This window comes from Martes martes (genome assembly GCF_963455335.1).
Source record: "Martes martes genome assembly, chromosome: 14".
Taxonomy (NCBI): domain Eukaryota; kingdom Metazoa; phylum Chordata; class Mammalia; order Carnivora; family Mustelidae; genus Martes; species Martes martes.
The window spans coordinates 40,023,193-40,094,077 of NC_137902.1; the positions used below are offsets into that span (position 1 = coordinate 40,023,193).

The following is a 70,885-nucleotide window of genomic DNA, read 5'->3' on the forward strand; positions in this document are numbered from 1 at the left end:
CCGAGGTACGCGCGGCTCCCGACCCACTCACCCGGCCCCGCGCGCCCGGCCTTCGGGCTGCGCTGCCTTCCCGGCCCCAGGCTGCCGCTCGCACAGATGGCCTGGCGCGCTCGCTGGACCCTGCTGCGGCGGCCTGGGTGCCGGGCTTGCGGCGGGGATGCCAGAGAGCCGGGAGCCAGATTGCCCGGGTTTGGTTTTGGGGCCAAGGTGGGGGCATCGCTATCTGGGAGGTGGACCCGAACCGAAGGGCTGTCCCACGGGGACCGGGCTTGAGACGGCGTTGCCCTGTCGCCTCCAGTCCCCACAGTGGATTTAAGGCATGGGGGTGGGGAGGGCTTCCGGGAGGAGGGCGCCCAGTGCTCACTAGGGCCAGTCTGGGGCGCGGGCAGAGGGAGACTTAGACTCTATCGCTGTTTGCTTTGCAGCCAGGCCGGAGCTACGCGCGCCTTGTCGGTCCAGCGGGCACCCTCCCCAGGCCCCGCCGTCCAGCTGACCCGGCCGTCGGCGATGTTTTATTTCCACTGTCCGCCGCAGCTAGAGGGTGAGTAAGCGCCGCGCCTGGGGCCGCTCCGAACCGACCGGCGCTGGCCAGAAAGCTCCCGGGCGGCTGCGTGGCGGGTGGATGGTTGGGTTCCCGCTCCGCGAGGGTCGCAGCCGCCAGGCAGTGGACGGGTGCCCGTGGCCTCCTTCCTACATCCCACTCCAGCCTTCCGCCCTGTCGCCACCTGCCTCCCACCTCCCTCCCCGCCCGGGCCGGTTGGCCCCAGGCTATTTTCACAGCAGGGACCTGCCGGGTCCTCCCAGCACAGATGCTGGTGTCACGCCTCTAATCGGGTCTCCCCCGCCCTGGGGGCCGCATCAATCTTTCACGGTGTTTTGCAAACATCCCGAAAAGCCAAGGTGGACTAGGGAGTTGGGCCTCACCGTCCTGTCACCGACCATGAGCTATGAAGGACCCATGGCTAAGCTGCTCTGGCTTGGAGGACAGAGCTGTCCTGCTCAGGAAAGCTTTAACATCAGTTCTGGGCCACCACTGCCCTCTGGAACTAGGTGGCCCTGCCCACCACCACCCCAAGTGCCCTGGCCTGGCTCCTCCCCTGTGACTCACTGGGTTTCTTGAGCCCAGTGGCCAGCCACTCCCCACTCCCAGGGGAAGCCCCATGGCCAGGGTTTGAGACTTTGAGGGTCCCCAGTTCTTAGAAGGCATTTTTGCCTCAAGATCCCTCATGTGGTGTTGGCACTGGATTGTTAGGTGGGAGTAGGTTTGTGAGAAGGGGACAGCTTTGCTCTCTGGTGCCCCCCCCCCAGGACCTGGAGGGACCCCCTGCATGGGCATCAGACAAATGCAAAACCACACCTTCCGGACTTTTAACAGTATCTTCCTCAGAACAGGCATCTCAGCAATGGGATATTAGAACTTTTATACCTGGGAGCCATACCAGGACTCGGCTTTGATAACCTACTCCTTTGATTTATTTGTGGGGTGGGAGAATTTGGGAGGCCAGGAAATTGAGGGAGGCATGCGGGGGGCAAAGGCGGTGAGGCCCTGCCCACCTTGTCTCCATTTGCCAGGAGTAGTCGCTGAGCCTTGGCTGGCCAGCATGCCCAGGGATCTCAGGAAGTTTGTTTTTGTCTTAACCATGGAAGCTTTTAAGAGTTCAGTAGAATTTTCCAAAGGAGGCTGAGGATCTGTGTTTAAGCCCTACTAGCTCAGTCAGCATTCCAAAGAAGGCAAGACCAGATATTTGCCTGCACTTCACCTCCTTTAATCTCCAAGGACCCATGCTGCATCGTTTTATGAGGCGCATGTCCTGAGTACACCCCAGGCCCGGAGGGACCTTTGCATGTGTGGAGGACACACCATCTCTGTGCTTCTGAACCCGGGGTTTGGACTAATGGGTACGACATAGTCCACTCTTTAGGTTAAAGGGCTGGGGTGAGGCCAAGATGTGAGTATTTAGCAGGTGGTGGGCTGCTTAGATAACTTAGGGGAAAAGCCTGTCTGCAGGGTGGGTTTGCAGAAGTCACTTAGGATGAGTCCTGGCTTGGCTGATCATGGTCCCAGGGCACTGAGCTGTTGGAAGCCCACCTTTCCTTCCCACGCCCCAGGCACGTTCCCCACTCAGTGCTGATTCTGAGCGCTAGGACCAGAAGAAAAGGATATGGATCTTTAAGAGCCTTTTTTATCCCTCTGCAAATGTGTTTCTGAGCTAGTCTTGCAGAAAAGGGTGTTTTTTTTTTTGTTGTTGTTGTTTTGTATCAGTTTAGTGGTGCCGAGGAGGAGGTGGTCTGCTGTACATGGAAAGGCTCAGAACAGCCCTTTGGAATATGACATCTCCCTCAGCCCAGGAGCTTTTAAATTTTTATTCGTTATTAATCTAGAGAGGTATAAAGAAGAAAGCAAAGCATGGTTCATCATCTCACTTCTCAGATAATTTTACTAATATTGAATTAAAAAGTACTACCAATACCTGCTTAGGAAATTCAAATAGAACAGAGACCTACACATTGAAAAGTGAAATCCTCCTAATTTCCCCCCTTTTTTTCTAAAGATACTCCCTATTGCTGGTTTCTTGTGATTCCTTCAAGAAAAACATACTTTTTCTTTCTATATATTTTGCCTTTTTTCTGCTGAGATCATACTGCCATGTCCTTTAGGACTTTGCTTTTTTTACTTTGTAACATAGGTTTTGGAAATTATTCCATGTCAATATATATACACAGATCTACTGATTTCTTTTAAACAGTTGTGTAATATTCCATTATATGTTGTACTGGTGGGAACTTCGGCTGTTTCCAGTTTTTTTCTTCTTATTATCATGTTGCCAGGAATGTTCTTTTTTTCTATTTCAGCACACTTTATCTAATTCATAGATTAAATATGTATATGTGCACTTAAATCTTTGATGAATATTGTCAAATTACCCTCTAATAAGGCTGCACCCATTAATGTGCCTACAAAAGGCTAATGGACACACACATTTTTCTTACACTCTTAACTGTATCAGGTATCATTATGGACCTTATTTATTTATTTATTTTTTGGTTAAAATGTTGAAAATAATAGTTCATTGTTCTGTTTTGTTTAATTATTGGCAGGGTTTAACATTTTCATACTATCAACATTTCTACTTATTTTTTTATTTCGTTTTTAAAAATTTCTACTTATTTTTAAGTAAAAAGCCTCTTCTCATGTTTTTTTTCTCTTTTCTGTTTGGTCTTATTAATTTGATGGCCCATCAGCCTTTTTTAGGATTCAGTTTGGCTCACAGTGTTTCAATTACAGATATTATATCCACACATTGTAGAAAAATTTCAGACCAGCAGGTGTAAGTTAGAAGGCTGAGGCAGATATAATGTTTGGAGCACCTCAGAATCTGCATTCCATCCTCACCAATCAAAGGGAGACAGTTTGGTTTCCTGCACAATAATGGAAATAAGGCTGCTTTGAGGCTATCCCTTTGAAGTTGCCAACGAGCTGGAGAGAAATCTTTGTAACTAGGGTTTTGAAGAAGAGTGCAATTTGGACAAGAAGCTGGAGGGTAAGGCTTCAGGAGAGACTGGGGTATTGTGGCAAAAGATGGGGCAGGGGAGAGCAGAATAATAAGCAGGAGGGATCCCCTTCGTAGACAGAATTTTTAAAAACCCAGAGGACTCTGCTTCTTTGGGACTGAGGTCTTTCTGAGGGAGTTTGCCTGTGTGGCTTGCCAGGTCCTAATGCCGAACCTACAGTCCTTCTGAGACCAGAGCCCATGGCAGGTACAGAATTCACTGGTTAATGGGAACTTGCTCATTTGTTTTTCTAAGAAGCCATTGCACACTGTCGAGTAAACGGTGCGTATTCGGAAAACGACCTGAACGCACATTTGGGGCCAAACTCTGTTCTGGCTTTATAGGAGGTTTGGAGGCTGCTGGGGAGGACGGTGGAAAGGATGCCTTTCTTTTCAGGGAAACAAGAGCAGTGGGTCCTTTATGAGCCTGGCCAGAGAGGGTGGGGTGCCCTTTGAGAGTGGCCCTGCCTAAGTCTGCTTGGAATTCAGGACACTAGCTTCTTGGTGCAGACCTCTTGTTAATTGACATCTATATAACAGATCCACTATGGTGCTGATGAGCTGTGACCAACAGTAATTAATATTCATTTATAAACTTCTTACCTCCTTGTGTCCTGAAGTTCTAGGAGACATGTACAGTGAAAGCTCTTGGCATTTTCCTTCCTCCCCCTCCCCCAGCCGTTCAGCTTTGTTGTTTATAGAAACAAGGGAAAGCAAACGAACAGGTGAGCAAACAGGAGATGTGGAGGTTTCTATGAAAGCATCCGAGACAGGGGATGGGATCAAGGCACACTGGACGCAGGTGCAGCTGGAAGTCAAAGGACAGGGGAACGCACTGACCCAAGCCAGCGATGTTTCCTGGCCCAGAGCCCAGAATTTCACAAGAAGCAGATTTGGCCTTCTTGGGGGAGAAGGTTGCCACCTGCCCTACAAAATAAGCATAGTTGGGCCTAAAGTCAAAAGTTACTGGGGGAGAGAGAGCATGAGAGAGTGGAAAAGGAGGGGCCCCCAGGACTGCAGCAGAGGAAGATGCTCTGGGACAGACAGGACTCTCCCTGGAGGTGCTTCCCAAGAACGTCTGTGTCCAGGGTCGGTGTGAGGCCAGGGAGGCCCTCTGGTCAGGCTGACTCAGTTTACTCCCAGTAGGCACTGCACCCTTTGGCAACCACTCTCCAGGAGATTTCGATGATGGGTTTCTGCGCAGAAAACAGCGCCGGAACCGGACGACGTTTACTCTTCAGCAGGTAATGACAGCACTTCCTTTCTGAGAGCCAGCTCCGTCCCGCCTCCCAAAATAGCAGAGTTTGAGCAACTCTTCTTTGTCTTTTAAAATAAAGCCAACTATGGAAACTGGATCTTTCCGTTTTCTTGCACACTTTATGTGTTAAGAAATCTGTTTGGGGAGAGGGCAGATGACTTGGACCTTCTGATCCCAGATAGGAAGGGAAGGGGCAGTAGTGATCCCTCACATTTGCCTAGGGTTGGTAGTTTGGGGGAACATTTCCACACCAGCAATATCATCTGAACCTTGGGAAATGCAGGCAGGACATTCTTAATCCCAGTAGATAAATGGGAAGACGTGTGCCCAAGAAACTGACTGACTTGTAGAAGGTATTGCCATCCATAAATGGAAGGGCTATAAGGGGGACCCTCCTACTGTGTTTCCTGGACCTGGGCTCTTTCCCTGAGGTCTGTGCAAACTAGAGGAGTCACGAAGGTGGCCCAAATACCTCTTGGTAGTTTCTGCGGGACTGACACAGTGAGGGCGTCTGCAAGTTGTTTCTGTTCTCCTACATCCTCTGGGGAAAGCTGTGTGGATTGCTCTGTCTCATAAGGCTACCCTTAGAGGCTTTGATTCCTAGGAATCTATTTAAATGCAAAAGCACATAAATATTTGTGCTTCTCTTCTTATTCTTATTTCTCGGGGGAGCAGCGATGTCGATGTCGATGGATGTCTGGGTACCGATGGCGTTAGCGAGTCTTAGCATCTAAGTCATCTGTGGTTAGAATTTGAATTCCGTGGGATCTTCTCAAAGAGCTCTCTTCTTCCTCTTCCTTCCCCATTTGATCTGTGAAGCTACTTCCTCAACTCTTGCTCATCGCAAATTCGAAATAGGCATCTGCTTCCTCTTACCTCACCGCAGCCTCTCACCAGTAAATATTTTTCCCTTTTACTAGCTGGAAGCTCTTGAGGCAGTCTTTGCCCAAACACACTACCCTGATGTCTTCACCAGAGAAGAGCTCGCCATGAAAATAAACCTCACAGAAGCCAGAGTGCAGGTAAACCTTCTTTTTAATTATTTAACTCTCTAATATTAAAACTGGCAAACTTTTTTTTTTTTTGACATCATGACTGCAGAGTGCACATTTGGCCAAAGAAAGCAAATGAAGACTATCTGTCATTTTCATGATGCACTTTAATAACATCAACATAATGTGGAATATTAGATTAGGTTGATTAATCGGTCATTCATAATTAACTAGTGATAATGTTCTACACTAATTTGTCCGCGTCTCTAAGGTACTAAATTACATCAATGCACATCCATTTCCTTGCTTTGGAAAAAAAAAAAAAAAAGAGCTGAGATGCTATTCTCAAAGCAGCTCTGACCGCTCTGGGGTAAGGCCGGTCAATTGCAGAGAACTGTGTTTTCAGATGGGAACAGGGTAAGATCTGCTTTCCAGAAATTGCATCATGTCCAACTTTTCCCCTGGACGCGGACTCTTTCAGTGAAGTGGATCAGAAGAACGTGTGCAATTTAAAAATCTTTAAAGGGCAGCGGCGAGAGGGCTGCCTCCGAGCCGAGCCTGGCCCGCGGTGACCGTCTCTAAGCAGGAGTTCTTTTTAGAAGCCACACGGTGATTACGTTTAAGTGCACAAACCCGTCGAGCCCAGCAGATGTGCCTGAGTGTGGGAGGAACAGATTCACAGCGCCGCCTCTCCGGGAGAGCCATTCTTTGAGCACAATTATATATTCATTTTATTTATGGGGTTTCCTCCATGCTGTTTCTGTTGTTTTTTATGTAGGGGCTTGGGGTTAAGACTATGCAAAGATCTAATTGTAGGAAATATAATAGTTTGCTTTCGGTTCCCCTGGGTCATGTTAGTATCTCTTAAAAACCAATGGCTGAAGAGAGATAATGGAATTCTGAGCAGTAAATTGGGGGTTGTAAACAAATTATTTCCCCTATAATCAGATTATGTGATCCTGATTATTAAATCTGAACATGAATCATTGGTCATATGCGGGCAAATTAAACTGATTATTATTTGGAAATGAAAATCTCCTTTGGCCAGGATGCTGTCTATCCCTTCTTTTTTTAATGCCAGCTTGCCAATAGCTGCCTAAAGACCGAACTGCAAATTGAGATAAATGACACAATTATTGAGCATTCAGAAGTGGAAGATCATAACTTCTCCCTGAAAGGTGCAAGGGTGAGATAGGGGTGGTAACAATTAAGTCTGGGAATTGTTGTTCAGGCTGTTGTTGGCTATTATGCAAACAGACAATGGCTGTGAAGCATTTGTTTAGTGAGCCTCCGTGCGGGGACGCGGGCTTTGGTGGCGGGAAGGGAGATGTGTTTACATTTATACCCCTTGCTCATTCAAATATGATTAATGTTCTATAAAGCAGGGTCTTAATCGAAGCTGATGTTGTCAAACAATAACTAAATAGGGAAATAAACGACTCCATCATGCTCTTTCCTCAGAAGCAGGCGAACTGTCAGTGCAAAGTCATTAAAATATGATAATGAAAAATAGCTCAATTAAATGTTGTTATAGCTGTGACCTTCATTCAATTAAGACACAAGAAAGTGTCTGCATTTTGCTTTGCATTTAACTGCCCTAAATTTAGAATATAGATAAAATCATTATTCAATGGTTGCTGATATGTGCAATTAAAAGCCAACTAGATTAAAAAAGAAAGAAACCCAGTTAAAGGAGAATGAAAATTCGGAAGCGGGTGGGATGGTGGAGGGCTCAGCCCTGGCACCCAGGCTCTCTCCTGGGCCAATGTGAGGCAGGAGGAGGAGAAGCTACCCCGAGGGGAGTGGGAGGCAATCTAGCCCAGCCTTTTTTGAAAGCCAAGAATTATCTCCCAGGAGAGGAGGGATGGGGTTCTGCTGGGTAAAGAGCAGCAGGATTTCACTGACCTCTGGGAGCACCTTGGGCCTCGTTGTGCGGCTGTCATGAAGGTGTCCTTCGGCGCAGATGCCGTCCTGATTGCCAAGGCTTGAGGAAGTCCACACCAGGCTCTAAGAAGGCACTTAGGGCAGGTGAATCGTAAGCGTCCTCCTAACCTGAGGATGGCAGGGATAAAGCCGTTTAATGTTGACCAAGGGACTGATGGCTGTGTGTCGGGTGACAGTGCTCTGCGTTCTTCGTGTGTCTCTGTGCTGACAGTGCTTGGGGGTGGCCATCGTTATTACTCCCAAGGAGTTTGGATTTGGTTCCTAGCCAGGCCACTGGTCTTCAAATTGTGGGTCTGCCACTTACCCCCTGAATGACCTTGGGCCGGTTAATTAACCTGTCTGTGCTTAGCAGTCTCATCTGTAAAGCAGGGATAGACCCACCTGCTTTATAGGGTCGGGGTGGATTCTAAACCAGGCCATGCTGACTCCAGAGGCGTCATGTCTCATGGGTGCGCTGGGCTGCCAATCATGAGCTTCATGACGTGTCAGAGACGATATCATGGGTCTCAGGCCAGACACATTCCCCGGCTAAGGCAAATCTGCGGGAAGAGGGAATGAGTATTTTTGATGAGGAAACCCCAGGACAGTGTTTTACAAACTGCTGCGATGATGAGTCCGCCTCCCTCCAACCATAGCAAATACGTTTCACACCAAATAAATGCACTTGGATACGTCAAAAATTTCCACACTTGTACCTTTACTGTGGGCGATACATTTGGATACTTTCTATGATTTAACGTTTATTTAATAAAAAAAATGCCTGTCATGCCTTCTACACTGATCTTCTGACCCATCTTTGGGTCTGAAGCTGCAGTCCAGAGGGCACTGTTTTGGGGGATCTTTTGAAGAGAGGAGGCTGGTGGTCCCCCATGCAGCTGCTGCAAGGTGAGCCGTGAGCACGGGGGACGGAACCCAGGCGTTTGGGTTTTTTGCTCCTGTCTGATTTTCTGCCTCTCTGGGATGTACATGTCCATGGGGGGACTCAGGTTTGGTTCCAGAACCGAAGGGCCAAATGGAGGAAAACGGAGAGAGGGGCTTCCGACCAAGAGCCAGGAGCCAAGGAGCCCATGGCAGAGGTGACGCCGCCGCCCGTGAGAAACATCAACTCCCCGCCCCCGGGGGACCAGGCCCGGAGCAAGAAGGAGGCCCTGGAAGCCCAGCAGAGGTGAGGCGGGCGAGCCCCCGGGGTCTGGAGGCTTGGCGGCTACACAGGATCGGGAACTCAGTGTGATTTTGTCCTCCAGCAGCCTTGGGAGAACTGTGGGTCCCACGGGACCTTTCTTCCCCTCTTGCTTGCCGGGGACCCTCCTGAACACGGCCACCTATGCCCAGGCCCTGTCCCACGTTGCCTCCCTGAAAGGTACGTTTTGCTTCTGCTGGCTGGTGGGGTGGGGGTGGGGCTGGGGTTTCTCGGGCGCGGCACTCTCCCTAAGGTGTCGCGGAGATGGTCTGGCAGTCCTGGTTTCTCAGTTCCGCCCATCCTTGTACCTTGGGCGGTGTTGCTCCTTCTCCCCCTCTGTTGGTTGCAGCCAGGGGCGTGTTGCTCCTTCTCCCCCTCTGTTGGTTGCAGCCAGGGGCGTGAACAGTCTCAGTTCCCCCACATGCTGTCCTGTTTGACTTCTACATGGCCTAAGATTGTAGGTGTCACCGCACCGGCCAAGGGCTTCTCAGAAGTGGTTGTGCCACGAGGGACCACTCTGCCTTCACAGGTGTCTTCTTCTCATTGGCAACGGTTTTAGGTGAGGCCTCGTGGGAGAGGCCTTGACGGGCGGTTGTCCCAGCTTACAAGGACCCTCTCCATCTGTGCAGAGTGCCCACCTGCCTCCCTGGGGACTCCTGACCTCAGAGGTCTGAAGGGCTAGGACTGGTGATTTTCCAGGGTTTGTGCTCTTCTTAATCGCTGTTGTTGTCTGAAGGATGCAAACCATTAGGGATGTTTGGTCAGGCCCAGGAGGAACTCCCTGGGGACTTCTGGGGCTTTCCCCGCTGGATGAATGTGCCCATCCACTGTCTCTGCATTCCTGGCCTTGAACTTACTCCTTCTGGGATGAGGCCAGGCAGCTGTGCTGGCCAGGAGCGGGGCTGGTGTCCACATGGTGTCTGGGCCATTGAGGGGCAGTGCTGTGCTTATTAGGGCCTGTCTGTCCCACGGGGTCTGGGAGGCAAGGCACAGGTGTAGGCTGTAGGCTTTTGCCTGATAATAGGCAGTGGGAGAGGCCCCTCCTAGAGGGTCCCCTGCTTGTTCTGCATTAGGATCTGGGGTCTCCTGCCCTTGAGGGTACCCCTCTAGCTGGTAAGTCAGACAGACAGACAGACAGACAGACACACACACACACACACACACACAGGCAATCCACAGCACAAATGTGGCTTCTGGAGGCTGAATTAGGGCATGAAGTAGCTTCCCTGGGGAGCGTCCAGAAGGGAGAGAAGGGCATTTTAGGCCTAGAGAGCAGCACATGCAGGGTTCCAGGAGAACCAGGTTTGTCTGGAGATTGGCTGGTATGGTGGGTGTCCATGGGAGTGTGCCCAGAGATAAGGTGGAGATGCTCGGCAGGGGACAACTCTTGAAGGCTCTGGAAGCCGTGCTCCTGGGGTTGGATTTTCCCCTGTAGGAGGTGGGGCCTTGAGGCCCAGAACACTTCTTTTTTTTTTTTTTTTTTTTAAAGATTTTGTTTATGTATTTGACAGACAGAAACCACAAGTAGGCAGAGAGGCAGGCAGAGAGAGAGGGGGAAGCAGGCTCCCCACCGAGCAGAGAGCCCGATGTGGGGCTGGATCCCAGGACCCTGAGATCATGACCTGAGCCAAAGGCAGAGGCTTAACCCACTGAGCCACCCAGGTGCCCCAAGGCCCAGAACACTTATGAGCTGTCCAGGTAGCTGGGCAAGTCCCCTCCCTTAGACAGCTGGCATGAGTGGATGAGGCTCACTTCTGTCCATCTCTGAGCCCAGGCCCTTCCTCATGCTTCCTTCAGCTCCAGGCCTGGGTGCTCCAGGGGCCAAGTACAGCCACGCCCCACCCCCCGCCAAGAGTGGCCTTGGAACACATTCACAGGACACAGTAGGCTGATGGGGAACAACAGAGGTGGAGTCCCAACTGAAAGAGGCTTCTGGAAAGAGATTATCATTGGGACTTCGGTATCATTTAAGGAACCAATCTGGGCAGAGGAGCAATTCCGTGTCTCAATCCTCTGCTGTGGTGGGGGCCAGCTCGGTTCCTGAGAGCTACCATCTCTTTTAGAAATGTCCTTGTTTGCCCCCACGCCAGCCTCATGGGTTGTACGTGATTCCTGTGTCCCTGCCGTGGCCACCTGTGGCCGGGCTCTCTGGCCAGTCAAGCTGGGGCCCCAGAGGAGGCCTGCAGTGGCTCGACAAAGGGTGAGGGGGCAGGTGACTGAGCAGGGAGGGCACAGCGCCTGCAGCTGGGAGGCCCCGGGCGGTGGCGAGAGCGAGACGGAGCAGAGTCTTGTGTCTTCTGAGTTATGACCCAGGACAGAGGCAGGGGCTGGTGGCAGGGGCCAGTAAAGGTAAATGTGTCACCCCTCTTCATCTGTCCCTGGTGTGTACTCCCCTCCAGCGCTTGCCTAGACTTTTCCAGCTGGACTGTGACCCCTGGGCCTGTCCTGTGTCTGCCTCATTAGAAACAGGCTTTCCTTCGATGCTGCCCTTGCTGTGGGGGTCGAGGAGGTGGAGCTTGGGGTGAGCGAGGGCTCGTGGCTGTGACAGAAATCGCAGTGTGCTCACCAAACTCGGGTGTGTCCTTGTGCGTTGTGGTGGCACTAGCTCGGGCAGCCTGTGTATGCTATGGGAAGTCTTCCTGACTGCGGTCACGTGCTGGGGCGGGTGGCATGCTCAGATGTCGGGCAGACAGCGAGTGAGGTGACTGGGTGTTGGCACTGTCTTCACGTCACCATATACTAATGAGCTATTGTTCCCCTCTCTTGAGGTACAGAGCCCTCTTGGTCTGTCTGTTATTCTGAGATTTTTGAGAAAGACACGGGGAAAGGACCCATTTCTCCACTGTCAGAGACAGTGGGGCTGGACACCAGGATTCGCGCACTCAGGGGTCAGCGGCTGCTCAGGCTGGCTGATGGTGGCCAAACGGGTGTGCGGACGCAGCATTGCCAGCACTGCTGAGATTTCTGGAGAAGCTGGGAAGCTGGCTTTTCATTTGAGATGGTCCCATCTTTGAAATGTGGTCTCTCTGTCTTCAGGCCACGCCGGCACACAGTTGGTCAGAGCAGTCCATGGCCGGCCATTCTGCTCTGAGAAAACAGTGTTTTTGGTGGGGGCATCTATGCCTTCTGAAGGGGCCTAACCCCATCTGGTGGCACTTCTGGGAGCCAGGTGTTCTGAGCTGGAAGTCTCGGAGTCAGCATGCCCGGCTCCAGTCCAGGTGGGCTCAGCTTTCCCTGGGGGTGTGCTTGGGGCTCGGGACCTGCATCATATGTGTCTGCCCACGAGTCAGTTTCTAGATACCGTGGGGTTCAACATCTGACTGTTCTGTGGAACATTTGTTAAATGGTTTAGGGATGGGACAGCTTTTTTTTTTTTAAACATTCTTTTTTTTTTTTTTTTAAAGATTTTATTCATTTATTTGACAGAGATCACAAGTAGGCAGAGAGGCAGACAGAGAGGAGGAAGCAGGCTCCCTGCTGAGCAGAGAGCCCGATGTGGGGCTCAATCCCAGGATCCTGAGATCATGACCTGAGCCAAAGGCAGAGGCTTTAACCCACTGAGCCACCCAGGCATCCCAGGATGGGACAGCTTTTTGTCTTTTGCAACCCACCTTTTCTTCCCAGGCTCCCCCAGGCTGCAGAAATTAAGTCCATCGGCCTCAGAGGGGAACAGCCCCATTTCCTATTGCCTGGCTCAGTGCAGGGACTTCTGGGCCGTGACCTCGCCTCCCTTACCTTTGTGAATCCCCACAGGTGACTGGGTAAGCGATGCTGGCGGAGCTGATGGCCTGAGCCTGGCTTCCCAGGGGGGCACTGGCCAACATTGGGACAGGCCTCACGTAAGTGGGAGGACCTTCATGTCTGTTGGTGCTTGAAGTCACCTGTCTGGGCTTCTAGGCCCATCCCTCTGGTCACAAATGAGAAACTGAAGCTTGAAGGGGAAGTCAGCTGCTCACACATGACTTACTCAGCTAGTTGTCCCCTTCAGGATCTGGGCTGCCCTCCACAGGGTCCTGAGGTGCTCTTTCCTCCAGACACCATGTAGTCATGCTTTCCTCTGCATGGACACCTGTTCTTGGTAGGGCCTTGGACCCCTACTCTCCTTTTTTCCCCACAAGAGAGGACAGCTATGAGTCTGCTGGGTGTGAGCCCTGGTGAGGGGTCTAGACTCACCTAAGACTATCAGAGACCAGGACCACTGTGAGCTGAACACCACCATCTCTTCTAGCCCGGAGATTCCAGCCCACTTCTCCAGGGCCATGGCAATGGGCAAATAATCCAGAAGAAAAAAATCAAACTCAGTGTCAGCTCCCAGACTCAAACCAGTGCTCGTGTCTCCTTCCCTAGGCTCTGTGGTCCTAGTGGGGTCGTATGGCCCTGGGCTGAAGACATAAGTATCCTGGGTAGGCCACTGAGGTGGCCCAACCCTAGACAGCGCCAGGTTGCCCCCTCCCCAGACCAGGGCCCGAGGACCTAAGCCCAAGCTGCCGTGTGCCACAGCCAACAGCTGGCCAGAGCGAGAAGAGCAGGCAGGGCTCCCAGTGCTCCAGGGCACGATCGGTTCTCCCACGGGGCATATGGAGCACCTCAGCCACTGCTCCCAGGGCTAACAAGCTGAGAAGGCCAAGGACTCTGAGCTGGGGTCCTGGTCTTTTGGTTCCAGGCATTGTTGTGACAGATGCGGAGTCCTTGCCTGGGAAATGTTAAGCACCCCGCTCCAGGGGTGTTTGTGGGAGATCTTGGGGGCTGCTAAGGTACAGTTTGCTCAGTTCCTCTAAGTAGTGGCCCTTGAGGGCTCTTTGTCCTTGAACGTAGCTTTATGGCTATTCCTTTGCCTGGAAATTCTTTGACTTGGGATGTGCTCTGAGAACAGGAGTGCTCTTGGATACTGGCTGTCAGCTCCTTGAGCAGGCTGCACTAGGGGAAGGAAAAGGGCATGCAGGGACGTCAGTTGTACAGGGAATGAGCTCCTGGGGCCCCTGCAGTGCTGGGATCCCGGAACGCAGAGCTGTGTGGTAACACCCAGCCCGGTCCCCAGCGGGAGTGGGGAGGACAGGCTGGGCCCTAGAAGCTCTGTGGCTTTGGCCCAGAACATGCCAGTGGTTGTAGACTGCTTCTTCGTCTATGGATTATGGGGGGTGAAGTGGCCCAGAAAAGAGGAGGGGGAGCTGGTCTCTCAGCCACTTTGCTGAGCTTTGGCCACAGACTGAGAAGTCAGTAGCAGAAAACCCTGAAATATGGTTTTCTTAGAAAATTAGAAGGACTAGTTGTCATTCCTTGGAGATGCCTGTTGAAAGCAGGGGTCTGGGTTTTGGAAGCACGTAGAGAGCCAGGGAAACCAAGATGAGGTTGAAAATTACCCCAATATGTGGACGATCCACACAGCTCGGAACAGCCACGGCACTGAAGCTCGACTTGGTGTTTCTGCTTCAGGCCTGGGAGAGGGCAGAGACCTTCCAGAGCAGTCATCCTGTGTTGGGTGGGGGATGGCCTCTGCTGCCAGCCAGGTCCAGGGCTGGGGTCCTGGGGGTGCTCGTTCAGCAGGCTCAGTGTTGGGAGCGCGTGAGGTGCCGTGCGCACGGAGGGCTGTGTCTGGAGAGGTCAGCAGGACTGCTCAGGCACTAGGGAGCCGGTTAAGAATGGGAGGTGGGGGCGCCGCCCTCGAAGGGTGGGAGGTCATGGCCCCTCTGGGGTGGCGGATCAAGCAGAGCGTCCGTAAGTGGATGTGTGGCTGACTAGCCTCCAGGTTGCCGGGCAGGCTCCCAAACACGCAGGGGGCTGTGCCCATCAGGGAGCGGGGCAGGCCCGGAAACTGCCCACTGGGGACAGAGCGACGTAATTGAAAACCAGGCACTTGTGGGGGGTTTCCTCCTTTAATTATCCTTTAATTATCAAGCAGCTGACCAGCACAGTGGCCTCAGGCAAGGGCTCTGGGGTGGCCCGGCTGGTGTGAACCCTCATCCTTCCGTTCTCAGGCAGTGTAAGTCTTGAGTACAGCACTGGGGGTCTCTCTCTCGGATCTTGATCGTAACAAGACTGAAGTCAGAGAACTGGATGAGGGGCAGAGGAGCTAGGACATCTGAGGCTCTTGGAATGGTGTGTGGCATGTGAGAGGCGCTCAGTAAATACCGTCGTCATGAACCAGATCCCTTCTTTCCTGTTTCCAAGTCCCTGGGTCCCACTCACCTTTAAAGGAGCCCGTGACACGTTCGCATCTCCCAGATGTCCCCCATCTCCCTGACCTTTACGGAAGCTGTTACTTATCTTTCCCTTGCACCCTTTGTCATTCCAGATTTGGCCATGATGAGGGGGTTCCTTCCTGTCCCTGGTAGGATTTCCCTGGGCAGGGCACCCATTCCTTCCCTGGGGATTCAGGGGGCGGTGATGCATTTTGTACTTCGGGATGGTCAGAGAGGACCCCTCGTAGCCAAGCGTGCCATTCGTTCGTGTGTTTCCTTATTGAGTTTCCACGGACACACTGGAATAAAAAGGCAGCAGGACCCTCCCTACCCCATGCAGGGAGGGTTTGCATCACAGTAATGGGTGTCCAGAGAAAAAGCCTTTGCAACACAAAGAATTTTCCTGCTCTGTCTTAATGGCCAGGCTTGTGTTCACAATTCATTAATGCAGAGGAGGTTATTAATGGCTGAGGGAGGCGCTTGGGTTTGTTCTGGGGAAGTGCTGGCCACACGAGGAGTGTGATGGGGGCAGGCGAGCCACAGTCCACGGAGGCCCCCTCTCCCTGGTGCACTTAGTCGGGCTCCCTCTAACCTGTGATCGGGAGAGCGGGTGTGCGGTGGAAGCTAATTACAGCCGCCAGCGGAGAGCTTTCATAACTCAGGCTGTGCTCATGCTTGGGGCTCACAGTCACTCTCCTGCACTGGATGGGGGCATCCTGCCCAACTTTTCTGAAATTGGAGGGGCGGGTGGGAGGGTGGGGAAGCCTGAGGGCAAGGCGGGCCCTTGGTCCTTAGAGTGAGACCTGAGGGGTGGGCATAGCAGCAGAGCAAGGGAATGAGGTCTGACCTCTTCTTACCCTGCCATCCCATCCCCTCCTGGGAAGCTGAGGCGGCCCCTGACGTCCCATGCTGGAGGGGCTGGAGGCAGACAGCCCGGCTCCCACCTCCCCGCTGGAGCTGCTGCGTTCAGGCCTCGCAGGCTGGGAGGATTCAGGAGCTGTTATGTGCCAGGGACTTGCTCCGTGTTGGCATGAGGCGGGCACTCAGAAGCTGCTAGCAGTTGGAGTAGCAGTTCTGGTCCCGCATTGTGTGTACGAGGAACAGGGGAAGGCGAGGGGCAGGGTGTCCGCTGTGGGGGACAGGGTCTGGCCATATCCTTCCAGAGAGCAAGGCACCTTCATTAGTCAAGAATGTGCCTTCCCTGCCTCACACTGGCTTTGGCCTTGGGCTCAAGCCAAGACAAAGTGTCTGGATTCTGGGACTGCAGGGACTTTATGGCCCCATATACATCTGTCCACCAAGGCTAAACTCTGGGCTGGAGGCCGTCTCTTCCCTCTCCAGCATCTCCCCACTATTCCTCCTTAATCTCTTTTTCCTTTGGGTTGTGGCAATAAAAAAACATTAAAATTTGTTTTATTATGAAATATAATATTCATGAGAAAAATTCATAAAACATGCAGCTAGAGTTTAGTGACCTATTTTAAGCACCTATGTAAGGACCCTCCGGGACTTTGCCTGCACCCTAGAAGCTCTCCAATCCTGGACCCATTTTCCTCCCCCAAATGAGAGCACTGTGCTGACTTTTGCCAACCACCTAAGCAGGCATCCTGAAACATTACTATTTAGGCTGGACTTTTTTGAACTTTACGTATAAATGAAATCATAGAGAACAGATTCTTCGTGTCTCCTTCTTTGGCTCCGCATAATGTTTGGGAGATTTATTCTTGTAATTAGGCTTAGTGGTAGATTCTTTATGATACGTGTATGATGAGGCCATCTGCAGATAAAGACAGCTGGTCTCTTCCTTTCAAATCCTTATGCCTTTTATCTCTTTCTCTTGTCTGTGCCAGCCAGAACCCCTAGCACAGTACTGAATAGAAGTGGTGACAACGGGCATCCTTGCCTTATTCCATTTCTTTTGTAACAGCTTTATTGCGATATAATTCACACACCGTCCCATTCATCCGCTGAAGTGTGTAGCTTAATGAATCTTAGTATATTCAGGGAGTGGTGCAGCCGTCGCTAAGATCAACCTCTGAACATTTCCATCACTGTACCTGTTAGCAGTTACTTTCCACTGCTCCCAACGTCCCCAGCCTTGGGACACCATGGATCTCGCTGTCTCTATTGGTCGTGGACATTTTTGCAATTGCTACCGTGGACTTTTTGTAGGAATGGAATCATACCATATGTGGTCTTCGTGACCGACCCTGGCCTATTCTTGATCTCAGGGTTTCACAGTCACGCTTGTTGTCTTTTCGTTTTGTTTTGTTTTAGATATCTTTTATCAAGTAAGGATAGTTTCGTCTCTCCTCGGTTTCCTAAGAGTTGTATTTTAATTATTATTTAAAAAATCATGAATGTGAATGAACGTTGAATTTCATTGAATACTTTTTCTGGGGCTGTTGAGGGGATCACATGATTTTTTTTCTTTCTCAAATGTATTAAGACAGTAAGTTACACTGATTGATTTTTTTTCATGTTAATCCAACTGTGCCTTTCTGGAATAAACCCACATTAGATGTGACATGTCGTCCTTCTTAGATAGAGCTGGATTCCGTTTGCTGGTTCTTTGCTCAGGGGTTTCGTATCTGTGATCTTGGGGAGATTGGCTTGGGATTTTCTTAGAGTTTCATTCCAGATGTCAGTGCTATTTTCCTTTGCCCCCAAACTGAGTATAATGAAAGCAGCAGTAGGGCTGCCTGGTTGTTGTACTCTCTGTCCTGATTCTGAGGACTGGCGGGACTCAGCCAGGTGGTTCTGCTCCTGCTTTGGTCGGGGCTCTCTCATGAGTCTGTGCTCACATGGCCGCTGGGGCTGGCACCTGCAACATGGGGTCACCCTTCCCTGTCTGGGGCCTTGGAGGGGATGCTGGGAGGCTGGGCGCTCTTTTTCTCTCTCCACGTGGTGAGCTTGGAATGGGGTTGAATGGTGGTTGATTCCCAAGCATGGAAAAGCAGAAGACGCCAGACCTTGTTGAGGCGTACACCCACAACAGGCACAGTGTTGTTTCTGATGCATTCTATTGATTTAAGCTGGTCACAGGGCCAACCCAGGCTTGAGTGGAGGGGCTTGCACACAGGTGTGAATGCTAGCAGGTTGCTTCCTTGAAGGTCCTCTTTGGATACTGAGTGACACAGAGATCAAGAATACTCTGGTATCGTGATTTGAATTGGGGTGTTTGTTTTTGAGCCTTCCTTGCTTCCAATCCTGACTATAAGCACTTTAAGGGTGATGGCCCTATCTGACTCACTTCTAAGTCCTTCCAAGCCACTCACCCTGGCCCCAAATATAGAGTCTGGTGCAGAGTAAATGGTAGAGAGGTTTGGCTAAAGAAGGAAAGCAGGTGATGCTGCTCCAGGTGTGGGACACTGACCTCACCAGCCTGCTGGCCATCTGTTGGACCCCAGAAATAACTGGGCCTTCCTGTTCTTCATTCAGCACCCACTGAGTACCCCACTTTGTCAGACTCTAAAGCAGAGGCCAAACCTCTGGTGATGAGTTAGACACATCCTGACTTCAAGGGAGTGACAGGCCAAGTGTGGGCTTGGAGAGACAGTCAACAAAGAATTTCATCTCATGTGACACAGTCATATGCTCTCACAGAGACCAACAAGGGCTGGGAAGGTGTCGGGGGAGCCATGAGGGGAGAGGACATTTTTCCCTGTGGGAATGAGGAAGCCCTTCCAGAAGCAATGTTTCAGTTGGGCATAGGAGTTGCCCATTGGGTGAAAGGACCCCAGGCAAGAGAACAGCATGAGCAAAGGCACTGAGGTAAGTAGGCCTAGGGTGTTGAGGAAAGGGCAAAGCATCAGGTTGGATGGGGCCACATTCCCAGGAGAGGATGGCATGGCCTCAAGGTGAGCCCAAGTTCTGGAGTCGGACTGGCCACGGCCCAGAATTGCTCAGAATTGTTCCTCAATGGGAGAGCCTCTCAGCCTCCAAGGCACAGTTAAAGAGTTCTGAGGTGTGTGCAACTCCAAGAAAGCAGCACAGCCCTCTGGGGCCCTTGGCTTGTTTGTAAGGACATAGGTATTTGGGGAGCAGGGAACCCAAGGGGCGGAAGGTAGCCACTTCTTATGGGGAAAGTGGTTGGTTCAGCCCTAGCCCTCTCCGTGCCTAGTTGATGTCAGGAAGACAGGGGTAGAGAACCCCAACACTAAGGTTTGTAAGGAATCTTCTTAACGAGTATGTTACCATTCCTGAGTATAGTGGGGAAACTGAGGCCCAGAGAGGGGACAGGACTGTCCAAGGTCACGTAGTATATCTGTCAGAAGTAGGACAAGTCAGGGACCCAGGTGTCCCATCATTCAGCTCCCCACACCCTGTATCGATTCTGTTCCTTTTACAGGCACCTGCTGTCATTCTCTGGCTTTAAAAGCTGCAACTCACTTTCCAGAAGCCATTTCCTATGGGTGCTGATGGGTTTGCCCTTCCTGCTAATCAATGGGGCCCTGGAGTGCAGGGAGCTGAGCAGAAGGTTTCTGGCTTGTGCCCAGAGGCAGCGGGAGAAGCAGCCTGCCCGTGTCAAGTTCTGGCTGCCACTCGGAGGAGGGAGGGCTAACTGGCATCGGGCTGCCCAGAACGCATGCCCCTCTGCTCCTTGGGCTGTGCCAGGCTTCTTGGATCTTGGTGTTGTCATTTTTTGTTTGCCCCTTCAAAGAGGTCCAAATGGAAAGGGGACCCTGGTGCTGGGCCCTGAGACCGTCCCAGCACAAGGAATGTTTGACTGCACTGCCTCCCATCAAGGAGCATTTCCTGAACAGATGAGCAGATGTCAAGAGAGTGGGGTGTACAAGTGCTAGGTGGAGTTCAGGCAGGGGTGGGACTGGGCGTCAGTTCTAGCAGAATAACCTTCCAAATTAGCCTGGGGATTTTGACATGAATCAGACTGAGCAACTTTGCCATGAGCACTGTTTCTCTCCACAAGGTACCGAGGAAGTTTAGAACCTGGGGGATGGTAACTCCGAGGACCTAAGTAAGGTATGCCAGCTCAGTCAGGAAGGAGAGACTCCTCCTCCTTTTCTGCCTTTCCCAACTATTCAGTCTTTACTTTGTACCCAAATGGTACATTTCAGTTCTGGCCTCAGAAGTATAGGGGTGAGTGTGGGGGAAGGGTGCTTACAGCAAGTTTGGGAGGTGAGCTGGGTAAAAAACTCAATAATAATAATAATAATAATAATAAAAATAAACACAACTCATGGTGAAAGGCAGTATAAGCCATAAAATGGAGATGGGACAAAGCACATAAGGCCTTCTGAGGTAGAAGACATTGGGGTATGAATTTGACCTTGTGCACTTAATTATTGGTGAGCATGCATAGCTATAGCGTCTAAAAATCTGTGCTTAAATGTGGTAGGCATCTACCAACACCGCACTCATGCCCAGGGGCTGTTATTACAAATCACAAAATATATTTACCATCTATCTATCTATCTATCTATCTATCAAAAGACATCAACTATGGTATTGTGTTAAAGGTGTCATAAATCCACACACTCAGTTCCTTGTTCAATTCTGTTACCCTTAACCTGAACTTTCAGCAAGAAATCAGTGTGCGAGAGCTTTACTTGTAACCAACATTGTAGTTCACGTGCCTTTATGAGGAAAATGTGCTATCGACAGAGACGAGACAGAACTAACTTAATTTTTCCTGTCAGTCTCTATAGTAGATCAATTAAACTGTCAAGGAGATCAAATATTTCAGACTGTATTTATTACATTAAGTATTTATGTTCAGGCCAAGCCTTTAAAGCATGATGTCATGTAGGAATGTAGGCCGATTAGATCAATTCAGCAGAATTTGCTGTAACTTAATGGAAATCTAATTGTGTGTTTTAATTTAGTGTCCAGGAGGTAGTGTGTTCTCCAAACAAAATCATTTTTGGGCTGCGTTTTAGGGTCAGATGCTCTCACGCAGACACTGGCCATGGCACATGTTCGTAGGGCCAGAGGGGAGAGGTTGTGGTCTTTTAGGGGGTTCGTCTGCTGGCGGGTTGGTTGTATCCCATGCTTGGGATGCTTAGGGACTTGCTAACCTTGGACCACACAGAACGGTAGACTGACCAAGTGTTCCTGGTGGGTTTTCCAAGGCACTTCGTCTACCCCAGTTTCACTGGTCAGCGTAGACCCAGGCCATTAATAGTTATGGAGCTGCACCTGGGTGCCGAGGCCATGGCCCTTATTCCTTGACAATTCCAGTGGGACTCCGTCCTAAAGGAGAGCATCCATTCTCATCATCTGAATGGAAGAAGGCTGGAAATCACAAGGCACAAAAAAGACACACCATTTTCATGACCTTAATACCTGGCCAGGCTAGAAAGAGTGGAAAATACGGTAAAACACAAAGAAACATATAAAATCACTCACACCCTTGGTATCCAGAATCAACTGCTATGAATATTTGGTATTGGTACATTTGTTATCTTCCCATCTATAAATATATATCTCTAATGAATTTGTATATTTTATAACTTATTTAGAAATTAAAAATTTTAAACTAAAAAGTTTAAATTTATCAATATTTTCTGCTTATAAATTTTCACATGTATTATACCTATGATCCTACATGGATATGACATATGGTTGTACATGGATGTGTACATATATACACACAATGTGTATATATGTATGTTTTATGTACACATGGATATGTACAAATAACACATACGTATGTGTACCAAAATGGAATCCTATTGACTTGTTTCTTAACCTAATTTTTAAACTTAATATTTCATTATTATATGACATTATGATTAATTTTTTCACGGTGCTAAGTATCTTCCTATAATATAATTTTGTCATAGCTTTAGTGTGTTCTCTGTGGGTGACCCCAACTTACTCAGCTCCCTATTGTTGGGCCATGAGGTTGGTCACAGTTACCATCACTGTATGCCACACTGGACTGACTTACATTGTAGCTAATTTAATTTTTAACCCATTCATGATTTATACATTTTTGAAAGATTAAAAAAAAAAGGGAAAAAAACCCCTAGAGCCCCAGCTCTGGAAATCCAGTAGTTAAAAAAAGGACACCCCCCCTTTTTAAAAAGATTTTATTTATTTATTTGACAGACAGAGATCACAAGTAGGCAGAGAGGCGGGCAGAGAGAAAGGGAAGCAGGCTCTCTGCTGAGCAGAGAGGCCAAAAAAGGACACTTTTAAAGTTCATCTTTCTCCTCAAGATTCTGTTGGCAGAATAAATTATTTTGGTTTTTGGTCTGATGGGAAAGGCTCCGCTGAGGACACAGGACATCCGAGGACACAGTGTGGTGGTCGGTTGGGCATCTCTCAGGCCCAGGAGCAGAGCTGGTGGGATGGTCCCCCCACACTCCCTGACTGTGGCGGAGCTCACGGCTCATCCTGGGTGTCCCGGGGGAACACTCACAAGGCCAGTTCCTCAGCGGGTGACTGAAACGGATCGGTAATTGGAATAAGTTGTGAATTGTGACTTAGAATTACCCTTTAATTTGTATGGAGTGAGAGAAATAGTACTAGGTGTGCTATGGAATGTCTCCCAAAGGTGGGTGTATCACCTCCCCTCACAGACAAGGAACCTGAAGTGTGGATGGATGGCAAGAAACCCCATGACAGGTGCACAGTGGGGCTGGGGGGGCCAAATTTCAAATCCCCCTTTCTTCCGCCTCAGAGACAGGCTGCATCCGGCTTTCAGGTCCCAGAGAAGGCCTGTTGTGGTTCTCATTTTATGGAAACTTGATAATGGATGACTCGAGTTTGGGGTAGACATTTTCTTGAGGGTCTTGGTTACCTCCCTGACAAAATAAAGGGGGGGGTGTGTGGTCCTTCTTGTGGTTGGCTCAGTGTCTCCCCATCACTAACAGTCGCAGGAAGTTGCCAAAACATTTTCAGATGTCATGTCTCTGTGGCGGTTCCTGCTGTGTGGGTCAGAGCTGTCAGGCCATCCTGAGGTGTCCCCCTTTGCTTGCTTGTCCCGGTACTGGCTCGCTCCAGGTTACTGTGCATTTTGAGTTTTTTGGCTGTCATAAGTTTGTGTGCCTCTTCTCAATATTACCCATCAGTGTGTCTGCTATTAGCAGGCACATTTCTCTCTAGTTTGTGGTAGTCTTTTAAACCGAACCATTTATGTTGGAAGTGCACTTGAAAGGATCGTCAAATACTCTAGTGAGGGCCTTGAGTATGGCTTTTCAGGGACAAAGTGCATGAGCTTTGGGGTCTGGATTTTTACTTGGTAACTATTGGTTCATCTGCCATCCTGAGCACACCAGAGGACGAATCTCTATTTTGTTACTTCTGGTTTTCAGTTAGGGTCCGGGTCGCAGAAGTTATTTGGGCACGAGGCATTTGGGGAAATCTGGTGATGCCATTGGTACTGTGGCATCATGAAGAAATCAAGAGTTAGTTTTATGAGAATCCTATTTGTGGAAATCATTTTTTTTCTTTGTTAAAAAAAGGGTGATAGGAGTTAAGGGAGATGCTGGTGGTTGGGCAATTTAAGTTCTATCACCATGAACTGAAATTCTGAAAACATGTTGAAGTTGGAAGGACTCAACTTTATAATTCACTTTCCATTCTAAAACCACTTCTTTTTGTTGAAAGGGATTTAAAGCCTTTTCTTGTCCAATAGCCCATATTGTGCATGAAGATTCTCTAACGTCCTGTCAGGGGCTTCAGGGTCTGATGACCAGGAACCTAGCGAGCCCTCTGCATATGCATAGCATGTGATGGTAAAGAAAGAAAAATTCTGTTTTTCTCATACTTTTGGCCATTTCTTCTCTTTCACCCCCGTCACTAAGAGAGAGATAGTCAGAGAGAGCTACTTCATGTCCATTGTGCCCTGAGGTCAGCTTAGCTAAGTAGCCCCATTTCTTCCATTTTTTACTTCTCCCTCCTCTCTTTCTTCCTTTCCTCCTCCCCTCTCCCCTCCCTCTAGTCTGATGGTCTGACCATGACAGAGAAGAGAAAGAATTTATCCTCCTTTCCCCCACAGTTTCTGCCTCTGTGAAGGCAACCCATAACCATATGGTGTCATCGTGGGCTTACCGAGAAGTCCTATCGACCACATGCTCCACTAAGCCCCACCCCCTCTGTACAGTTGGACCCTTGGCTACAAATCATAGACTTTATACCTTTCCCTGATAAACATTATCACGTTAGATTTGTCTATTTGTTTGATTTTCATCTTGTTCTATTGTAGAGATTGCCTCTCTCTGTCTTGCCCGTATCTACATTCTGAATTGGCACATCTTCCAAGTTGTCTTCCAAGTAAGGGTAGGGCAAAGAGAGTGATTTCCAATGGTTCCTCTGCCTCTGTCGGCATTCCTCGATGTGGCTGTTTGGATGCGTAGGAGTTCACCTATAAACATTGACCCCTTTTGAAGGACACTTTCACTATAGTTCAGACTTGGGGTGTAGATGAGGAAAGAGGATGACGTCTGCCAGGGGCTGTATGCCAAAGAATCTTGTTGGCCTGAATGCCTGTCTCAGGGTCTGCCTCCCTGCTGTGGAAATGTCTACCCCACAGGCATGAAGCAGAGTCTGGGGCAGAAGCCCAGCTTAAGGAGGTATATAAGCCATGCATTCCTTCCTTAGCCAAAGACACAACTGGCGAGGTGGGTTGAGGGCATAAGCCCATGGATGTGAGGTGATATGTGGCTGGGGTGGGAGTGCTTGGCCCGAAGGACTTCGGAGGTCCTCATTCACTGGAGGAGCCTTAAAGAAGTTCGAGAGCCATGGGCAGTCCTCGTGATCCTGATGACCTTGACCCGAACTCTCTTTTGGCTCTTACAGTTTTATTTATAAGAATGTATTTTATTTTATTTTATCTTTAATTGTGTTAAAATATGTAGAAGATAAAATTTATCATCTCAACTCTTTCTAAGTGATAATTCAAAGGTATTCAATATATTCCTTTTGTTGGGCAATGATCACCACCATCCATCTCCAGAACTTTTTCATCTTTCAAAGTTGAAACTCAGCCCACTGAACAAGAACTTCCTATTTTCTCCTTTCCTCAACCCCTGACAACCACCATTCTGTTTTCCATCTCTATGAATATGCCTACCCTGGGCATCTCATGGACAGAGACTCATGCGGGATTTCTCTTCTTGTGACTGGCTTATTCACTCAGTATAACGTCCTTAAGGTCCATCTATGTTACAGATGTGTCAGAGTTTCCTTCCTTTTTAAGACTCAACATTTCACCTTTGTATGCATAGCCCTGAGAGCTAACCACAGAGTGTCCCAGAGTCATTGGGTTCCTGGTCCTCAGTTTCCCCATCCATCTGGTGTGGGGGGTGAACTAGATCACGGGCACAGACTCTGCCCCTTCCCATAGCCTTGGTTCTGTGAGTTAATATATTTCTCTTATTGCCGAGTCTGGCTTTTGAGGACCAAGAGTGAAGTTATTGGTGGCTTCCTTGGGAGCCCACCGTGTGACCTTGTAGGCTGTGGATCCCGGGGAAAGAGGTTCTGTTTTGTCCCAGTGGCCTTCTTCATTCTGCAGGTGGCTTATTCCTCACCGAGTCACAGACTGTTTAACTCCCTGCTTGACGCTTACATTGGAGCAAAGCCTCGCTGGAGGCAAGAATCAGCCTGACCTTCTCGGGCTGCTCTGACGCAGGGCCGGCTGCCTGGGGCAAATCCTGAGGACTGTGGTCCCTCCCAGGTTGCTGACGGTCCACAGCTCCAGGCAAGCTCCCCTCAGACTTTCAGTACGGACCCGGCTCAGTCTCCCTAGCCTCTTCACTGGCCCTCCTCAAATATGCCTCTTCTTAATATTCATTTACAATTGAAAGTAGTGTTTCTGATTTTTAAAGAACTTCACATTTGTTGTAGAAAAATGAGAAGAATTCTAAATAGACACAGAGAGGAAAATGTCCAGTATTCCCATCATTCTTTGTGTATGGTCCCCTCACACATGAGCTCCCTTTGGGAGGGAGACCTGGAGCGGATCCCAGTCCTTGGGTGGCTCCTGGGGCTCATGGCACAGACACTGTCCCCGCAAAGACTGCCCCTCCCCTGCTGAACCGCCACTGGTGTTATCTGTGCCGAGTGAGGGCCGATGGGAAAATGGACTCGGGACTTGACCCAGCGTGATGATCTTTTTGTTTCCTGCTGGTGGTAATAGCTCGAGGCTAGAAGCCCACCAGGGGTGTGGGGTTGTGACATGGGATCTCAGAATTCCCTTTGTAAAGTTGGCCTTTGTGATTTGTCCTACGTTTGTCCTAGTGTCTGCTACCAGCTCAGAACTGAGGTAGGAGGCCACAGCTCTGTTTCCACCTCCTGTTACTGTGCTGGAGAACTGAAACACCGCTGGAAGGTTCTGGTCCCACCTCTCAGTAAACTATACAAACTCAGGCCGGTTAGTCCTGGAGCTTCAGTTTCCTTACCTGGAGAGTGGGGATGAGTAACGCACACCCCTCAGGGTGGCCGGGATAGGGACAGGGGGCCACCGTGGGGGCTGGTAAATGTGAATGTCCTTCTGTCTCTGAGCAGGCTTGGAAAGGAAAAGAGAGATGCCCCAGTGTGTTTGAGGGGACAGGAAGGGGTCTGGCTCTGGCATGGGGAAGCCTGTCCCTAGGAAAGGAGGCGGGAACATCCCCACGGATGTTTCTGAGGCTGCCTCATGAGCACTGATCCTCCAAACGGGCACTAGGTCTGATGGCCCTCCCTGCTTTCCTTCCTTCCATGGGTATTTTCCAAGGGCCTGGCCTGTTTCAGGTACTACGCCAGGTGTTGGGGACAGAGTGCTGAATGAGACAGGAAGATACTTAACCTGACTTAACCTGTTGGGCATCTGCAGTCTCTTGAGGGGGAGAGACAGACAACAAAGAAGTCAACAAACCATCAACGATCCCCCTACCATTTGTGGCCAATGTTGTGGGATTTGAGCAGAGTGGAACAGGACCGGGGAGCTCTAAAGAGAGAGAGAGAGAGAGAGGTGTGAGGAGACTATTCCAAGGAGAGGGCAGGGCTTTTCACTCACAGGCTGAGCCCAGGAAAGCATCCAAGTGGGGGTGGAATGAGTGCTCTTCTCAGACAGAGGGACACAATGATTGAGGAGGAGGCCCCCTGCCTGGTGTGGTCCCACTTGGCCACTTACTATTCACCCTCAGTCTCCTCATCTGAAAAGGGGAGAACTCTGGGTAATACAGCTTTCTGTGGGCTCTGCTGGGCTGCTCAGGGAGCATGTGAGGGAAGTCCCTGCCAGCACACGGGGAGGAGGAGAACAGGATGCCAACCCAGGCATGCAAGGGCTTGGAGGCCACTGGGAGGAATTCGGATTCATTTGCAAATAGGGATTTTGGTTCCCCGGTACAACTGATGTCTGGGTCTGCTTCTTCCAAAGCCGGTGAGCACTTTCAGAAAGAGGTGAGGGACTGGCTTTGTGGTGCCCTCCCTTGTCAGAAGGTTGTCCATCCATGTGCGGCCAGTGGGCATGGCAGATCCAGGTCTCAGGCCTCAGGGATAGGCACTAACCCCCAACTGCCCTTGGCAGGGTCATGGTGGTCCATCTCTGGCTCCCCTGGGGGACTCTGGCTTTGGAGCTGGACGGGGGTGACTGGGTGGGGAGGGGCATGGAGCTGTGGGGATGGGCCTGTCCTGCAGGGATCACACAAGGGGGCCCACCACTTGTCCTCTCTTGGGAGCTCAGAAAAATCTCTCAAAGTATGTTATGCCACCAGCTGAGTCTACCCATTGGGTCTGGGGGCAAAGTCTGTGTGATTTCTGCCCCCACGCCTGCCTGGGGTCGGCAGCTGGAACACACGGGTGTCCCTCAAGGAACAGGGGTGGTGCCAGCCCTGCTGAGCGCTGCTCACTTCTCCCCTCAGAACTCAGATGGGCAGCAGGACCACGAGGTTCCAGACTCTCCCCATCCTCCTCCTCCACAGGCATGCCCCCCCCCCCCACACAGACAACATTCCCTGTTTGCCCCCATTTTAGGAATGGCCCCTCTGTTCATTTGGATGCGGAGTTGAGCCACGCCACCCTCCCCGAGGACCGCTTTACCCCCCAGCCTTCCCACCCTGTCCCCCACGCAGAGAAGCCCGCAGCACTCTCTACTCCAACCTGCTGAGGTTTCCTTGCCCTGAATCCTGCAGTCTGGCTCTGATGACCTTGACCCGCCTGCTTCTGCCCTCACCTGTGGTCTCTGGCTTCAGTCAGTCTGAATACCCTGCTTTTCCCTGAACTGGTGACCTTCTAGTCCAACGTCCATGCCTTTGCACTGCTCTTCTCCCTGGCTGCGTGCTCTTTCCCGTGGCTGTCACCCTGATAGGTTGCCCTCAGGTCTCTGCCAAGCACCATCCGTGTTTTCCATAGCACGTGTCACCACCTGCCTTTGTATCAGGGACTCAGGGCTCCGGTGTGACTCTCCACTAGACCTGCAGTCCTTGAAGATGGGTCCTGCTGCGTGGTTCCTGGTAATGGTCACTAGGGTCTAGAAGAGTGCCGGGTGCTCACGGAGAGTCGTTGAATAAATGCATGATTGAGGATGACCCGTCAAGAGGAAGTATCCTCAAACTGAACCTGGCAGAGGGGTGAGCCCAGTGTGTTTCTGGGTTGGTTTAAATCCTCTGGCCAGCAGGTCGGGGGCCACGCCATTGCTCCCAAGCCCCGTTCCACGCATTGGACCTATGCTAAGTGCTTTCCAAACTGATTCCTTCAGAGGTTCTTAAAACTCAGTTCACAGTGCCCTGAGGGTCTCCGTTAATTTTTCATGACTCTCTTGGGTCCTCGGAAATACCTAACAGTTTTGTTCATTAAATGATTAGGTCTAAGCAGCTCAGTGAGTATTAACGTCCCGGCAACTTAGGAGCCATTTGAAAAATGGTGGGGCTCCCTTTTGTCTTCAAAGGTTGAAGACGTCTCTGCAGTGCCCCCGTGAGTTCTCAGGGGTGCTTCAGCACTTAGTTTGGGGAGTGTGGGATTTCTTCATTGGCTCCTCATAACGATCCTGGGAGGTAGGTATCTTCCCATTTTGCAGAAGGAGAAGCCAAGACATTGGCCTAAGGCCGCCCAGTTGGTCTGTGAGGAAGCAGGACTGGTCAGGTCTCCCCAGCGCTCTGATGATTCCTTGGGTTATCAACCAGATTTCTTGCACTGGGCCCATCTCTGGGGTCCTGAGCACCCGTCATGTCACCTCTCCCTTTAGGATCCTGAACCAAAGCAGAATCGGTTGGCCCCCTCGCCCCCACCTCATGTCCTGGGAGACAGAATGTGGGCACTGATGGCAGCCTGTTGTTTTTCCTCCTTCAGGGGGCCCGCTGTGCTCTTGCTGTGTCCCAGACCCCATGGGGCTGTCATTCCTTCCCACCTACGGCTGCCAGAGCAACCGCACGGCCAGCGTGGCCGCCTTGCGCATGAAGGCCCGCGAGCACTCCGAGGCCGTCCTGCAGTCGGCCAATCTCCTGCCCTCTGCCAGCAGCAGCCCCAGCCCCGCGGCCAAGCCGGCGCCCCCCGATGGCAGCCAGGACAAGAACCCTCCCTCCAAGGAACACAGTGAGGGGGACAAGAGTGTATGAGGGTCCGGAGTGTCCAGGCCCGAGGCGCCCTCCCCCTGCCCCCTGCTTCTCCCAGCCTCAGCCCCTGTGGAAAACTCTCCAAAAAGCAAACGAAGCCTGCGGCCCAGGGCCTCCTCACGGACTCAGGAAGGGAAGTGAGACCCACAGCTCCCTTGGCATCTGGAGAGTGCCTCTGGAGTCCTACTGGCGGGGCTGTGTTGTCCTGGCTTCCGGTGACAAGTCCAGACGGAACTCGTGGGCACCAGAGACCACTCTGTGGTGAGACCCCTGGGGTTTCCATCTGGGCCCAGAAGTGTTGGAGGGGAGTAGAGTTGCTCACCCCCTCACTTTCCTGTCCCTTTCCTGGGCCGCCTTTGAAGGTCTTACCAACCCAAAGAACTGCGGCGTGGGTCATCCTTGAGAGACGCCCCAGGCTGAGTCTTGTGCTCTGAAGTAGGACTGTGCCCCTTCCATGAAGAACCAGGAAACTGGTGTAATCCCAACGAACTCTCACGGCCCTCCACTGAGATTAGCAGCAATGCCCCCCCCTTTCTCTTGTTGAAGGGTATTAGTTGTAGGCTGAGTTAGTTTATAGAGGGTGAGAAGACATAGGGTGAGGAGGGGAAGGCACAACCTGTCCTGGGGCAGGGGGCCCACTGGGCACTTCCGGCCAGGGAGGCTGGGCCAATCAGACAGGCCACCAGCTCCGTGAACTGGGGCCACCATCGTGACGGGCAGGCACCGAGCTAGTGTGGGCTCCCACAACGAAGTCCCCCTGCAGGCCCCACCTCTCTGGACCAGACCTCTAGGTTGGTGGACAGTTAACCAGTGGAAAACAGTCCTCTGATCTAGAGAACGCCGAGGGTCCTTGGAGCAGGAGAAAGCTCCCACGAACATCTCCGACATCTGTACACATCTGGATGAACGACCTTTCTTCAGGTCCCTGGCACATGGAGGGGCTTCCCCAGTTGTGTTATTTATTGATTTATTTTTTTTTTTTACAGAAGGGGAAAAAAAAGGTAGGAAGCAAGAGGAGAATGGTGTATGTGGAGAAATGGAGCACGGGGAAGAGGGCTTCCTTGTGGTGTGAAGAGAATTCATTCCAAAGGGCCAGATTTCGTAGAGATTTCAGTTTCGATCTCCTGGGTGTGTTTTCTCTCATGTGGATAGTAAACTCGAAGAGATCCAAGGGAAAATGTGCAATAGCGTGAGCTCTGTCACTCCCTGGCAGGGGGTTCGGTACCTGAAAAGTTGCGGTCTTGAACGGCTTACTGATGGCGTTTCCATGCAAACTGTTATTGGTTTTATGACAATTATTTTCCTCTCAGTTATTATAATCAACATGTTCCACCTTCGGATCGCCCTGCTCCCCTTGTCACCCCCCCCCACCTAGAAGCCCCCCACTGGTACTCCCTGAGTGTAGTGTGCCTCGTTTCTGATGATTGCAAAGCATTTGATAAAATACACTGTCTCTTTAAAAAGAAAAAAAAAAAGTCAGATCCTTCTTCCTGCTGTATCTTGCTTGTTGAGTACCAAGATGAAACGATTTGCCAAAAAGCGGCAGAGTTGCTTCCGTTTCCCTGTAATTACGAATGTTGGGTTGAACGCTGTAAGCTCAAGCCCTTATGTACACTAACTCTTCAATCTAATTGTTTGATTAAACTCGTATTTCCTCCAGAAAGGTACATAAATAAGTGAACTGTTGAGCAAATTAAGAATACTTAACAGCATTGCATCTGAGAAGTAGTTACGCTGATTAAATTTTGTGTCCTTGAGGACTTTCAGGAAATTACTTTTGATCGTCAATAACACAATTAAGTAAACTACACACACATTAGCATGAATAATTGATAAGAAATTATGTATTACCACGAAGCACTGATTTAATAATTCATGAGGCGACACTCTAGTGACTGTGCAAAACTGGATAACATCGAAAAGTCTGCCTGATGTTACTGAAAGAAAGGAGAGAAATCAGCACCAGACCTCTGCAGACACACCGAGTACTTAGTTTTGTTGTACAAAGGCAAAAAGTAACCATGCATGATGTAGTTTCTGTTTGTTGAAATACCCGAATAAATCTAGAAGAGTTAAAAAGAAAGTCAGAAAGAGCCCAGGGTCTCTCTTTGTTCCTCCTGGCCCTCGGGCTGCAGGCCGGAGTGGAGAATGCGTCTCTGCTTTGGCCTGCACGAAGTTGGAGATCTTTCCGAAGCTTCCAGACGGAGGGCTCTGCGGCCTTGGCTCAGGAACCTTTGAGCAGATGCCAGGACAAGACCTGGGTTCTGTGTGGGCCGGAGCCTCCCCCTGAGTGCCAGTGCCTGGGGGACTCAGTCCTTCTGTCCTGGGACAGACGGACCGATGGATGAACACGGCCTCGCTGGATCCCCTTCCAGACTGTCCTGGGTGAAGTCTCCCTTCTGGCAGTGAGAACGGCCGTCGATGGAGCCCCTACAGGTTGTCCCATCTGCAGAAGTTCATAATGTGACTACAATAAGGCCGTTGGGCTTCAGGCTGGGAAGGAGGCACGGGTCCCGGGGATTGATTAATTGATTATTATTATTATTCATTTATTAGTTGCAGCCCTTTGAAGAGCTTTCCTTAATGCACTTCAGGTTATGGGAAAAGAATCGAAGTCACGGCAGGGTCAGCAGCCCTCCTCGTTGGGACTGATGAACTGCCGGGGTACGGACCAGCCGTGGGGATGGCAGGGAGCTGGAAGCAGGAGGCCCTGGCGTAGGACAGGAGGCTCAGAGCCTCCCTTCTCCATCCTTCCATTGCAGTTTATTTAGGAATACACAGTGCCTGGCCTCTCGATTGCATTGATCTTCCTTATTAATAAATAATCCCCATTTATTAAATTCTGCCACCATCTCATTGCCTGGGAACTTTTCAGAGGTTCATTCATTTAATCCCAGTGACCAATCCACAAGGCAAGTAGCGCTATCCCCATTTCACAGACGGGCACGGCAAGGTTGGACAAGTTTTCCAAAGTTACATGGGTGGTAGCCTCCAAGGAAGCTTGGCTTCCTTCTCTGTCACACAGGGAGAGCTAAATCAATGAGTTAAAGAGATTAACTGGGCTCAGTCCTGAAGCCCCAAGACCGGGTAACCAGGGCCAGTTTGTCTGTATGGGTTTAACAGGGAGAGTTGAGGTCACTTGGTTTTGCCTTTGCTTGCTATCTGTTGACTTTATCCTAGGCTGGCCTGCGGAGGGGAGAACAAGCCACCCAGCATCTCCCTCTCCTGGGTCCATCCTGGCAGGGGCAGAGGTTAGCCTGGCCCCATTTTATCTGCCCCTGTGCTAGCACGCTTGGCCTTAGCCTCTGTGCCAACCTGCCCAAGGGCAGGCCCAGCAGGGATTCCCAGTGTTGATGGTGCCCGGAACTTCAGGACCCCTCAAATGGCTTTTCCAGCAAGAAGGGCATCAAAAAAACCGTTCCCCATCACGGAAACTCTCTCTTCTTAATTTTCTGGCCTCACCAGGAAAAGAGAAACTTGTATGACTTCAGAACCTGACTGGAGTGCTCCAGAGAGCTCCTACTTATTCGAAATCCCAGCTCTCATTGGCTGTGTTATCTGGGCAAGTCATTTAACCCCTCAGTGCTTTGGTTCTCCCTTACGGAAAATGAGGATGATAATGGAACCAGGCTCATAGCATTCTTTGACGATGACATGAGTTAATTGCTCAGTGGTCATGGGCTCGGAGGAAGTGCAGTATAAATCTAGCTCCTGTCCCACCAAGCCCGACACATCTCAAGGGCTGGAAGACCTTTGGCAGGTAGGAAGCTCATGTTCTCAAGAAGGAAACACAGCCGGTTGGCTCTTAGCTTGAGGACATGCCTTCCTCTGGAATCTTACCCTCCCACATCCCACAGAATTCACTAAGGAGGTGGGTGTGGCCATCCCCAATCCCTCTGCAGGCCCATTCTTGCATCTTGCCGGCTGGGTCTTGGGTCCTGAGAACTTGGATGGGAACCCGCGGTGCCTGGAGGCAGGTGTAGGCGGCCAGGGCAGGTCAAGGGAAAGAGAACGTCTCCATGAAGGCTCTTATCAGTTCAAGTAATAGGAACCGCTGAAGCCAGTTTAAGTCAAAAAGTGATCTTATGAGGAGGATACAAGGTATGCCATGTAGCTCAGGATGGCTCGGGTTCTAGTCCTGGGCTCTAGTGGGCCAGGCGTCAGGGACCAGGGGCCATCAGACCCACCCTTCTGCTTCTCCCTGTCTTTCTCCTACAACTCTACCCTCACTGCTTTGCGGCTCACAGAGCACCTGGCTCAGGCCGGCCCCGAGGCAGAGGTTCACTGTGGTTTTGGAGCGTCTGCTAGATCCCCAGGAGAAGGAATCTGCTTGAGCCGGCTTGGGCCAGGCATCCACCTCAGGTCCTACCAGGTGTGGCTAACTGTGGCTGCTCGGCTGTGCCTTGGGAGCGGGGACAGCATTCTCAGACAGGAGGTGCATGATCTGAAGCGTGCCCGCTCCCGGGAGACCATGCTGGAGGCACAGAAGGGCACAGGTGTGGTGGAAACAAGCCTGGCAGAGGCAGGTCAAACCCAAGGATGAAACTGGGGCTATCAGAGACTTACAATATTTGTTTTAAAAATGGTAACACAGCTCCATTTCTTGGCCCTACTCTTGGACACAGCCAGACCTCAGAGAACCCAGCATGGGTTGGTTTTCTCTCTGGAACTTCGCCAAGCACCCTGGTTGTGATCTCACGTGCAATGTGAAACACTGCAGGGTGGGGATAGGGGGTGGGGGATGGGGGCAGTGCCTGGGCCCCATACCCAAGAAGTTCGTGGGTCCCAGGGCTGTGGAACACTCCAGGTGTTCCATTGTGCCATCTCCAGCTACCTGCCCATGTCTAACCCACCCCTCCAATCCACCCCTCTCCGCTCCCCCGCAATGGTCAAAGCTCTGGACTCTGAATCTGGGCCCTGGGGCCCTAACACCCCGCAGTGCTGTACTAGGACAGTGGGCTGAGTGCTGGCTGGTAGGCCCCAGGCATTTCCAGTCTTTGTGTTCAAGAGGAGTAGCTGCTTCCTTCCCCCCAGCATGAGCGGTTCTCCTGGCCAAGCCAGGCCCAGATGCTCCCTCAGTCCCATGTCAAGAACCAGGATCCATCCCTGAACCCACCAGGAAGGACATTTTAGAAAAGGGCCTGCTCTTGCTTGTATATGGACTTATTTTTTTTTTAAGATTTTATTTATTTATTTGATAGAGACACAGCGAGAAAGGGAATACAAGCAGAAGGAGTGGGAGAGGGAGAAGCAGGCTCCCCACTGGGCAGGGAGCCTGACATGGGGCTCAATCCTAGGACCCTGGGTCATGACAGTGAGCAGACCCTCAATGACAAGCCACCCAGGCGCCCCTGTAGATGGACTTTTAAACCACCTTTTTCTGAGTCACCTCAAAACAAAGCAAGGCGTGCTGGTGGAAAGCAGCATCATCTGGGTATCCTAGAAGCAGCTTCTCTTTGCAGGCTGGGGAGGCTGGACCTCAAAGTTGAGCGGTCTCTTGCTGCTGCTGCTTGCCATCTGCTCTCAGCCTTCTGAGCTGGGAGGTTGGCCCCCGAGGGACCAAACACCTTCTCTTCAGAGCCTGGCTCTGTGCAGATGGGCTACTGCTCGTTAGTGCTCTTCCTTAGGCATTGGCGGCCTGCCGCGGGTTCCCTCGACCCTGCTGGCTCCATCTGGGTTCCAGAACTGGGGCAGCAACCCGGGCACATGGCAGTGCTGGGGCTGTGGCTGCAGACCCTGGCCTGGATCCGCTGGGTGCCCCAGATGCCATGGAAACCCGTATCCTGGGATGCCCGTGCTGCTGGTGGGAAGAGGTTTGCCAGCTGTTGAATGGCTCTGAAGCCCTGCCTGGGGGCTCCTCCAGCTCCAGCAAAGGATTCAGAGAGCGTGGGGGGTGCAGGATGAATTGACCCAAGCTGGGAACCTACAGGGTCAAGGGCTGCCTGGACTCTGCCAACAGGGCACGTGTTCCTAAGGGGCAAGGCCGCATCCTCTGGTAGCTTCGTGCCTCCACTCGGCAGAAAGGAGCAGCCCTGGCCCTAACCCCTGGTTCTGGAGTCTCTGCTTTGAGGCCCAGTGCCCCATACATGGTAACACCCCAGTGGGGTCATAGCAGTGTGGGGCAGGCAACACTATTAGCTGTGTGACATTGGGCAAGCTACCTAGCCTCTCTGTGCCTAATTTCTTTATCTGTGTCGTGGAAATAATAATCCTAATTTCAACTTCACGGGGTTGTTGTGTGGGTCAAGGGAGATGATGCATATGAAGGCCGTCTGTGAACAGCTCTCAGGAGAACAAGGTCATTGGCAGCACAGCGAAACCATACCGCCTGAAGCCTCCTTTTGTTGCAGCCACTCGGGCCTGGCCAAATGCAGCCTAACGGCGGAGAGGAAGCTTGTGGCCAGGAAGTGAATCCCGAGGATCCTCCCCTGAGCTTTGCGTGCCTCGTGGCCCCTCCCTCTCCCAAGGTCTGGATGGGGCAGCGAGAGGGGCTAAGTGATGGTGTAATGGCCGTATCTGTCAGCACTGGCCAAATGGTTTTTCCAAGAGTCAGTGAGCTAATGGCCCTGCAGCCTGGAGAGAGCTTCTCCTAAGTGGAGCACTTTATCTACCAGGGAACATAAGAGCAGCATGGCCCCAGGCCGCCGGGACTCAGAGAACAGCTGCTCCCCTGGCAGCCTTGAATGAGCGCTATGTCCCCACTGGCTTGCCTCACACCTGCTGCCGCTTGTCAGTCTGCAGGTGGCAGCTGAGGTGGCCGGTGGGGGGAGGGGCATGGGAACCCAACTGGGGGGCGTCATTGGGCCTGACCTTGAATCCAGAACCCTGTAGCACCCATGGCCTGTGGGGCCTTAGCCAGTCCCTTGCCCTCCCCGTGGCTCAGTTTCTTCATCTGTAAAATGGGGGCACTGAAGATTAGGCGGATGAGGCACCGTGCCTGGCACTTGGGGATTACTGCTGCAAAGGGGGTTAAAAAAAAAAAGTTCTTCTAGATGATGACGATGAAGAGGTTCAGACTGATGAGGGAGAAGAAACCTGTGGTCCGAGGGAGAAGCCCTTGTAGGTGGAAAGGGATGCAAGACCGGCTGCAGGGAGCCTGGGGCACCAAGTGTGCTGTGCAGACCCGCCCTAACTTCTCCCTGGAGGCATCACGGCAGGCCCGGACGTCCTGCCTGCAGAGGTCGAACTGCAACTTACACCTTATAAAACGGGCTCTGTCTCCAGAAAGCTACACTACAGCACAATTTCTTCGAGTACTTCAAGACTTTTAAAAAAGTCTTTTCGTGTGGCACCTGGGTGGCTCAGTGGGTTGAGCCTCTGCCTTCAGCTCAGGTCGTGATCTCAGGGTCCTGGGATCTAGCCCCATATCGGGCTCTCTGCTCGGTGGAGAGTCTGCTTCCCCTCTCTCTCTGCCTGCCTCTCTGCCTAATTGTGATCTCTCTTTGAAAAAAAAGAAAAAAAAAGTCTTTTTGTTATAAATCAATTTTAGACTTACATGTAAGTTGCAAAAACAGTAGCGTTCCCATGTACCTGTTGCCCATTTTACCCCAGAGACGCAGTTTACATAAACCTCATGCAATGATCAAAACAGGACGTTGATATTGGTACTCTATGATTAACTAAATTACAGACCTTGATTTGGATTCCAACAGTTTTTCCATGTACTAATTTTTTTTGAGGGGGTGACTACTGAAATCTCATCACGTGTGCATTTTCCAGTCACATACTATAGTCCGGTACAGAACTACCCCATCACCTCGGAGACGGCCCCCACCCCTAACCCCTGCAACCCCAGATGTTTGCCATTCCTACACTTTTCTCCTTTCAAAACTGCTATATACATGGATTCATAGAGTGACTGCATGTGTTTTAAAAACCGAGAGTTAAACATGATGTGCTATTCATGATGATTTAAACATGATGATTTAAAACGTTACACGGAGAGAGTAAACATTAGCTCGATACAACGTGTCCTCTCAGGGGCTCCGTCAGATAACATATAGTGACATTTATGAGACAGAGGAAATGTATTTTTATTAATTTATTTTTATTGTGGTTAAATACATGTAACATAAAATTTATCATCTTAACTATTTTGCAGTGCACAGTTCCACCGTCTTAGGTTTATCTCCACAGTTTTGACATATACTCGTGCAAATAATCTCTAGAAGTTTTTCATTTCACACAGCTGGAGCTCTATGTCCATTAAACAACAGCCTCCCCCTTCCGCCAGCCCCTGGCAAACCCGGTTCTACTTTCTGCTTCTTTTCTAAAGATTTTATTTTATTTTATTTAAAAGATTTTATTTACTTATTTGACAGAGAGAGAGAGAGCGATCACAAGTAGGCAGAGAGGCAGGCAGAGAGAGAGGGGGAAGCAGGCTCCCTGCCGAGCAGAGAGCCCAATTCGGGGCTCTGTCCCAGGACCCTGAGATCATGACCTGAGCGGAAGGCAGAGGCTTAAACCATTGAGCCACCCAGGCACCCCTAAAGATTTTATTTTATTTATTTGAGGGTGAGAGAGAGATTGAGAGAACAAGTAGGGGGAGAGGCAGAGGGAGAAGCAGACTCCTTTTAGAGCGGGGAGCCTGACATGGGATTCGATCCCAGGACCCTGGGATCATGACCTGAGCCGAAGGCAGACATTTAACTGACTGAGCCACCCAGGCACCCTACTTTCCTGTTCTATGAGTCTGACTACTCTAGGAACCTCATATAAGTGGTCATGTGGTCCGTATCCCTCTGTGGCCAGCTTATTTCACTGAGCATAATTCTCTCAAGGTTCATCCATACTGTAGATGTAGCCGTAAGTTCATCCATATCGTAAGTCTGTATTGGAATACCATTCCTTTTAAGACTGAATAATATTCCGTTGTATGCATATATCACATTTTGTTTGTCCATCCATTGATGGATGGGTACTTGGATTGCTTCCACTTTTTGACTACTGTGAATAACACTGCTACCAACACAGGTGTTCAAATGTCTCGTCAAGACCCTGCTTTCAGTCCTTTCAGAGGTACGTCCAGAAGTGGGATTCTGGATCATATGGGAGTGCCAGGTTGGATTTTTCTGAAGAGCCACCACATTGTTTACCACAGTGGCTGCTCCATTTTACATTCCCTCCAACAGTGCACAGGGGTTCCAATTTCTCCACAGCCTCATCAACACTTGTTAATTTGTTCAATTGATGGTGGCCATCCTAATGGGTATGAGGTGGTGGTTCATTGGGGTTTCGATTTGCATTTCCCTAATGATTAGTGATCTTGACCATCTTTTCATGTGCTTGCTGGAGGAAATTGTCTTTGATGTGAAAAAGCCTTGCTGATAGGGATTCGGGAAAGGATTGAGCAGGCGAATGTCAAGTTGACTTTGGTGATGTTTTATTAACTTTCTGGAATAGTTGTCAAGAGGAGGTGGAACACCAGTCTGTTGGTCTGTGGCAATCTATGAGTCCATGAATTTTCTCTGCATTTGGATCATTATGCTACAACTTACAATCACATGGTAAGTAAAAAAGGAAGCGAGGTATGTTGTATTTCTCTCCCTTGCCGACTTTTCCTCTACAGTTTCTCTCTGTAGAGGTGCCCGTTGCTACCTGGTTCTGTGTCTCCACCCAGTGATGTGCAGAGATATACAAACCTCTTTTCACATAAATTCATGTATCATACACGCTGTTTAGTCTGTGCTTTTTTTGTCTTAAATACCTATTTTGGGGCGAATCATATATTAGTGTGTATGGTTCAGCTTCTGGAATGTGCTTCTGAAGCTAATTCTCAATCTGCATGTCTGTATTCCCTCCATTGATGTTTCCTTTCAGCATCTGACCAGTGTTTTTTTACTAGTTTATTCCTTGCACAGATGGATATCCCGTGCCTTGACTGGCCCAATGAAAACCAGTATGAAAGGTGAGGTTTGTTGGTAGCAGTGCCCTGGTTTTGATCTTCTCCTGTTTTAATTCCAGTTAGAAACTTGATCCCCCCCCCCCTTTACACCTTGTTTTTGGAAGATGATAAGGCCCAGTGCTCCAGTATAACACAAATATTGCTATTTTGATAAATATATTGCTATGAAATTGACTATTTAGATTAAAATATCCACTCATCAGCTGATCTTCCAAGGTCCTACCTTGGGCACAAGAAAGTTGATTTGGAGGTTTGCAGTATAATGTGTGAAAATTCTGCGCACGGGAGTGTTGATGTCTTCATGTCAAGAGCCAATGCAGAGAAGAGCAAAGCTGAGAGGACTAGAATGTTGGGAGAGGAGTGGGGAACACAGGCTGAGAGCGGACGGGAGGGACATGTGAGCCAAGGTCAGCTTTACCCTGGGCAGGGAAGTCTTGGCATCTGAAAGTTTGCTGGGTTGACATTGTCTGTTATTATAAAAATAATGATCACTGGTGAATACCGTCTATGAGCCAGGAAATCTACCAGATGCTGCCCATATATTATTTCTAATGCTCACATGGATTGACAAATCCTGTCAAGGTTCGTTTGTTTTTCTCACATGACATTTGAAAAAAGCAAGGAGGTGAGGGGAGGAGAGCATCCTGCCAGCTACAGAGCTGGTCAGTGGATTGGACGGTGCACTTTCCAGGCAGAGGCGGGCCCTCAGCCCTGCCCACTCCAAGGCAGACAGCTTGATTCCCTGTCAGCTGATGGGGGGACCAGGCACCCCACTTTCCATCCCTCCAAGGCTACTGCGGGAATCATGCCCCTCCCTGGGAGCAGAATGGGTGTCCGAAGCATGGAGCTGGGGGGCTTCCCAGAGTGTGGGTATTGCATTGGCCCCAGCCTGTGAGGCCACAGGACATGTCTGCACAGCCGTCACGTATGCCTGGCTGCCTCAGCCCATGGTCACCAGGGCCTTCCTCCCCTCCATCCAGTTATCGCTCTTGCCCCATGGCCACGAGCTCCTGGCTCTTGGCAGACTCCAGACCCTCTTGCAGTCAGGGTCCAGCAGGTACCCTGCCATGGGTGATGGGGGAGAACCAAAGAAAGGGACTGTTTTCAAGCATGTAGGCAGGATAAAGGGAAGCCAACAAGAGGTGGTGAAGCCTGGAGGGACTGGTCCTGCCCCTGGGCCTGGTGGGATGGGAGGGCACTGGAACCAGTGTGTCCTGTCACTTGGAGAATGCAGCTGGATAGGAGCACTGGGCCTGGGGAGAGGGGTCCAGACGCTGTCAGCCCTCAGCCTCCCAGCGAGAGAGCCAGGGGAATAAATATTCCTGGCCTACTTTCCTTCTGCTCCCCATCCCTGCCAGTTCTCCATCACTCAAACAGAAGACAGAGGGCAAAGGAGCTCCTCGATATAGCTGTGGAAGGATGTTGGAGGGCGGCAGGAGACCAGGCTGCCCGCCATCCCTCTGGTGCCCTTGACATGTGGGTCTGATTCCATCTTCCACTGTCCCGGCTGGGCCACCTGCTATTTCCACTGCCACAGGAAGGAAAACTTGACCCTCTCCAGCCTTTTCCTGACTTCCTGGGAGGCGTATGTATGTAGCAAAATGAGGACAAGATGTGGAAGAGAGTGTGAAGTTTCTGGGAGGTCCTGAACAGAGTAAAAGGGCTGTTGGGGGCCCCTCTGTCCTATCTTTGGGGCACACCGAGGCTGTCCAGTACCCTGGCTTTGTTGGTTTCCAGACCTCCAGCTCACCCTGTCCTTCCCTCACAGTTTAAGTGGTCATCAATTACTCATGGAAATGGATGGTGTGACTATTCTCTCGCTTTCATTAATGCCTATCTCTTTCTCCAGATGTCTCTTCAGAGCTGACTCCCCATTGCTAGTCCTGGGCCAGAGGACCATGTTCCTTCTGAGCTCCTTCCTCCCAGGAACCAGGTAGAGCAACAGTTGCTCTAGGATGAGCCTGGGTGGGGACAGGGAGGGGGAGCCCTGAGGACAGAGGGGGACCCCAACTGCCATCCAAGTTGGGCTGGCTCATTCTTGTCCTGAAAAATGTGGTCTGTTTCTCTGTTGCTGTGTCTCCTTGGGCCAACCCCTCTTGTGCATGCAGGGATGGGGGCATGGCTGGAGGAGTCCTGGGAGAGAAGAAGGTCAGGGGACAATAGAAGGACAGGGCTGCTAGCGACACCCACTGCCCCATTTTCTCCAAGGATCTTCTTCATTGTCTTGTGGGTTTTTTTGGAATCTATGTTGCCATGTTTATAGGAGACTTAAGGAGCAGATGTGGGGTTTACACAAATTCCTGAATTCCTTGTTACTTTCTGAGCATTTTGTATGGTTGGGGGAAATGGAACACAACTTGGGAGAAAATATTGCATCTTGTAAGTGAACTTCTTCCATCCCCCTCGCAACCTCCCTTTCTTCCCCCCTCGCTCCCTTCCTTCCTCTCTCCTTTTTCCTTTACCTTCTTGGCCCTGTGGCTTCCTCTCAGTCAGCAGGATCCTCTGCCTGGCAGCCCTGTCTTGTTACCCCACTCACCCCCATGTAGGGGGTATGGCAAACAGCTTCCGAATAGACCCCCAGGGATCCCCACCTCCCATTTAATCCCCTTCCCTGGAGTGTGGTCAGGATTTTGTAACTCATTTCTAATGGATAGAAGTTATGGGATGTGTTTTGGTTTGTCTCTTTTTTTCCCATTGTTCATTTGTTTTGTTTCTTAAATTCCACATATGAGTGAAATCATATGGTATTTGTCTTTCTCTGACTGGCTTATTTCACTTAGCATAATACCGTCTGTCCATCCATGGTGTTGCAAATGGGAGGATTTCATTCTTTCTTATGGCTGAATAATACACCTGTGTGTGTGTGTATGTGTGTGTGTGTGTATCACATCTTTATCCATTCAGCTATTGATGGACACTTGGGCTGGGATGTGGCTTGTCAGATTAGGCTATGAAAAGCCATCTTGGGAACTGCTCACTCAGGGTGTGGGGTGTGTGTGAGGAAGCCAGCTGATGAATCATGAAGCCATCCTGTGGAGAGGCCACATGGTGAGGAACTGAGGGAGGCCTCAGGGCAACCCCTCTAGTCAGCTTGCAAAAACCCTTCCCCAGCAGTCTTCAGATGAGACCACAACCCAGGTCAACAGTTTGATGGCAACCTCATGGGACACCTTGAGGAAGACACCAGCCAAGCTGTGCCCAATTCCTGCCATATGGAACTGTGAGACAATAAATGTTGTTTTTAGCTGCTAAGTTTTTGGGTAATCTATTACACAGCAATAGTTGGGGAGGCCCATTAAGGCATGGAAAGGAGGACCCGGGTGTGCGTTGGCAGCAGGATAGCAGGAGTCCTGCCTGCCTTCAGGGAGTGGGAAAAGGGAGCCATGTGTCTCTCCATGGCTGTGGCATCATCTGACAGCCTCCCCTGTCTCAGAGCTGATACCAGCTAGAGCACAATGCCAAGGCTGAGGGATGGTGGATGACTTTATTGGGCTTGGGGAGACTGGAGTCCCTTTCCTTTTATTATTGACGGAGCTCAATGTCTATTTTATTAATAATACATGCCTGGTGGTGATGTCTGTGAATGAATGTTTCTCTCCCACGTCTAATTGTTCTGTCGGGCATCCCTCCTGTAGATTTATCATTCCATCTTTTCTTTATTTGGTAGTTTTATTGCCAGTGATTAGTAATGGCAGCAGTTGGAGTCCTTCTTTATGGGAAAGATTCATCTCTGTTTACTAATGGGATGAATCTGGAACGAGGAGGCTTGCCTCTATCCCTGCCTCCATCTAGGAAAACCTAGAGTCATAACACCCCTGGGTTAACTTCCCTCTCTTTCTCCCAGCACCATCTTGTAACATCACATTCTTAGGAGACTTTCCAAGCTGGACAGATATCCCTGTCGCAGACTGGAATTGTGGGCCATTTGCTGGTATCCCAACATGCAGTGTGAGATTCCTTGTTGCCTCTCACCCACAATTGCTGCCTGACCATCCCACGTCCCAGGGAGCGTGCTTTCTAACTTTGAGTGAAGCTGACTTTCTGGTGCAGTGCCCTTGATGACAGCCATGCCTCCAGGCATGGCCCAAAACCTACAGGACTCAAAGCCAGGGTCCGAGGTGGGGTTCTCCTCCCTGGCATGACCTGCCTGGGCATGATGCATCTTTCCCGATGCCCTCGTTCTCCATTGGATTTCTGAAAGCTGAGTGGGTTATGAAGCGAACCTCTTCTGTTTTTCTGGAGGAGGTGGAGAGCTGCAGGTGTGAAGCAACTTGAAAGTGAGAAGTCTTTGGGGAGAAGCACATTTCTGTGGGTGAATGTAGTTATGTCTGCTTGAGGGGAAAGTGGAGGGGGCTCCCACCACCGGGCAGCGCACTGACCTTGCCAAGGCTGGTTCCCCAGAGGGCATCCGGATGCCTTTCCAGGTTCCTCCCGGTCGCTTCTGGCGCTGGTGCAGCTGGCCCAACATGGCTGGGCTCTTCCTTGCAGATCCACAGTGTTGATGGAGTGGCTCTGGCCTCGGAGCTGGACCAGTGTGGCATTTGGATCCCAGCTCCACTCCGTGCATGCACTAAGAAGTTTGGACCTTAGGTTTTTCTTCAACACAATGGAGAGAATAAGAACTTACGTGTAAGGGGCTCATCAGGCTCTTAAAGAGTGAGCCCCGCTCCTCAAGGTAAGTAGGGGTGGCTGGCCAGAGCTTAGCGCTTTAACACCTGCTCCCCGGGATTTCCCCTGCTGCTCTGGTACTGACCAGCCACCTCCTCCATGCTGCCTCTCAGAGATGTGTCTCTAACCCAGTCGCAGATATTCCGTCTTTCCCTAGTCTCTATTCCTTTCTTCTTCCCTCCCTCCCTTCTCTCTTCAACACGTATTCCCATCTGTGTACATCCACATATCTGCTATGTTCTAGGTGCTTTGGAAACAGCTAAGAACAAAATAGAGATCCCTGTTCAGTGGCTTATATTATCAGAGAGGGGAAAGAGACAATAAATAATAAACGCGATTTAAATCTAAAGTACATGGTATGTTAGCAGATGAGACACATGAGGAAAAAGTAACAAAGAGGAATAAGGGAGGGCCCCGGCATGGGGTGGGGACTGGGTAGATTTTGGCGGTCAGCAGAGTCCTCAGAGAAGGTCTGATCCAGAAGGTAAAGCCTTGAGGGAAGGGAATGAAGAAGCCAGATGACCTTCTGAGGAAGAACATTCATAGCAAAGGACATTGCCATTGTAGCCAGTGCAAAGGCCCTGGGGCTGCAGCATTAGAGGTGCACTAAGAGGTCACTGTTGTTGGGGAGGATGGAAAAGTGGAAGGAGATAAAAAGTCACATCAAGGGCTGAGGAGCCCTGGTGGGGGGGTGGGGTGGGGAGTTGGTGGGAGACTGAATCCTCCTGGCATCTGACTTTTCTCACACCAGCCACTGCAAAGTCCAGGGCCTGCACGAGGAACTTTGGATACAGCATCAGCCTGCTTCCTCAGTGACTGCTTCTCACAGGGAGCTTAAGGAAGTTCTCTGCCTGGGGCCTGAGCTCGAGACCGGGACACCATCTCAGGAGAAGAGCTCTGGCCGGATGGCAGATCCTGCAGCATCCACGGTTCTGCATCAGGAGCAAGGCTGCCCTGGGAGGTCATGGCCACCCCTGCCATGCCGGCTCCTCTGATTCTGGTCTTGGGGTTGGCACCAGGAAGGAGGGAGTAACTTTGTTCCAATTAAGCTGCATTCGCTTTGTCATCTGAATCCAATTCCCCTTCAGTCTCGCAGCCTAGGAATTATCCTTTATTAAACTCGAGCTGTTCCTGCGTGTGCAAGGCTCGAACTGCAGCCGCAGCAGAATCAGGAGTGGTCCCTCTGGTGCTGTGCGGCCCTGCACTCCTGGAGGTTTGCCTCTCACAGCTTTTTCACGCTTGCTTGATGGGAGGAAGCCAGTCAACAAGTGACCTCAGCATCCAGGAAGGGGAGCTAGTCCCTGGCCCAGCCTGGTCGGCCCAGCCAGGATCACAGGGGGATGCTTGCTACCAGGCCACCCCCAGGCTCTGCTTAGCAGTGAGGGGTTGTGACAGAGGGAACTGGAAGGGTGAGCACGTAGTCGGGGCTGGCCAACAGGCTAAGTGCTTTACAGGTACCAACTCACCTAATCCTTACTACCATTGTATGAGGCTGGGATTAGAATGATCTCCATCCTATAGATGAAGACACTGAGGGTCAGAGTGACCTGCTCAATCACTGAATAAGTAGTCCCATGGGGATGTGAATCCAGGCAGCCTGATTCCTGGCCCTGCCTGAGCTCCTCATGGGTTGGGGGGACTCTTCTCAGTCATGCCTTTGATATGTCTCTATGGGTTGGAGGTAGGTAGTGTTTGGCTACCCTGACATGCTTTCATGGAAGATCTTCAGGGGTTCCCTCTGGGGTCAGGAGGAGGGGCCTCTACCTTCTCTTAGACTCTTATACTGAAGAAGGTCAGAGGAGTGTAGTCTTAACGGATATCTTGCTCAATTTCATGAGAGAAATGCCACTAAGCCATGACTTAACGTCTGCATTTGTGACCCATGATCTCAGTGAGAAAATAAACGTTTGTTGTTTTAAGCCACTAAGTCTTGTGGTGTTTTGTTACACATCAACAGATAACTAATACCATGTTTGTAAGGATTTGTCTTCTCACAAGCTGCACATGAGAATTCCCATTGCTCTGTGTCCTAGCCAACGCCTGGGATTGTTGGAATTTCTTCTTCTGCCAACCTGGTGGGTAGGTCACGCTATTTCACTGTGACTTTAATTTGCTTCATTGACTTAGAGTTCTTTTATTAGAGGCATACACATTTGGGATTGTTATGTCTTCTTGATTAATTGGCCCCTTTATTACTATGAAAGATCCCTATTTATTCCTTACTCTAAAATCTACTTTGATTAAGATGAATATGGCCACTCCAGTTTTCTTTTTTTCATTTTTTATTCTTCTGCCACTTGATTTTATTCCTGTGAACATTAAATCAGTAAGTCATCTGTGTTTCTATGTGTAACTTAAGTTTATTCATGCTTCTTGCCATACGATATTCATTCATTTTACTCTTCTATTGACTTATTAACTCTTCTCATTTTATTTTTTAGTGGCTGCTTGAAGGCTTGCAATTCAATCTTTAATTCATAATAATAAGGTTATTCCGGGGTGCCTGGGTGGCTCAGTTGGTTAAGCGTCTGACTCTTTTTAAATTTTTATTAACATACAACGTATTATTTGTTTCAGGGGTACAGGTCTGTGAATCATCAGTCTTACACAATTCACAGCACTCACCATAGCACATACCCTCCCCAGTGTCCACCACCCAACCACCCTATCCCTCCCACACCCCTCCACTCCAGCAACCCTCTGTTTGTTTCCTGAGATTAGGAATCTCTTATAGTTTGTCTCCCTCCCCGGTCCCATCTTGTTTCATTTTTCCCTCTTTTTTTTTTTTTTTTGTTAAGATTTTTTTATTCATTTGAGAGAGAGAGAGAGACAGAGAGCGCAAACAGGGAAGAGCCAGAAGGAGAGGGAGAAGCAGACTCCCTGCTGGGCTGAGAGCCCGACAAGGGGCTTGATCCCAGGACCTGGAGATCATGACCTGAGCCTAAGGTTCTCCCTCTCTCTCTGCCCATCCTCCTACTCATGGGTATTCTCTCTCTTTCTCTCTCTCAAAAAAAGATTATCCTGCTTCTTCTATAACATAAGAACGTGACAACAACATTTTTCCTTTTATCTTCTTTCACTCTTTGTGTTATTGTGGACATGTATTTTACTTCTGCTTATGCTGTGCACTCCACACCACACTGACATTATTTTTGTTATAAACAGTTATCTTTTTTTAAAAAAAGATTTTATTTATTTATTTGAAAGACAGCAAGTGAGCACAAGTGAGGGGAGGGGCAGAGGGAGAGAGAGAATCTCAAGCAGACTCCCCACTGAGCGCAGAGCCCTGTGCTCAGTAGGGAGTCTGATCTCAGGACCCTGAGTTCTTGACCTGAGCCAGAGCGAAGAGTCAGCCACTTAACTGATGGAGCCACCCAAGTTCCCCTTAAATATGTTAAATATAAAACAAAAGTCTTTTAAATTTACCCACATATTAATAAGTTACAGAGCTTATAATTCTTTAGTGTAAACCCAGATTCCTAGATGTCCATCTGGCTCCTTTTCTTTCTTTTCCTTCCGGGCACCATTTCCCTAAAGATCTTGGTTTTAAAAAATATCTCTTGAGGTATGGACTTCCCAGGGATGAGTTCTCTCAGCTTCTTGTCTGAAAGCCTTTATTCAGCCTTCACTTTCAAAAGATATTTCTGCTGGGCAAAGAATTCCAAGTTGGGCAGAGTATTTCTTTTGAGAGTAGGAAGATGTTGCTCCACTGTCTTCTTGCTTTCTTAGTTTCTAGTGAAGTTTGTGATCAAAAGTCCTTGATCTTTTCAACATAACATGTCTTTTTCTTGCACAGCTGTTTATTTTTATTCTATTTTATTTTTTAAGATTTTATTTATTTGACACAGAGGGAGAGAGACCCCAAGCAGGGGGAGCAGTAGGCAGAGGAGAGGGAGAAGTAGGTCTCCTGCTGAGCAAGGAGCCCAATGTGGGGCTCAATCCCAGGACCCCAGGACCATGACCTGAGCTGAAGGCAGGCGCTTAACCAACTGAGCCACCCAGATGCCCCATTGCACAGTTGTTTAAAAAAATTTTCTCTTTAACATTGGTTGGCATGACTGTGGAAAACAGTATGGGGTTTCCTCAGAAAGCTAAAGATAGAGCTACCCTATGATCCAGCAATTGCCCTGCTGGGTATTTACCCCCTCCCACCCCCCAAAAAACAAGAACATTAGATCAAAGAGATACATGAACCCCTATGTTTATAGCAACATTATTTACAATAGCCACACTATGGAAGCAGCCCAGTGTCCATTGACTGATGAATAGCTGAGGAAGATGTGGTGTATATAATAGAATATTATTCAGCCATAAGAAAGAATGAAATCTCACCATGGGTGGAGCTAGAGAGTATATTGCCAAGTGAAATAAGTCAGAGAAAGACCAATACCATATGATCTCACTTCTATATGGAATTCAAGTAACAAAACAAATGAACAAAGGAAACAAAGAGAGGGATAAACCAGGAAATAGACTTTTAACTGTAGAGAACAAACTGATGGTTATCAGAGGGGGGATGGGTGAAATAGGTGATGGGGATTAAGGAATGTACTTGTGATGAGCTTTGGGGGAAATGTATGGATTCCCTGAATCACTATTGTATGCCTGGAACTAATATAACACTGTATGTTAACTAACTGGAATTAAAATAAAAAAACATTGATTGACATGGTTTTCTTTAGATTTATTTTGATTGGGCCTTGTTGAAGTTCTTGGATCTTTGGGTTTATATTTATTAGCAAGTTTGGAAAAAGGCTATCATTATTCCTTCAATGTTTGTCTTCCCTCTTCTCTTTAAAAAAAAAAAAACTTCAGATAAATGTAAGTAAACCTCTTGATAGTGTCCCACAAGTTGCTGATGCTCTATTAATTTTTTTAAAGTTTTTTTCTGTGGCTTATTTGGCATAGTTTCCATTGTTATATCTTTTAGTTCACTAATATTTTCTTCTGACTGTATAATCTGCTTTTAATCTTATCCAGTGTATTTTTCACTTAAGCTGTTGTATTTTTCAACTCCAGAAGTTCCACTGGGTCATTTTTTATATCTTACATCTGTCTCCCCTCATTATGCTCATGTTTTCCTCTGCATTCTAGAATACGTGTGTGTGTGTGTGTGTGTGTGTGTGTGTGTGTATTGTCTAGAGGCTTGTCTAGAGACAATTTCCAGTCTTACAGTTCAGGGAGCAGAAACCCAAACAGAGCCCAGCAGAGTGGCTTTGTGGATATGGAGATTAGAGTTTCAAGAGGTCAAGAATATCAGAATTTTTGGGGCAGAGTACTTGGATGGGTTGTCTATATATATATATATATATATATACACACACACACACACACACATACATACATATATAATTATATATGTATAATTTAGAATAGCTGCTTTGTACCCTTGTCTGCTCATCCATTAGTCCTTTCATTTCAGAGTCTGTTTCTATTGAATGATGCTTCCCACACCCCTGTTTCAAACCATATCTTCCTGTTTTTTTTTTTTTTGTTTTTTTTTTTTTTGTTTTTTGTTTTTTTTTGCATGCCTGGTAATATTTGATTGGATAGTGGACATTTTGATTTTTATATTGTCGGCTGCCTGGATTTTGTTGCATTCCTTTAAATAGAGTTGGGTTTTATCTGGTAAACAGCTAAGTTACTTGGAATCCGTTGGATCCTTTAGAATTTACTTTGATGAGGAAGTGTTCTGTAATTTGTGTTCTTCAAAAGGGTAGGCACTACTCACATGCAGCTCTTAACACACTTTCTATATGGCTAGTGAACAGTCATTTTTGGCTGGTGGCTATCATATTGGACACTGTGGCTTTAGAGGCCTGCCTTCAAGCTTTTTCTCTTTTAAGATTAATTTATTTATTTTAGAGAGAGAGAGAGAGCATGCTTTCCAGAGAAAGAGAGAGAGAGAGAGAGTGAGAGAGCACAGCAAGAGGGGCCAAGGGAGAAGGAGAGAGAATCTTCAAGCAGACTCCCTGCTGAGTGTGGAGCCCAATGCTGGGCTCCATCCCAGGACCTGAGATCATGACCTGAGCCAAAATCAAGAGTCAGCTGCTTAACTGACTGAGCCACCCAGTTGCCCACCTTCCAGAGGGCAGATCTAGTGAGTCTTTATTCTAAGATGTGTTTAGCTCCATTACTAAGCTGATGCACCCCTGAAGATTCTACCTAATGCCCTGTGCACGAGGCATTTCTATTCTAATTAGTGGGAGATGAACTATTCTTGACTTTGCATGAGCTCTGGGAATTGTGCCATCTATGCATTTCTAGTGATTCTGTCCTGGCTTTGGCGGTTTCCCCTCAAACATATGTATATTTATATACAGAAGACTGTATAGGGGTTCCCTTTTGCAGATTTCCAGAACTTTCTTTCTGCACAGCCCCCCACCCCGGGAAATCTGCCCTGAAAATTCTGATATTCTTGAACTCTTGAAACTCTAATCCGTGTATCCACAAATCCACACTGCTGGGCTCTGTTTGAGTTTCCCCTCCCTGAACTGCAAGCCTGGAAATTGCCTCTAGACAATAAGCTGGTGAAATCTTGAGGCTCACCTTACCTGTTTCCCTTCTCTTCAGGATTGCGGTCCTTTGCTGCCTGCTGTCCCATGTCTAAAAACTGCCGCTTGTTGTAGAGGAAACCCTGCTATCCAGAGGGGAGGCAGAAGAGGCATGCTTTCACAACACGCACTTTAGTAGGGATAGTGGCAGATTTCAATGTTTGGTAAACTCAGGAGCTTACTCGTGGAATATGATAAAATAGTTTTTTTAGGCACATTTCTGTTAATACCAAGTTTCTATGAAAAGTCCCAAAGATTCTTGGTTTAAATAAAAATGGCCAAATTGGGGGCACCTGGGTGGCTCAGTGGATTAAAGCCTCTGCCTTTGGCTTAGGTCATGATCCCAGGGTCCTGGGACCAAGCCCCGCATCAGGCTTTCTGCCCAGCAGGGAGCCTGCTTCCTCCTCTCTCTCTGCCTGCCTCTCTGCCTACTTGTGATCTCTCTCTGTCGAATAAATAAATAAAATCTTAAAAAAAAAATGGTCAAATTGGATGGGCCTATGGACCTCACCTTGGAGGACACATCTCTTCAGCTTTGCTGGAGTCCCTCCTCAGGTGGCAGGGAAGGTGGGTGAGAAGAAAGGTGCAGGGAGGGTCATTTTGGACCTTGCAAATCTCCTCCCAGGCTAGCAACAGGGAGGCTTAGATTTACTTAGAAGAACCCTTTTCCTTAGCATCTTCTGCCAAAGCTTGGAAGATTCGGATTAGATTCAAGTATGTTCTGTGTATTTGGGGAGGGAATAGCATATGGCTTCTCTCTTCCTTCCTCCAGCTTTTGGCAGCTTCTTCCCTGCCCCCTTCCTCCCTCTTCTGCAGAGCACAGGACAGGGAAAGGTCTTTCCCCAGGCTGGGTGGGCCAGCCCTGTCAGCAAGATAATGTGCTCTGGGAAGATGGTGTGCTTGGGGGTCCTTTAACTCATGGTCTTAGTTGGTGTCTTCTAACTTCTTGAACCCTCAAGAACACACTCAAAAGAAGCTATTGAAACTTTTAGGGATATCTTAGTGGCTGATAGGACTTCCCAAGAAACTTCGGAGTCACCCTGTCTCAAAACCTCAAAGAGAAATTGAGACATGAAGATATCAAGCATCGTCTCCTCTAGGACTTTCTAATGCTTTTCCATGCTTGATTATATTCAAATCCTAGTGACAGAGTTAAACTGGCTGTGTGGGCACCTTAGGTTGTGATGCTATTTATCTTTTAGAGCTATTTTTTTCCCTGTCATAATATTTATTGCTCCCTCTATGGAACTGAAACTAGACGATTTCATTGGATTGAGGGGAAGTGAGAAGAGGACAACCAGCTGAATTTACCCTCCTTGTCCTGAAGGAGGGCAACTTTGATTTTCCTTAGGGGACTTAAGAGTTAAACTCCATCTAAAACAGCCTGGCCTTCCCACTTGGCAGCCAAACGTTGTGAAAGACTTCAGAAGACCAGGGTCTGCTGTGGAGTCTTCCTGTGGCAGTAAACACAGAGTTCAGGTCCACTCACTGCTTTTACATAATGCAATTTGTTTAATGTCCTCCTCATTTCATCATCACCAAACCAAATAAGAGTTGGTTTCCAATTTGGGTTTTGGATGTTGTTGTGAGCATGGGGCAAGCCTTGGCCTCCTTTTGTTGGCAGGTGTGAATTTCTCATCAAAGAACATTAGTTAAATGTGAACGCAGACTCTTGGGGTCCATTGTGGGACATCTGTTCTTGGACCTCAGGTCTCTGAGACCCCATCTGTGGGGCCATGGCCTGCCTGGCTGCCCCTCATACAGGGTCAGGAGAGCAGAGTGACTGCTCTGGTTTGGGATTGGGTTGACTCATCTACATGGTGTCAACAACTAGGTGGGAAAGTCAGGAAAAAAGATAAAAATGGCATGGGTTGTTTTCCCAAAAGCTCCTCTTGTTCGATTCCACTCTTCCAGTATAAAGTAAGAATCCCTGGGGTGGCTTGCCTGGCTGGCTCAGTTGGAGGAACATGTGACTCTTCATCTCAGGGTCGTGAGTTCAAGCCCCACCCTGGGCGCAGAGATTCCTTAAATAAATAAAATATTAAAACAAAACAAAACAAAAGGAGAATCCCGCTGAGTTCCATGATGTTTACCTGTTGCCTGCCTTGGACCTCACACCATGCTAGGCACTGGGGATGCAGTGATGATGTGGACAGGCGAGATTCCTCCTTCCAGAACTGACCATTGGATAGGTGAGGGAGACAGTTAAATAGCCAGTTACAGTCTGTGCTGTGATGGGGGAAGCAGCTGGGCCTGCAGATGGGGAGAGTGAGGTGCATGGTCAAGAGCGAGGGCATTGGGAACGGCCTCCAAGAGGACACGGGCTAAGCTGGGGAGGCTTAGGGCACACAGGAGTTAGACAAGAGGAGACTGGCAGGGACATGGTGAGAGTGGATAGGGAATGGAGGCTGGCAGAAAGAGAGTTCCCGTCATTTCTTGCTGGGTCACAAACCACTCTGAAGCTTAGTGACTTAAAATATCAGCAGTTAGTTCATTATCTCTCATGGTTTTGCGGGTCAGGAATCTGGAAACATCTTGGTGAGGTGGTTGGGGCTCAGGCGGACAAGGCAGGAGCTGGAACAGGAGGGCTGAGGTCTCTCCCTCTCTCTCCATATAACCTCAGGGCCCCTCTGGACCATCTCCACATGGTCAGTGTTGGCTTCCTTACAGCAGAGTGAGCCAGGGGATGTGGACTGCTCCATGGGTGCTGGAGACTTGAGGACTGCATGTTTCAGGGGACTGGGGAATGTGACATGGCCTTTTTTGGCCTGGCCTTTGCATTCTTTGCACACCAACTCTATCCTGTTGGGACAGACCAGCGGGCAAGGAGATGCAGATCCTTCTCTGACCAAGGGGTCAGAGAATATGCAAAGGGTTGGAAGTGGGCCATTTGGTCAACTCAGAGAAGCCCAGGATGACTGGAGTCCAAGGAGGCAGGTGATGAGACCACTGAGAACTGAGGTCCCAGTGTGTGGCAGCCATGCGTTTCTTCCTCTGGAGCAGACTCTGCTGAGGTGAGCAGTAAGTGCTAGAACATTCTGGATCAGGGTGCGGCATTATTCAGGGCTTTGGATTCCCTGTGGAGAGAGTGGAAGGGGATCATACGGAGGGGTGGGAGCAGTGGGGGAGGGGCTCTAACAGCAGTCAGGGTTGGGGGGTGGGGTGCAGATGAATGATGCATATTGACTGATGCCTGGAGAGAGAATCCACAGGTTCGGGGTCTGATTGAATTGGGAACAAGAGACTGGGAGCCGTGGGAATGGGGACGGTGGCTCAGCCATTGAGATGCTGAGCTGGGAAGGCCGGAGGCAGAAGAGCTGGCTGAAAGGAGAGCTGTTTCTTCCTCCATGTTTTTCTCTGGAGTCAGGTATAGCTGCTCTGCCATCACAGAGTGTGGGTCTGAGTGGGCCCCCACCCCTTCTTGATTTGGCCCAAATCCTGCCTTCCTCTGGCTCCTGCGCCTTTGCCTCCAGGAGAAGACGGAGCCCAGTCCGTTCTTGTTCCCCGGGGGGACACTGTTTCCTTTGGACTCCAATGCTTCTCTGGGGCCTTGACATGGATGGGCTGTTTGTGCTGGTCGAAGGCTTTGTGTTTCTGTTCTGTTCTTTAAATTGTGACAAAATAGACACACTATAAAACTGGCCATCTTAACCATCCTCAAGTGTACATGTAAGTCCATTCACCAGCAGCCACCTCCAGACTTTTCTGATCTTCCCCAGCGGGAACTCGGCAGCCATGAAACATCAACTCCCCGTCTTCCCTCCCCCTGGCTCGGGCAACCGCCATTTTACTCTCTGTCTCTGTGAATTTGACTACTCGGGCACCTCATAAAAGTGGAATTAGACAATATTTGTCATTCTGTGACTGGTTTATTGCACACAGCATAGTGTCCTCAAGGTTCACCCTGGCAGCCCGTGTCTGAATTTGCTTCCTTTTTAAGGCTGAGTAATATTCCATTGTATGGATAGATGACATTTTGTTTGTCCATTCATCTGTTGATGACATTTGGTTGCTTCTAGCTTTTGGCTATTTTACGAATAATGCTGCTATGAAAAGGGGTGTGCAAATATCTGCTTGAGTTTCTGTTTTCAGTTCTTTTGTGTATCTACCCAGGCATGGAATTTCTAGCCCCTATAGTAGTTCTATGTTTAGCTTTTTGAGTAACCGCCATACTGTTTTTTTACAGTGGCTGCACCATTTTCTATTCCTACAAGCAGTGCACAAGGGTTCCAAGTTCTCCACATCCTTGCGAACACTCGTTTTCCTTTTTCTCTCTTTCTTTCTTTTTTTAAATGCTAGCCATCCTAATGGCTATGTTGTGATATATCTTTGTACTTTTGATTTGCATTTTCTTTATGAATAGTGATGTTGAACATGGGTCCAAAGGTTTCCATCAGAAGGTATGCACCTTCTGGGAAGTCAGCAAACTTGGCAGAAGAGATATGGTAAACGTGTGTGGGTCAGAACTGATGGGGAGGCCATTGAAATCACATTGCCTGGGGCAGTGGATCAGCCCTCCACAGACTCCTCACACAGGTACGCAATAGGCAACTGGTGCAAGGAAGAGCAGGGATGGAGCCCCACTATGGCAGTGTTGGCTGAGAATACCTGTTAGAAACAGACCACTTGGTCAGTCTTCACCTGGCTTGCTGGCAGTTTCCATCTTAATCAGCAGGGAAGAATGGGCTGCTGAAAGCACAGGAATGCCAAGTGGGACTGACCATGTCATCTAGAGTTTGTAAATGTGAAAGAAGAGCATATCAGCCTCAAATTTTCCAAATTCAGAGGAAAACATAGAACTGACCGTAGAAGACAGGGTGGCAGGCACCCAGAATGTCACTCAATGCATTATGATGAAGGGGGACGAGAGGGCTCTAAACAGAGCAAGGCACACTTCTGAGCTTGGGAAGGATGGGACTGAGAGATAGAGGTCAGGGCTGGGACCCAGAAGGAGAATTGATGGCATGGAAGGACCTGGAAAATGGTGTCAGCGTGGCAGTGCCCAGAATAAGCTGAGCTGGAGAACAGTGCTAGAACAGTGAGAGGACTTAAAAACAAAACTGTATTTGGATGAATGATAAACACAGCCAAGACTGGCTTTGCTTGGTGATGATGATGTGCATAGCTCCTTAATCCCCCATTATCTCCTTGTGTGTTGGGAGCACTGGCTCTGCCCCTGTGGAAGGGAGCCCTGGTTCCTCTCTTCTGAGGAGATCCATCCATGGGCTCCTTTCAAAGTTTCAGGGAACACCTGGGCCTGGCTCTGGCAGGTCTGATGGCTGTGTTGGACTGTTCTAGAACCTGGCTATGCCTTTACCTGTCCACAGCTTCCCACATGGAGAAGGAGTGCTTGCCTATGGGCAAACCCAGATGGGCCCTTCCTCCTCATATCCCTCTACTGAAGTGACTCTGCTGGTGGGAACTCAGGGCCCAGGCAGTGCTGGGCCATTTGAATGGGAACTTGCTTAGGATGGTACTGATGCATCTGGGTGTCCCCGAGTCCCCCGGGGAGCTTTTCCATTTACAGCTGCCCTTTTCCCACACTTGGGGAGGCTGATGAGGTAAACGGGAAGTGGAGCCAGGGCTGTCCTGTTACCAAGAATGCAGGTGATGGCCAAGCCCAGACAGGCGTGGGCTTCCTGTCTGAGAGCCAGCGGGTGAGGGAGAGAATCCTCCAGAATCAGCTGCAGTTCTGGATCTACACAGAGTCCCGCTCAAAGGTGGAGCCATCTGCTCAGATGTCCTGCTGGGGTGACACTAAGGACACATAAGCAGGTGGTGACAGGCTCTGGTGACAAGGTCTGGAGCCCTCTCTGCTTACCTTGGACTTTATATCTGAATAATATAGGCTCACATAAGACAATTGCGATAACATCACATTGTTATCTGGGCCCAAATGCTTTCCACCTGCATGCAATTTGGGTTTTGCCTCCAGCTCCGCTTTCAATTGCAAATGTTTCATTCATATATTTCACTCCTATGGCCCTGCCCATTTAGACTTTGGACCCACAACATTGTCATACAGGACCTCACGTGCGGCCTGGGGTCTCAGAGATGTAGTTAGGACACTTTGAATCCATCCCTGTCTTATAAAAGGGGTCACTAGGGTGCCTGGGTGGCTCAGTGGGTTAAGCCTCTGCCTTCGGCTCAGGTCATGATCTCAGGGTCCTGGGATCGAGGCCCACATCGGGCTCTCTGCTCAGCAGGGAGCCTGCTTCCCCTTCTCTCTCTGCCTGCCTCTCTGCCTACTTATGATCTCTCTCTCTCTGTCAAATAAATAAATAAAATCTTAAAAAAAAAAAAAAGAAAGAAAAGAAAAGGGGTCACTAGTTTCTACGGCATTTCCAGTAATGGGGAGCTTAGTGTTCCCCAGGCCGCGCTAGCCAGGTGGACACAGCTGGGCAGTTATTAGGCACGTCCTTCTCATAGTGGGTGTGACTCAGCCTCCCTGCCTTTCTTCCAGCCCCACATGTAAGGTTCTCTTCCTGTGGGTTTGGCTCCTGGAATCTTCTCCTTTCCAGGCCAGAGGTTCTCAGCACTTCTCCAAGTTTACTGCGCATGTGAATGAGTGGGAGATCTGGTGAAAATGCAGATGAGAGTCTGGGTTTCTAACAAGCTCCCTGGTGATGTGGAGGCTGATCCACTGACCATACTTCGAGAAACATGAGGGCGGCGTTGAAGGTGTCTGCCGAGTGAAAGTGAGAGCCGCCTGAGTTCTTGGCGTGGCTCTCTCACTCAGTGACTTCTCACTGTGTGACTGTGCGAAGTTACTCAACATCTCAGTGCCTTTGCGAACGAGGGTACCTATCAGAGGTTTCCTGTGAGGATGGAGGCCAGTCTCAGACCTCCCGGTTCCCAGGCTGGTACATAGCATGTGGATTGCCATGAGCTCTTGGTCACTTTCCACTAAGTAGCTCCAGGACCTTTGATTGTACCCTTGAGGTACATTTATGTATTTTCCCCAGGAAACACTTAGAAGGGCCGTAACTGTGATCTGTGATCTCATAGAAGGGCTAGTGTACTCAATAAAAGATACAGGCATGGCTTCGACTCACAATTTCCACAAATAATATGTTTTCACAGTTCTCATCACTGTCCTATTAAACACAACAGTAGAAATAATGGTTTTTTTGGGAGGGGCAGTAACTTGGAGGAGTGAAATATTAATTCAGAAGCTGAAGGGACATATCAGTAAAGGTCTATCCTATGAGGCTACACTGGTTTCATTCTGGTGCTGATTAAAAATGGTAATTAACAATTAGTTAAACCATTATACTTTAACGTGGTAAGACCAATCTATTAATATTTCACAAGTGTCATCTTTGTTTGATAGCTAGATTAAAGCTGGGGAATTTCTGGTTTCTTCATAAGCTGATGTACTACTTGGTGTTTCCTGACTCAGCTTAGGTGCCGTCTCCTGTAGGAAGCCCCTTTTCTTCCTGGGGCTGAGTCAGGTGCTCCTTAGATAATGCTATTAAATTACTTACCACATGGGACTATAATTGTTTTTCTTCTCTGTTAGATTTTAATTCTTTGGGTGTGGAGACCAGATCTAATTATCATGGCATATCTTTAGTACCCAGTGAGGTGCCCAGCGCAGAACGGGAACTCTGAAAATGTTTGAATAGGAGAAACAGAGGAAAACAGAAAGAGATAGGGAAAAGGAGGAAAAGAAGGAAGAGAGGAAAAGAGGGAGGAAGGGAGGAAGGAAGGAGGAGAACATTATTCGCAGGTAAGTTAGTCTTCATTGGTTTTGTCCCCTGGAAGCATTATCTGCTTCTTAGGAGCATAGGCACCTTGCTGTAACTGATGGGGGCCTTCCTTCAGGCTGACCTGCTGGGGAGCCAGGTGTCCCAGGAATCCCTGCTCTCTGGGTGCAAGCTGCATGCTGCCAGCCGCCCTCTTTCGTGTGTGCATTCACAAAGAAGTTGACCTTGATCTCCAAATATCTACCTTGATGTTTTTAGCTCGATCAATAGTTCAACGTATATTGTTTCTAAGACAGAAGATGACTGCTTCCCATATATAAGCTCCCCTTGAGGAAAGTATATTTTCTTTGTGGGGACATCGTTATTGTTACTATTATTATTGCTTTCATTTAACAGAGGGTTTCTATTTTTGTTAGGCAAATCTTTTCCTGGGCCCTGAGAATTTTAAACGAGCTATCCCTTTTCCTATCTGTTTCTCCTAACTGTTTCTCTTCATCTTTAGTAAGATGAAAGACAGGTGAGAAGCTGCTTCGCCACGGTGGGAGAGCCAAGATCACAGATCACTCTTCCCACTGGCAGCCTAATGCGTGACCCGTGGGAACCGGACTCTTTGGATGGCTGCTGGTCTGTGTTCCTGTCTCTTTGTCTGGTTGTCTTACCATGGCGTCGAGACAGAGGATTTGTGGAGTATTGTCATAAAGAAATTAAGGTGTGGCTGTACTTGTTGGGAAAATGAATAGGTAGACAATCCTGAATCCAAATCATGACCAAGACTAAGTTAGAGCCCTCATATGGGTGCGAGTCTGGGACTTGGTGAGTTCTGTGCCTTCCCATCTTTCCAGCCTGGAAATAGCATCTTTGCCAAAAGAACAAGGATGATGCAGTTTGTGGGGTCCCTGGGCATGTGGGCAGCACAGTCCCGGCAGCTGCTGTGACAGCTGCCCTTTCTAAACAAGGAGGGAGATGTGTTTGCCCCGTCTTTCCCATAGCACAAGAATTAAGCTTCAGCGGGTGTCCTGGGTGGAAGCCGGTGAAAGCAGCCTGCTTTCCTTCCCAGCACAGTTGCCCACACTGTGCATGTGCTCGTGGATTCCTCTGTTCTTAGAGGTGGAGAGATGGTTATTGCATTTTGCTCCCTTGACCCAAATTAGATATTCCCTCCACATCCCCAAAGGCCTGGGAGTTGGGAAAATACAATTTTCCCTCTGAGGACGGGGCATAGGTTAACAGTCATTAAATTGGGACCCCTGGGGCCTGACTCAGTTCTCTGGGCCAGCTATGATGGTGAGCTTGGGTCTCCCTCCTCTTTGTCCCCCGATGTGAATGGAGAGCCCCGACCCGCCAAGGCAGGGACAGTGCTGAAGGCTCCAGGAGGAGCGCTGGGACAGCAGCAGATGTCAAGGCTGCTCCGTTCAGAGTGATGCCCCTGTGTGGCCGGTGGTGATGGAAGGCCTGGATAGCACAAGGCCCTTTACTCACCCTTGGAGACCCGCCACTGCCCACTGATGGAAGACCTGTCCAGGACAGAACCACATCTGCAAGCTTGTTTCACTTTTTAAAAGGTAGCCTTTTCTTTATCAGAAAATAGCCTTCAGAGGATAGCTTCCTCAGTAAAGAAAACCCATTCTATCCAAATCAGCATTTCTGCAGAGTTGCTTTGGGGCAGTCCTTAGCCATTTCTGCCTGAAGTGAGCCGGAAATGGTTAGAGCGTGGGAGCGAGGGTGGAGGTGCTTCTCTGTGCCATGCTGGACCTGGAGAGGCTGTGCGGTGTAGTCTGCTCGCCCGGCAGGGCTGGGTTCGGTGCAGTGCAGCATTTCTGGGGGCTTGGGAATAGGCTCACTGCAGGAGTTGGCCCTTGAGAAGAAGTAGGTGGGGTACCTGAGCAGAGCGGCCATTAGGAATCAGGAGGGACTCACTCCCATGGCATGGCCAGAGGAGGACAGGGAGGAAGGGAGGGGAGAAGAAAGGGGGAAGGGGAGCAGATCCAGGATCCAGGAAGGGTTATGCAAACAGCGTCCTCCCAGGGAGGAGAGCCCCAGGAAGCCCCTCAGGTGGGGTTTTCTCAATCCCCACTTCCTTTGAGACGTTAGGGATCCCACATGGCTAAGTACATGTTGATGTGTGTGTGTGTGTGTGTGTGTGTGTGTGTGTGTGTGTGTAAGTGACTGATCATTTAGGGGAAAGGGGAAATAAGTTCTTCCGGGTTTATTTGAGGGGGCGTTATTCTGCTGTAATTCTCAAGAAATGCCTTCTGTGGCAAAGTCCTCTAGGTCATTGGTGGAGATGATGCCCAGGCGTGGAGCATCTCCCCCTTCCTCCCCTCGGCGCCGGGGAGGTGCCATTGGCATGCCAGCCTCACGGGCCCTCTGGGACCCCGGGCCGGCCACCTTGGGGGTGTGTGGGCCCTGCCTGAAGAAGGTGGGAGCGGAGAGCTGAGAGGAGCAGCGCAGCGGCATCAACGGCAGGGCCCGGAAGTGGGGATACAGCATGTAGGGAGAAGCAAGTGTGTTTGGCGGGGGCGGCTCAGGGGAACCCCCCTCAGAGGATGGGATGGGGACCTTGACATATTTGCCTGTCTCTGGGTCATAGAAGGTCTTGATTTTCACCTGGAGTGGCAGGTCGAAGACAAAGTACTCTCCAGATTGGGGGTCTTGGAGGACCTTCTGGGTGGCAGGGTAAGGGACCAGAGGCATAAGGGACTGGGACCCCCCAGGCTGCCTCCTGAGTGGCTCTGAGAAGGCAGACACTGAGTGGCGGTGGGTGGGAGGGGGCAGGGAACGGACCTCGGGGAACCTGGGTCGGGACCTCTCTCCAGGCGATGGTGGCCTGCGCTCCCAGTCCTCCAGGAAGGGCTTTTCTTCATCGGGTTCGCCATGCTTCTCTTGCAGTTGGTCGGTCTTTCTCCTCTTGCTTGCCAGCTTTTTTGCCCGCCGTAGGGCCTTCTCTGTTTTGGGTGGGACCGCCGGTGGCTTGCCGATGGCCCTCTCGAGCTGAGCAGGGGGCTCTGGTTTCTCAGAGAGGCCTGCAGAGCTGCTGGCCATGTCCAGCACTGAACCTCTTGGAGAAAGGGTCCTGAGGTCTTCCGCGGATGGCTCAAGTTGGGGGTCCGAGCCAGCCTCCCACGTGAGGGCATGTGTCAAGTCCTCCCGCCGGGCGACCCTGGCTGGGTAGAGGCCGGCCCAGGGACTGGGATGAGGAGACAGTCCTGGCAGTAGGCCCAGCTCAGTGGGGACCTGGGAGGCATCGTCCCAGATGCTGCTGGTGGCAGGAGAGCACGCGCTGCTCTCATCCAGGGAACTGGCATTAGGAGAAACAGCCATCTCCCCAGGCACCAGTCTTCTCCCTGGGGGCCCTGCTCTGGGTGTAGACAATAAGTGACTTTTGAAATCTTGTGTGTGTTCTTCCCAGCACATTCCCAGCTGCCGTGGGGGTGGCTGGTCTTCTGCCTCGCCGTGGAGCAAAGCGATGGTGGGGATACCCCTTGGAGCATCCAGCTTCCCCTGGTCCGTGGAACTGTTCTTGCCTTTGTTTGCCACAAGGTGACGTGCATCCTCTGGGGGTGGCTTCAGCCCTTTGCCCTCTCCCATGAGTGGAGGAGATGGGCCATTTCTGGTTGGGACTGGCTGGGAAATCTCCATCCGGGCCATGCCGGGCACTTGCCCATGGTGTTCCGTGCCCTCCCAGGCTGTGTGCTTCGAGTGTGTGTCCAGCATGTTAGCGGGGGTTGGGGTGTTGGCCATTTCCATGCTCTCAGAGCCACCAAGACCGGCCTCTTCTCCCCAGCCTGGCTTTGGCAAGTCGTCCTCTTTGTGGCTGCTGCCCAGTGGGTCCTCTGATGACATGGTCCTCAGGAGGGGCAGCATGATGGGTTTTATCACGGGGGTGGCCCTGAGGGTGTTGTCTTTAATCGCAAACAGTATGTGCTTGTTTGAAGTGGAAGATGGCGAGGGGGTAAATTCTGTGGCTGTATCCTTACTTCCCCCCATCCAAGTGCCTCTGAAGTTAGCCTCCTCTCCCGATGCCTCCCTGGGTCTACATCCAGACAAACCTTCCCCTTCTCCTTGCAATGATTCCCCCTTGCTGTGCTCCTGCACGCATGCGGGCCCGTTACTCAGGGCACCGTGCTGGAGCTCATCGCTCCCCATCGCTTTCTCCTTCTCGTCCTTCCGACTGTCTCCTACACTTCCGTCATTCCTCCTGTCTTCCTGGTGGCTCTCGGTGAACCACGTTTTCTGCTGATCCTCAAATGAGGCAAAGGACTGGTCTGAAGAGCTGGTGCTGAACTTGGCCTTACTTTTGAAGCTTGGCATGAAATCTGATTGAGTGTCACTATAAAACACATCTTCTTCTTCGGGAGAGAGGGGCCCTGGGGAGAATTTCTGGTTCAAGTTTGGATTCTGCAGTCCTGCGTCTCTCTCAGGTTCTGTCTCTTGAGACACGGATCTCAGGAACCCCTTCTCAAGGCTGGGGGTCTTAGGTTTCTCTGCAGCCTTCCCTGCCTCAGGCTCTCTGCTGCAAAGCCTCAGGGACAGACGCTTCCTGGGGCAGGGTTTGCCGGCGTCTGGACTCTTGCCCGACCTGATGATGCCCATCTCTGGGCCTCCATCGTCCTTCTCGTAGCTGTTTCTGTCAGTTCCCTCCCCGTTGATGCAGAAAGGGGCTTGGTTGGTAGCTAGGGGTGAGCTAAGAGTTAGATAGTTCTCTGAAGAGGCTGCACCAGGGTCAGCGTCAGGGTCCTTCTGGGTACTCACGTGCGATCCAGAAGAGCCGTCAGCTGGTCTCTCCTTAGGAAGCTCATTTGAAGGGCTCTCCTCCAGCCCATTGGGAAGGAGGACGCCATTGCTCACGGGTTCTTGCTTGCCTCTGGTGTTCTCCTCAAGGCCCTTCAGGAGCGGTGAGGGGCTGTATGTGCTCTTCACACGCTTCCGCACGTCCTTAAGGTTGAACAGCAAGCTGGGGGCTTTGGATCTGTAGCTGTCCCGAGACTGGCCTTCACTGGGCTCCTTCTCTTGGTACCCATTCAACTGTCCTGGGGGTGATGGGGTCATCTCCACTGGCTGGCTGTCGGATGGCTCCAGGACATGCTTGGTGGGGATGACAGGGGTCAGAAGCTTACTGATGTTAAAAGGAGGACTATAATGCTCGTTGGGATCCATGGGCAGGTCAAGAGCCTCGTTTTCTGGAAATTGACCCTGGGGATTGTGCTTTGTATACACGGCTGGGCCCCTTCTGGTGGCCTGCTTCTTCTCTTCTGAAGCATCTGGTAGACTTTCTTTCCTTCCTTTGCCAGGCTTTGGTTTCCTCCATGGGGCCTGGGTCGGCTTCACCTGAGTGTCAGGCTGTGAGCTTGAAGCTTTTCCCTCCACAGCGAATGCCTGGGCTCCTGGATCCCTAGCTCCCCAGGGTCCAGAGGCGGTGAGAGCCCCTGCTGCCAACCTCTTCTCCTCCTGGCTGCAGCTGGCCCGGGCTTGGCTGGGGGAGACTCTGTGCTCAGGGGCGGGGGGCTCTTTTAACAAGGGTGCATCCTCATAATGCTTGGGAGCTTTGCTTTCTGGGGCAGGGTCAGCGGCCTCCTTTCTCTCGGGCAGCCTCGGTTGGTGGGCGTTCCACGACTCAAAAGCACTGTTTTCACTATGAAGAAAGGTTCCCTTGCGGGGCCACTCCTTACCTCTTCCGGGCTCACCCTTGGCTGGTTTGTGGGGCGGGGACGGGAACTTGGACTCAGATGAGCTGGCCGCATCATCGGGTGTTGGGAGGAAGCTGCTGGAGCCGTGACAGGCCATTTCGGGATTCTTGGGGGACTCCTGCTCTCCGTGCTTCCTTCCAGGCTGGTGGCTAATCTGATGGGCACTAGAGACTTCAGCAGGCACCCTCCTGACGGTCAGAAATGCAGAATCGAAGCAGAAGTTGACACCACTTTCTGGAAGAGGAGCAAATTTAGGGGGACTTTTGAGAGCTGGGGGCTTACTGGTCAGAGGCCGGCTGTCACAACGTTGGCTCTCAGTCCTGTCGAAAGATTTAATTAGTGATGACACTTTCGAAGCCGGCTTGCTGCTGCTCCTCAGGCCGGAAAGGGGCACTTCCAGTCTCCTCTGGGCTGGTGTAAGTGGGGGGCTGCTCTTGGGGTACTTCTCCTCCCCTTGAACGTACTTGGGTAGCTGTTGGAACGTGGCCGCCCAGCCCGCATGCTCGGTGCCTTGCGACGGTACCTGGCTCCAGATGCTGCCTTTCCTGTGGGTGTGGCTTACCGTTCCCTGGTGAAAAGTCCCCAATACCTGGCGGGTGATGTCCGGGGACAGGGTCAGGTCAGAGTCGTTGAAGGATGTATCCTCTGAGACGCACAAGCTCCGGAAGGCCCGGTCTGTGAGGCTGCTAACCTCCCTGTCGGCATCGTCCAGCACGCTGCCGATGCTCGACGAGTCGCTAAACCCGTCCGTGCACTTCTTATTGCCCTGCATTATCCGCCAGCCGGGAGAACTGTCCCTGGTCAGCGGTGGGTGCTCCGTGGGACGATTCTGGAAGAGCAGTCCTCTTCCCACAAAACCAGAGCTTCCTGTTGACCAGATGCGATTGCAAAGTGGGATTTTTTTTTTTTTTCTCTGCAAAAGAAACACGTGCAGGGTATGAATGGGAAATCCAACTTAGTGGCTCCATATGAGAACAACACGCTGGTCCTGATGGGTAATGGTGCCTGTGATGGTTGATTTTATGTGTCAGCCTGGCTGGACCCTAGTGGCCAGTGTTTGCTCAAACACACCTAGCTGTGGCTATGAAAGTATTTTTTAGATGTGATTAACATTCAAATCAATGGGCTTTGAGTAAAGCAGATTACGTACCCCCCCATAATGTGGATGGGCCGAATCTCAGAGACAGCTGCCCAGAGGAAGGAAGAATTCTGCCCTAGGTCCCTCTGGGTGTGCAGTCTGCTTGGCAGATGTCAGACGCGCCAGCCCCCATAACTGCATGAACCAGTTCCTTAAAATCAGTCTCTTTCTGTATCTACACATCTTGCTGGCTCTGGTCCCTGGAGAACGCTGCCTGATACAGGGTTTAAGGTTCTGATGTGCCATTTTTGCAGAGAGGTCTTCCCTGACATTTCAGGGGGTGTCCCCTCCCTGCTTTCTCTCACTGTGCTTGGTTTATTTTCTTTGTGGTATGGAGCATACTCTAAAATTAAGGTGACTTCTTTGTTGCCTTTTCCATCACAAGACTGTTAAGAGCCACGAGCTCAGGAGCCACAAGGCTGTCTGCCTGCTGTTTGAGCTCGTCCCAGAGACACTCCAAGAGAGCACAGTCCCCCAGAGCCTGCAGCGCCTGGGGTCCTTAACTCTCTGACTTGCCCTTGGGTGTGACCAGTGGGATATGCCGGGGGGAGCCTGGAGGGATCCAGATTCCCTGGCATTTCTCCCCCACCCCTGCTCCTGGTGTGGTGTGGGGTCTTGGCAATGCTGCAGTGCTCTCTAACGACGGCCCCTCCCCTGGGCTTGGGCTCTCACAGCTCCCCTTGTCCCCTGGGGCTGTAAGCAGGATGGGTCCCACTCTTCCTGAGTGGTTCCACTTGCAAGGGTCTCCCTAATTCTTATACTCCCATTACGGTCCCTTCATTTCATTTCATTTCTTTCTTTCTTTCTTTTTTTTTTTTTTTTGATAATTGTGGTGAAATTGACATGAAATAAAATTTACAAGCTGAACCATGTAAGTGTACAGTTCAGGAGTGTTAAGTGTATTCATATTGGTGCAACTGTGGGTGCCATCCGTCTCCAGAGCTCTTACAGCATCTCATACCGAAACTCTGTACCCATCAGATATCAGCTCCACTCCTCCCACCCCCTGCCAACCCCAGGCCCAGGCAGCCACTGTCTACTTTCTGTCTCTATGAACTGGATTATTCTAGGTCCCTCATATGAGTGGAATCACACAGCGTATGTCTTTTTGTGACTGGCTGGTTCACTAAGCTTGATGTCTTCAAGGATCATCCACTTCCATCCAATTTCTTTCCTATATAAGACTGAATAATAGTCCACTATATGTTTATTCTACATTTTGTTTATACATTTTTCTGTCAATGAACATTTAGGTTGCTTCCACTTTTGGCTACTGTGACTAACGCTATTATATGAACATGGGTCTACAAATATCTGTTCAAGATTCTGCTGTGTTCAGTTCTTTTGGGCAAATACCTAGAGGGGGACTTGCTGGATCATATGATGATTCCATTTTAAATTTTTTGAGGAAACTCCATCCTGTTTTTCACAGTGGTTGTATCATTTTATATTCCCACCAGTAATGCACGGGGTTCATCTCTCCACATCCCTGCAGGCACTTGTTATTTTATGTGTTTCTTTTCTTTTCTTTTTTAATGGCAGCCATCCTAATGGGTGTGAGGTGGGGCACTGCCTTTCCTTCTGGGTCCTGTCTGCAGGCTGCTGCTTCTGCTGGGACCTTGACCACTACTGCTGGGGTACATAACTCCACGGCCTGGAACGTGTGGGCATGGACAGAGGATAGGTCCACGAGTGCATGAAACGTTAGATAAAATAGCAAGTATAGACCCCCGAGCGGGCCCGAGTGGTGGACATTTGGGACAGTGAACATCTGGAAGGTGCTCTGGGTCTTTAGCTGACAAAGGATGTTGTCACCCAGTGGCCCCAGTCATGGCAGCAGCAGAAGCCAGCTCGCTCCTTGCCTGGCTGGCCAGAGCAATAACACTGACGGGGCTTTAGGGGATGGAGGAAGAAGAGGCTCCCATCAGGGAGTAGGGCCTGCACATCAGGTGTCCCAGGTCCTCTCCTGGCCCCGCACCGGGGATGGTACAGGAGGTGTCCTGCCCAGGTCTGCTGCTGTTTGTTTAGTGGCGTTGTGCTTGGGTCCTGGAAACCAGCCTTCTTTGGGGTTTTTTGTTTCCTGTGTCTTGACCACAGCCCGACAGTGAGTTTCCAGTGCTCACTCATTGGCAGGCCGACCTGATTTCATGAATGGGAGAACTGAGCAGGATATGCTGGAGAAAGGAGGGACCCCGAGTTCTAGGAACTGGATAAGCTTGTTCCGTGAAAGCCTCTACTTACGAGCTCCTCAGCCCTGGCTTGAACAGCAGGGCTGCATCTCCCCAGAGCACCGTGCAGCCTTTTTAGGAGGCTGAGGGCATCTGCCTCAGCTCTCGGACCCTGCTGGCTGGCCAGCAAGTCACATGCCCTTCCCCCTAGGTTTCTCTTTCCATGTGGCACAGGGCCAGTCACAGGGACAGAAGCAATTGGATGTGGGGGAACGTCCTGGCCTTTCTGATCAAAGGAGGAATCCACGTCGTCTCTGCTGGTGCTGTTCTTCCTACTTTGAAGGCAGACACAAAGCCCGAGACGCAGTGTGTGTATATGCTTGGGCTAGCGAAGTGCCACAGGGTGCCGGCTTACACAACGGACATTTATTATCTCGCGGTCCCGGAGGCTGGAAGTCCCAAATCGGGTGTCAGCGGGGTTAGTTCCTTCTTCAGGCTGTGAGGGAAGGGTCTGTTCCAGGCCATTCTCCTTGGCTGGTAGATGGCCACCTTGTCCTGTGTCTTCATATGGTCTCTCTTGCATCTGTGTCTCTGTGTCCAAATTTCCCCTTTTTAGAAGAGAGCCAGTCCTCTTGGATTAGAGCCCACCCTAATGAGCTCCCCTTAACTGATTACATCTGCAACGACTCTACTTCCAAAGAAAATCACATTCTGAGGTCCCGGGGGTTAGGACTTTATCATACGAAAATTTGGGGGATGCAACTCAACTCATAACACCAAGGCATTTACTCTGCAATCTTGGAGAACAAGCAATGACAGTTGGAAGTCCGTTTGCTAAGGAAGGCCTCATGGGCCGAATAGCCCTGGGTCCTTGATGGCATTGCTAAGCTCTGAGCCTGTGCCTGAGTTCCCGGTCCTGAAATTTGTGTTATTGGGGTCACCAACAACACAAATTAGTGGGGGACCTTAGTGACTTCGACCACTGTGAGTCAAGTTTTCTGAATCTTGAGGTCTTAAGGATGCAGTCAGGGAGGTTTCTGGTGTCCTTAGTGCTGGGGTCTTGATCTTGGCAATGATTGTACTTGGTAATGGTAAAACGGGGGTTTCTATACTTCCACATTTAGGTGAAAATAGCATAATTGGAGATCTAAATTTAGAATCTTAGCGTTAAGTAAATGACCTCTAGCCGATTAAATCCCTCCCACTATTAGCAGATACTTGTCATTTTCTTGGACACTCAGCTCTGAACACTTGAGAACTTTGGGACAATTTCTTCTCCCTTCTGTGTTTAGTCTTGGTGGGGCTGGAAGTCACAGTGCCTGCCGAGACCTCCCTGGGCCAAGTGCAGTTGTGAGACCCAGGCCAGGCCCTTTGTACTGTTTCTTCTGGAAGGACGTTAGGATGGAAACATGCTCGGATGTTCTTTCCAAGGGCAGGGCTGTCTGTTCACCCTTTCCCGGCCTGGAACTTCAGCCTTCACCTTGAGTCTGCAAGGGCTCCAATTTCCTTTTAATACTTACCTATTTCAGTTGAATTTGTCCAGTTTCTGTTTCTTTTGTGCATGCCCAAAGAACCCTAACTGATCTGAGGTTTGCATCATAATTCCTGATGGTCTTAAAAGATGTTCACCATATTGGAGTGTTCAGAAAATATACTAGTCCCCCTTATCCTAGGGGATATCCCTAGTGGATGGCTGACACCACAGACAGCAGTACTGAATCGTATACATACTGTGTTTCACCTACAATAGAGTTCAATTTATGAATTAGACCCAGTAAGAGATGACCAATACCCAACAGTAAATAGAGCAACAATAACAGTATATTATAATAGAAGTTATGTGACTGTGGTCTCTCTCTCTCAAAATCTTATTGTACTGTACTCACCCTTCTTGTGATGATGTGAGATGATAGAATGTCTGCGTGATGGGATGATGTGGGGTGAATGACGTGGGCACGGTGATGTAGCCTTAGGCTACTACTGACTTCTGACCGTACATCAGAGGGAGGAGCATGGGCTTCTGGACCGCGGTTGACCGTTGGTAACTAAAACTGCAAAAAGCAAAACCAAGGATAAGGGGGAAGTACTTGAACCACATTTCTCTGCCCCGGGAAAGAGACCTTTATTCAGATGGCTTCTTCAACTCTAATTTGATTTTCCTCTGTTCGGATTGGACAGTCCATAGAAGTTGGCTCCACATCTGGTCCCACACCCTAGACTCCCAATGCCCAGTGGAGCTCTTCAGTATGGTAGCTGACAATGGAAGGTGTTTCCTTGGGTTGGTTCCGTACCTGTTACAGTGATGGGGGTTACAGGTGCCTGCCTTGCTGAGTTTTAGAGTCTGTAGTTTAAAAACTTCTTCTCATGCTTATATTTGCTATCATCACTGCCCATCTAGAAAGAAGAGGAAAAATAGTATCAGTGGACCCAATGGGCCAACTGGTCAAGCACACACCAGGAGCAGAAGACGTCTTTGAATGTCAGTAATACAAGTGGACTTTAAGATATATTTCTTTTTTTTGTTTTGTTTTGTTTTTTTGTTTTTTGTTTTAAAGATTTTATTTATTTATTTGACACAGAGAGAGAGATCACAAGTAGGCAGAGAGAAAAGGGGAAGCAGGCTCCCCGCTGAGCAGAGAGCCCAATGTGGGGCTCGATCCCAGGACCCTGAGACCATGACCTGAGCCGAAGGCAGAGGCTTAACCCTCTGAGCCACCCAGGCACCCCAATACATTTCTTTTAAATCTGCACTTGAACTCAACAAAATTCCAGACATAGACATTTTTGATGAAAACCAATATAGAGCCAGTATCTATCCCTTCTAATATTTGTTAATTCTCCTCTGGTTCTAGAAATCTTTAGGAACCTGTATTAAGCCTTTGGGATTTCTAATATGGTTGGCCCTGTTGTGAATTAGTTTTTGCTAGTCAAATCCAACCAAAGGCCCTTTGCCACGTGGATTAATATCTCAAGTTTTGCAGTAAAGAGAATGGGCAGAACTTGAATCCACTCAGCATGAGGTAGCCCAATGTTCGATTTATTGTTGGCAGGAGGATTGAGTATCTATTTTGACAGCTAAAAGAACCAAAAGGCTGCCCAGGAGAATTTTAAGAGTACTCAGAATGAAGTGTAAACTAATTAAAATAAATCCATTATGCAAATTTTAAATGCCAACCATTGGGGCTTCCTCAAGACCTTCCTCATCTCACAGCACCTGGAAATTAATCTAGTTCATGGTAGTTTATTACTAATATTAATAATAATACAAACTCAGATTTGTGGAGTACATTTCTTTGGAGGCCCACAGAGGGCTTTGTGTCTACCACCATTGGGCTGGCCTCGTCCCTGACTCCCAGGCTGTCCCTTGTCCTCACACCACCCTGGGTTTCCCTTTTCCAGAGCTCATGCCGTATTGTCACGGTCACCTATCAAAATCCGTATGTTCTGGGAAT

At 49.8% G+C, this 70,885-nt stretch overlaps 2 protein-coding genes across 2 annotated transcripts; one reads left to right on the forward strand and one right to left on the reverse strand.

Moving 5' to 3' along the window:
* Window positions 1-507: 507 nt before the first annotated feature.
* DRGX (dorsal root ganglia homeobox) lies at window positions 508-29,608 on the forward strand (the record flags this gene model as incomplete). The annotated part of the gene is made up of 6 exons (XM_080823532.1): window positions 508-541; window positions 4,698-4,795; window positions 5,730-5,831; window positions 8,732-8,910; window positions 8,993-9,105; window positions 29,343-29,608. 6 exons carry the CDS (start codon window positions 508-510, stop codon window positions 29,606-29,608), a joined length of 792 nt encoding a protein of 263 aa, XP_080679658.1.
* A 30,387-nt stretch (window positions 29,609-59,995) lies between these two features.
* Window positions 59,996-64,899, reverse strand: LOC308355289 (cardiac-enriched FHL2-interacting protein; the record flags this gene model as incomplete). Its single annotated transcript, XM_080823415.1, has 1 exon — window positions 59,996-64,899. The coding sequence occupies one exon, from the start codon at window positions 64,897-64,899 to the stop codon at window positions 60,679-60,681; it is 4,221 nt and encodes a 1,406-aa protein (XP_080679541.1). The 3' UTR covers window positions 59,996-60,678.
* Between the last annotated feature and the right edge of the window lie 5,986 nt (window positions 64,900-70,885).